Here is a 72,089-nt window from a genome sequence, read left to right on the forward strand (position 1 = left end):
ACGTGTAATTGTCCGGGATAATCAATGTCTTAATTTTATCGACTAATGAAAAACTATCTTTAACTCTCGAGATGGGAGGTTTAATATTAGCAGTGAGCCATGAATTGATAGTTTTGGCTAGGTTATATGTCGGGCTATTAACAAAAGAGACAATTAACCTTAAAGGGACATCCTCTTTATGGATTTTTGGAAGCCCATATGCCCGTGGAGGGACACTATTGTACATAGAGATGTTTCGATGTAGATTTTTTGTTATGAGTTTAGAGGTAAACCAATTAAAGCTGAGCTTATTCACCCTGTTTTGTAGGGAATTACACAAATCATATCTAGAAACTCTATACGTCGTGGTGTCAGAAAGCTGTTGTCTCATTTTTTCATTATACACGTCTTTGTACATAGCAACGGACGTATTACCTTTGTCAGCTTTTAAAAACATTATTTCCGGGTTATTTTTTTTAAAATTCATGGTCTCACGGATTTTTTGATCGGTGACATAATTATTTAAGTTGTTTTTGGGGTACTTAGGGAAACAAAGTACTCGGTTGGTAAAATCGGATCTGGCTTGATTTCTTGACTCATTTGGAAAACTCATAATTTTTTCTTCAAAATTAGAAATAAGGTTGAAGACAGGAAGATCACGTTTGTTATATGTGCGACCGAAATTTTGGCCTAATTGTACTATTTCCGTGACATTTTCTGGAATAGGGGTATCAGTTAGATTAATTAGCCAATTTTTTTTGGTAGTTTGTCCAAATGAATAAGATTTTTTTTGGTTGTTCAAAGATTTTTTTTGAGCTAGTAAGTTTGTGAATTTTTTGATATTCTTGTTCTTTATGGTAATAAATTTGTTGTTAAGCCTCCGATTTTGTGATTCAAAAAATTTGTTTCCCAAAGTGATGCCAAGTTTTAAATTAATTATTTCAGAGAGGTAAATCAAAGTTCTTTCGGTATTAATGATGTCTATGTGTAGATCATTGATTTCAAGTTTTAACAGAGAAAATTGGAACGCATTTGCGAGTTGTGTAGCTTTTGTTCTTGATTTCGGCAAATTGAAAAAAATGTTGTCTAAGGTATTATTCGAGAATTTTAGATGCTTGGGTGTTATTCTTTCATTCTTACATCTCAGTAGGAAGATACGATGGTTCTTCATCCTAATCAGTTTATCAGCTGTCCTGATCCAGCGCCGTAAGTGACCAGCTGTAGTTTTTCCGTGTATACGTTCGATGTTTAGAATAAAACCCATTTTTGTTCTCTGAAGTAATCCAATTTGTAGATATGATGAATAGGAATTCTCGACCTCGTATGTAATATATTAAATTATTGGTGATCGGTCAATTAAGAAAACGTAATTTTTGTTAACGTTTCGACCCGGATATGGGCCCTCCTCAGAACGATTTATTTAAAAACTGTCAAAAAAACAAACAAAAGGAAAATAGGACTTAAAAAATTAAAAAATTAACAATGGTACTAATAGTAATCGGACATAAATATTGCAGATGTAACGTTCTCAGAGACAATAAACATTGTTGATAGAAGGAACCTTATGAATAATTATGATAAGGATGTTTTTTGTTGTTATTTACCTTTTGAGTTAAGTAGGTGTAATAAGATGTAGTCGATTTCACAATAACAATTGGCGGAAACAGTGTTCTTTTTAGTGACGGTAGACAATGTCACTCTTCCAGTTGTTTTTTTTGTAGGAGTTAGAGGTTGGTAGTCATTTATTTAAAAGATTAAAGAACTATGTTTTTTCACAGTCAATATGTCATAGTGTTAAAAGGTTATTGAAAAAAGTCAATTAGCAATGAAATTAATTCACAGGTGTCAATTAGGTGGAGGTAAGCTCTTTATAATTAAATCCTACATGTCTGACGAAATATTGTTGGTTGAACCAATTGGGTCAACAGGTGAATAACGACTGATGGGGGAAAACACAATAATCCAGAGTGAAGGTGAACATGTTATAAACATTATACAGAAAAAACAAAAAATATTTGGTACGAAAGGTTATGTAGAAAGAAATGTAAATGGAGACTAAATAATAATTTTTTTTAAAAAAAATAAAAAAATTAGTTAAGGTTAAACAATATTTGTTGTGTGGGCAGAGATTAGAGGTTTGTAAATATTGCTTAAATGTTCAACGTCTTGTCTGAGATTTACCGTATTGGTATGACCTACAATGTTGCACATTTCTAAAAGCAATCTTCTGTAATAATTTTGTTCTTCACAAAGGATGTTTGTGTTGTCAAAATTGAAAGTATGTTGTTTATCAATCCTATGTTTCGTTAGAGCTGTGTGCCGTTCATCTGTCTCATGTATATTACGTTGGTGTTCCCTAATTCTGGTGTTGAGATGTCGACCAGTTTGACCTATGTAGACTTGATTACAGTCCTTACAAGGTATTTTATACACTACATTTGAACGTTTGCCTATGGGGATCTTATCCTTACCGGTATCAAAAACAAATTTTAGGTCTTTTGAATTTTTACCAACAAACTTCACATTATATTTATCGAATAAACGATTGAGTGACTCGAATAGGCCGGTTACATATGGAATGGGGATATATGTAGTAGCCGGTCTATTGTTATCTTCGACAGGAGCAGAGTCAATATTATGGTCAAGTATGTTGTTGATGTAGGAGCGTCTCTTATTGATTTGTTTTTGTAATAGTCCATGAGGGTAATCATTAGATCTTAGTACATTATATATGAGCACCAAGTTTTTTTCTTGGAACTCTGTACTAGCAAGTTTTATAGCTCTATCCACAAGGCTGATGATGGTGCCTATTTTGTAGGACAAAGGATGGTGAGAGTTGAAATTCAAGTATCGTTGTGACCAAGTTTTTTTGTGAAACCAATCTGTCTTTATATTATTATTGCTGTGAATCAACAAAACGTCTAAGAAACTGATGGTATTGTTCTCTTCTGTTTCGATAGTGAATTGTATTCTAGGATGATACCCATTAAAAATATTAAGAATGTGATGTATTTTTTCATTTGGAACGGCCGTAAGAATATCATCCACATATCGAAAGTAGAACGGCAAATTAAAACCTAGATCGTTTATGCAAGAGGTTTCAAGGTCTTCCATGACGAGGTCTGACAAGATTGGGGAAAGGGGAGATCCCATAGGCAAACCAAATTGTTGTGCATAGGTCTCGTTATTAAATTTAAAAATTGCGGAGTCAAAACATATTTTTAAGGCTTTTTCTAGTTCAATCCTAGGGATTGGGATTTTATTTTCTAGAGTAGCCCAACGATTGTTTATTGCACGTAGTGCGAGAACTGTAGGAACATTCGTAAACAAAGAAATTACATCTAAGGATATTAACGTGTAATTGTCCGGGATAATCAATGTCTTAATTTTATCGACTAATGAAAAACTATCTTTAACTCTCGAGATGGGAGGTTTAATATTAGCAGTGAGCCATGAATTGATAGTTTTGGCTAGGTTATATGTCGGGCTATTAACAAAAGAGACAATTAACCTTAAAGGGACATCCTCTTTATGGATTTTTGGAAGCCCATATGCCCGTGGAGGGACACTATTGTACATAGAGATGTTTCGATGTAGATTTTTTGTTATGAGTTTAGAGGTAAACCAATTAAAGCTGAGCTTATTCACCCTGTTTTGTAGGGAATTACACAAATCATATCTAGAAACTCTATACGTCGTGGTGTCAGAAAGCTGTTGTCTCATTTTTTCATTATACACGTCTTTGTACATAGCAACGGACGTATTACCTTTGTCAGCTTTTAAAAACATTATTTCCGGGTTATTTTTTTTAAAATTCATGGTCTCACGGATTTTTTGATCGGTGACATAATTATTTAAGTTGTTTTTGGGGTACTTAGGGAAACAAAGTACTCGGTTGGTAAAATCGGATCTGGCTTGATTTCTTGACTCATTTGGAAAACTCATAATTTTTTCTTCAAAATTAGAAATAAGGTTGAAGACAGGAAGATCACGTTTGTTATATGTGCGACCGAAATTTTGGCCTAATTGTACTATTTCCGTGACATTTTCTGGAATAGGGGTATCAGTTAGATTAATTAGCCAATTTTTTTTGGTAGTTTGTCCAAATGAATAAGATTTTTTTTGGTTGTTCAAAGATTTTTTTTGAGCTAGTAAGTTTGTGAATTTTTTGATATTCTTGTTCTTTATGGTAATAAATTTGTTGTTAAGCCTCCGATTTTGTGATTCAAAAAATTTGTTTCCCAAAGTGATGCCAAGTTTTAAATTAATTATTTCAGAGAGGTAAATCAAAGTTCTTTCGGTATTAATGATGTCTATGTGTAGATCATTGATTTCAAGTTTTAACAGAGAAAATTGGAACGCATTTGCGAGTTGTGTAGCTTTTGTTCTTGATTTCGGCAAATTGAAAAAAATGTTGTCTAAGGTATTATTCGAGAATTTTAGATGCTTGGGTGTTATTCTTTCATTCTTACATCTCAGTAGGAAGATACGATGGTTCTTCATCCTAATCAGTTTATCAGCTGTCCTGATCCAGCGCCGTAAGTGACCAGCTGTAGTTTTTCCGTGTATACGTTCGATGTTTAGAATAAAACCCATTTTTGTTCTCTGAAGTAATCCAATTTGTAGATATGATGAATAGGAATTCTCGACCTCGTATGTAATATATTAAATTATTGGTGATCGGTCAATTAAGAAAACGTAATTTTTGTTAACGTTTCGACCCGGATATGGGCCCTCCTCAGAACGATTTATTTAAAAACTGTCAAAAAAACAAACAAAAGGAAAATAGGACTTAAAAAATTAAAAAATTAACAATGGTACTAATAGTAATCGGACATAAATATTGCAGATGTAACGTTCTCAGAGACAATAAACATTGTTGATAGAAGGAACCTTATGAATAATTATGATAAGGATGTTTTTTGTTGTTATTTACCTTTTGAGTTAAGTAGGTGTAATAAGATGTAGTCGATTTCACAATAACAATTGGCGGAAACAGTGTTCTTTTTAGTGACGGTAGACAATGTCACTCTTCCAGTTGTTTTTTTTGTAGGAGTTAGAGGTTGGTAGTCATTTATTTAAAAGATTAAAGAACTATGTTTTTTCACAGTCAATATGTCATAGTGTTAAAAGGTTATTGAAAAAAGTCAATTAGCAATGAAATTAATTCACAGGTGTCAATTAGGTGGAGGTAAGCTCTTTATAATTAAATCCTACATGTCTGACGAAATATTGTTGGTTGAACCAATTGGGTCAACAGGTGAATAACGACTGATGGGGGAAAACACAATAATCCAGAGTGAAGGTGAACATGTTATAAACATTATACAGAAAAAACAAAAAATATTTGGTACGAAAGGTTATGTAGAAAGAAATGTAAATGGAGACTAAATAATAATTTTTTTTAAAAAAAATAAAAAAATTAGTTAAGGTTAAACAATATTTGTTGTGTGGGCAGAGATTAGAGGTTTGTAAATATTGCTTAAATGTTCAACGTCTTGTCTGAGATTTACCGTATTGGTATGACCTACAATGTTGCACATTTCTAAAAGCAATCTTCTGTAATAATTTTGTTCTTCACAAAGGATGTTTGTGTTGTCAAAATTGAAAGTATGTTGTTTATCAATCCTATGTTTCGTTAGAGCTGTGTGCCGTTCATCTGTCTCATGTATATTACGTTGGTGTTCCCTAATTCTGGTGTTGAGATGTCGACCAGTTTGACCTATGTAGACTTGATTACAGTCCTTACAAGGTATTTTATACACTACATTTGAACGTTTGCCTATGGGGATCTTATCCTTACCGGTATCAAAAACAAATTTTAGGTCTTTTGAATTTTTACCAACAAACTTCACATTATATTTATCGAATAAACGATTGAGTGACTCGAATAGGCCGGTTACATATGGAATGGGGATATATGTAGTAGCCGGTCTATTGTTATCTTCGACAGGAGCAGAGTCAATATTATGGTCAAGTATGTTGTTGATGTAGGAGCGTCTCTTATTGATTTGTTTTTGTAATAGTCCATGAGGGTAATCATTAGATCTTAGTACATTATATATGAGCACCAAGTTTTTTTCTTGGAACTCTGTACTAGCAAGTTTTATAGCTCTATCCACAAGGCTGATGATGGTGCCTATTTTGTAGGACAAAGGATGGTGAGAGTTGAAATTCAAGTATCGTTGTGACCAAGTTTTTTTGTGAAACCAATCTGTCTTTATATTATTATTGCTGTGAATCAACAAAACGTCTAAGAAACTGATGGTATTGTTCTCTTCTGTTTCGATAGTGAATTGTATTCTAGGATGATACCCATTAAAAATATTAAGAATGTGATGTATTTTTTCATTTGGAACGGCCGTAAGAATATCATCCACATATCGAAAGTAGAACGGCAAATTAAAACCTAGATCGTTTATGCAAGAGGTTTCAAGGTCTTCCATGACGAGGTCTGACAAGATTGGGGAAAGGGGAGATCCCATAGGCAAACCAAATTGTTGTGCATAGGTCTCGTTATTAAATTTAAAAATTGCGGAGTCAAAACATATTTTTAAGGCTTTTTCTAGTTCAATCCTAGGGATTGGGATTTTATTTTCTAGAGTAGCCCAACGATTGTTTATTGCACGTAGTGCGAGAACTGTAGGAACATTCGTAAACAAAGAAATTACATCTAAGGATATTAACGTGTAATTGTCCGGGATAATCAATGTCTTAATTTTATCGACTAATGAAAAACTATCTTTAACTCTCGAGATGGGAGGTTTAATATTAGCAGTGAGCCATGAATTGATAGTTTTGGCTAGGTTATATGTCGGGCTATTAACAAAAGAGACAATTAACCTTAAAGGGACATCCTCTTTATGGATTTTTGGAAGCCCATATGCCCGTGGAGGGACACTATTGTACATAGAGATGTTTCGATGTAGATTTTTTGTTATGAGTTTAGAGGTAAACCAATTAAAGCTGAGCTTATTCACCCTGTTTTGTAGGGAATTACACAAATCATATCTAGAAACTCTATACGTCGTGGTGTCAGAAAGCTGTTGTCTCATTTTTTCATTATACACGTCTTTGTACATAGCAACGGACGTATTACCTTTGTCAGCTTTTAAAAACATTATTTCCGGGTTATTTTTTTTAAAATTCATGGTCTCACGGATTTTTTGATCGGTGACATAATTATTTAAGTTGTTTTTGGGGTACTTAGGGAAACAAAGTACTCGGTTGGTAAAATCGGATCTGGCTTGATTTCTTGACTCATTTGGAAAACTCATAATTTTTTCTTCAAAATTAGAAATAAGGTTGAAGACAGGAAGATCACGTTTGTTATATGTGCGACCGAAATTTTGGCCTAATTGTACTATTTCCGTGACATTTTCTGGAATAGGGGTATCAGTTAGATTAATTAGCCAATTTTTTTTGGTAGTTTGTCCAAATGAATAAGATTTTTTTTGGTTGTTCAAAGATTTTTTTTGAGCTAGTAAGTTTGTGAATTTTTTGATATTCTTGTTCTTTATGGTAATAAATTTGTTGTTAAGCCTCCGATTTTGTGATTCAAAAAATTTGTTTCCCAAAGTGATGCCAAGTTTTAAATTAATTATTTCAGAGAGGTAAATCAAAGTTCTTTCGGTATTAATGATGTCTATGTGTAGATCATTGATTTCAAGTTTTAACAGAGAAAATTGGAACGCATTTGCGAGTTGTGTAGCTTTTGTTCTTGATTTCGGCAAATTGAAAAAAATGTTGTCTAAGGTATTATTCGAGAATTTTAGATGCTTGGGTGTTATTCTTTCATTCTTACATCTCAGTAGGAAGATACGATGGTTCTTCATCCTAATCAGTTTATCAGCTGTCCTGATCCAGCGCCGTAAGTGACCAGCTGTAGTTTTTCCGTGTATACGTTCGATGTTTAGAATAAAACCCATTTTTGTTCTCTGAAGTAATCCAATTTGTAGATATGATGAATAGGAATTCTCGACCTCGTATGTAATATATTAAATTATTGGTGATCGGTCAATTAAGAAAACGTAATTTTTGTTAACGTTTCGACCCGGATATGGGCCCTCCTCAGAACGATTTATTTAAAAACTGTCAAAAAAACAAACAAAAGGAAAATAGGACTTAAAAAATTAAAAAATTAACAATGGTACTAATAGTAATCGGACATAAATATTGCAGATGTAACGTTCTCAGAGACAATAAACATTGTTGATAGAAGGAACCTTATGAATAATTATGATAAGGATGTTTTTTGTTGTTATTTACCTTTTGAGTTAAGTAGGTGTAATAAGATGTAGTCGATTTCACAATAACAATTGGCGGAAACAGTGTTCTTTTTAGTGACGGTAGACAATGTCACTCTTCCAGTTGTTTTTTTTGTAGGAGTTAGAGGTTGGTAGTCATTTATTTAAAAGATTAAAGAACTATGTTTTTTCACAGTCAATATGTCATAGTGTTAAAAGGTTATTGAAAAAAGTCAATTAGCAATGAAATTAATTCACAGGTGTCAATTAGGTGGAGGTAAGCTCTTTATAATTAAATCCTACATGTCTGACGAAATATTGTTGGTTGAACCAATTGGGTCAACAGGTGAATAACGACTGATGGGGGAAAACACAATAATCCAGAGTGAAGGTGAACATGTTATAAACATTATACAGAAAAAACAAAAAATATTTGGTACGAAAGGTTATGTAGAAAGAAATGTAAATGGAGACTAAATAATAATTTTTTTTAAAAAAAATAAAAAAATTAGTTAAGGTTAAACAATATTTGTTGTGTGGGCAGAGATTAGAGGTTTGTAAATATTGCTTAAATGTTCAACGTCTTGTCTGAGATTTACCGTATTGGTATGACCTACAATGTTGCACATTTCTAAAAGCAATCTTCTGTAATAATTTTGTTCTTCACAAAGGATGTTTGTGTTGTCAAAATTGAAAGTATGTTGTTTATCAATCCTATGTTTCGTTAGAGCTGTGTGCCGTTCATCTGTCTCATGTATATTACGTTGGTGTTCCCTAATTCTGGTGTTGAGATGTCGACCAGTTTGACCTATGTAGACTTGATTACAGTCCTTACAAGGTATTTTATACACTACATTTGAACGTTTGCCTATGGGGATCTTATCCTTACCGGTATCAAAAACAAATTTTAGGTCTTTTGAATTTTTACCAACAAACTTCACATTATATTTATCGAATAAACGATTGAGTGACTCGAATAGGCCGGTTACATATGGAATGGGGATATATGTAGTAGCCGGTCTATTGTTATCTTCGACAGGAGCAGAGTCAATATTATGGTCAAGTATGTTGTTGATGTAGGAGCGTCTCTTATTGATTTGTTTTTGTAATAGTCCATGAGGGTAATCATTAGATCTTAGTACATTATATATGAGCACCAAGTTTTTTTCTTGGAACTCTGTACTAGCAAGTTTTATAGCTCTATCCACAAGGCTGATGATGGTGCCTATTTTGTAGGACAAAGGATGGTGAGAGTTGAAATTCAAGTATCGTTGTGACCAAGTTTTTTTGTGAAACCAATCTGTCTTTATATTATTATTGCTGTGAATCAACAAAACGTCTAAGAAACTGATGGTATTGTTCTCTTCTGTTTCGATAGTGAATTGTATTCTAGGATGATACCCATTAAAAATATTAAGAATGTGATGTATTTTTTCATTTGGAACGGCCGTAAGAATATCATCCACATATCGAAAGTAGAACGGCAAATTAAAACCTAGATCGTTTATGCAAGAGGTTTCAAGGTCTTCCATGACGAGGTCTGACAAGATTGGGGAAAGGGGAGATCCCATAGGCAAACCAAATTGTTGTGCATAGGTCTCGTTATTAAATTTAAAAATTGCGGAGTCAAAACATATTTTTAAGGCTTTTTCTAGTTCAATCCTAGGGATTGGGATTTTATTTTCTAGAGTAGCCCAACGATTGTTTATTGCACGTAGTGCGAGAACTGTAGGAACATTCGTAAACAAAGAAATTACATCTAAGGATATTAACGTGTAATTGTCCGGGATAATCAATGTCTTAATTTTATCGACTAATGAAAAACTATCTTTAACTCTCGAGATGGGAGGTTTAATATTAGCAGTGAGCCATGAATTGATAGTTTTGGCTAGGTTATATGTCGGGCTATTAACAAAAGAGACAATTAACCTTAAAGGGACATCCTCTTTATGGATTTTTGGAAGCCCATATGCCCGTGGAGGGACACTATTGTACATAGAGATGTTTCGATGTAGATTTTTTGTTATGAGTTTAGAGGTAAACCAATTAAAGCTGAGCTTATTCACCCTGTTTTGTAGGGAATTACACAAATCATATCTAGAAACTCTATACGTCGTGGTGTCAGAAAGCTGTTGTCTCATTTTTTCATTATACACGTCTTTGTACATAGCAACGGACGTATTACCTTTGTCAGCTTTTAAAAACATTATTTCCGGGTTATTTTTTTTAAAATTCATGGTCTCACGGATTTTTTGATCGGTGACATAATTATTTAAGTTGTTTTTGGGGTACTTAGGGAAACAAAGTACTCGGTTGGTAAAATCGGATCTGGCTTGATTTCTTGACTCATTTGGAAAACTCATAATTTTTTCTTCAAAATTAGAAATAAGGTTGAAGACAGGAAGATCACGTTTGTTATATGTGCGACCGAAATTTTGGCCTAATTGTACTATTTCCGTGACATTTTCTGGAATAGGGGTATCAGTTAGATTAATTAGCCAATTTTTTTTGGTAGTTTGTCCAAATGAATAAGATTTTTTTTGGTTGTTCAAAGATTTTTTTTGAGCTAGTAAGTTTGTGAATTTTTTGATATTCTTGTTCTTTATGGTAATAAATTTGTTGTTAAGCCTCCGATTTTGTGATTCAAAAAATTTGTTTCCCAAAGTGATGCCAAGTTTTAAATTAATTATTTCAGAGAGGTAAATCAAAGTTCTTTCGGTATTAATGATGTCTATGTGTAGATCATTGATTTCAAGTTTTAACAGAGAAAATTGGAACGCATTTGCGAGTTGTGTAGCTTTTGTTCTTGATTTCGGCAAATTGAAAAAAATGTTGTCTAAGGTATTATTCGAGAATTTTAGATGCTTGGGTGTTATTCTTTCATTCTTACATCTCAGTAGGAAGATACGATGGTTCTTCATCCTAATCAGTTTATCAGCTGTCCTGATCCAGCGCCGTAAGTGACCAGCTGTAGTTTTTCCGTGTATACGTTCGATGTTTAGAATAAAACCCATTTTTGTTCTCTGAAGTAATCCAATTTGTAGATATGATGAATAGGAATTCTCGACCTCGTATGTAATATATTAAATTATTGGTGATCGGTCAATTAAGAAAACGTAATTTTTGTTAACGTTTCGACCCGGATATGGGCCCTCCTCAGAACGATTTATTTAAAAACTGTCAAAAAAACAAACAAAAGGAAAATAGGACTTAAAAAATTAAAAAATTAACAATGGTACTAATAGTAATCGGACATAAATATTGCAGATGTAACGTTCTCAGAGACAATAAACATTGTTGATAGAAGGAACCTTATGAATAATTATGATAAGGATGTTTTTTGTTGTTATTTACCTTTTGAGTTAAGTAGGTGTAATAAGATGTAGTCGATTTCACAATAACAATTGGCGGAAACAGTGTTCTTTTTAGTGACGGTAGACAATGTCACTCTTCCAGTTGTTTTTTTTGTAGGAGTTAGAGGTTGGTAGTCATTTATTTAAAAGATTAAAGAACTATGTTTTTTCACAGTCAATATGTCATAGTGTTAAAAGGTTATTGAAAAAAGTCAATTAGCAATGAAATTAATTCACAGGTGTCAATTAGGTGGAGGTAAGCTCTTTATAATTAAATCCTACATGTCTGACGAAATATTGTTGGTTGAACCAATTGGGTCAACAGGTGAATAACGACTGATGGGGGAAAACACAATAATCCAGAGTGAAGGTGAACATGTTATAAACATTATACAGAAAAAACAAAAAATATTTGGTACGAAAGGTTATGTAGAAAGAAATGTAAATGGAGACTAAATAATAATTTTTTTTAAAAAAAATAAAAAAATTAGTTAAGGTTAAACAATATTTGTTGTGTGGGCAGAGATTAGAGGTTTGTAAATATTGCTTAAATGTTCAACGTCTTGTCTGAGATTTACCGTATTGGTATGACCTACAATGTTGCACATTTCTAAAAGCAATCTTCTGTAATAATTTTGTTCTTCACAAAGGATGTTTGTGTTGTCAAAATTGAAAGTATGTTGTTTATCAATCCTATGTTTCGTTAGAGCTGTGTGCCGTTCATCTGTCTCATGTATATTACGTTGGTGTTCCCTAATTCTGGTGTTGAGATGTCGACCAGTTTGACCTATGTAGACTTGATTACAGTCCTTACAAGGTATTTTATACACTACATTTGAACGTTTGCCTATGGGGATCTTATCCTTACCGGTATCAAAAACAAATTTTAGGTCTTTTGAATTTTTACCAACAAACTTCACATTATATTTATCGAATAAACGATTGAGTGACTCGAATAGGCCGGTTACATATGGAATGGGGATATATGTAGTAGCCGGTCTATTGTTATCTTCGACAGGAGCAGAGTCAATATTATGGTCAAGTATGTTGTTGATGTAGGAGCGTCTCTTATTGATTTGTTTTTGTAATAGTCCATGAGGGTAATCATTAGATCTTAGTACATTATATATGAGCACCAAGTTTTTTTCTTGGAACTCTGTACTAGCAAGTTTTATAGCTCTATCCACAAGGCTGATGATGGTGCCTATTTTGTAGGACAAAGGATGGTGAGAGTTGAAATTCAAGTATCGTTGTGACCAAGTTTTTTTGTGAAACCAATCTGTCTTTATATTATTATTGCTGTGAATCAACAAAACGTCTAAGAAACTGATGGTATTGTTCTCTTCTGTTTCGATAGTGAATTGTATTCTAGGATGATACCCATTAAAAATATTAAGAATGTGATGTATTTTTTCATTTGGAACGGCCGTAAGAATATCATCCACATATCGAAAGTAGAACGGCAAATTAAAACCTAGATCGTTTATGCAAGAGGTTTCAAGGTCTTCCATGACGAGGTCTGACAAGATTGGGGAAAGGGGAGATCCCATAGGCAAACCAAATTGTTGTGCATAGGTCTCGTTATTAAATTTAAAAATTGCGGAGTCAAAACATATTTTTAAGGCTTTTTCTAGTTCAATCCTAGGGATTGGGATTTTATTTTCTAGAGTAGCCCAACGATTGTTTATTGCACGTAGTGCGAGAACTGTAGGAACATTCGTAAACAAAGAAATTACATCTAAGGATATTAACGTGTAATTGTCCGGGATAATCAATGTCTTAATTTTATCGACTAATGAAAAACTATCTTTAACTCTCGAGATGGGAGGTTTAATATTAGCAGTGAGCCATGAATTGATAGTTTTGGCTAGGTTATATGTCGGGCTATTAACAAAAGAGACAATTAACCTTAAAGGGACATCCTCTTTATGGATTTTTGGAAGCCCATATGCCCGTGGAGGGACACTATTGTACATAGAGATGTTTCGATGTAGATTTTTTGTTATGAGTTTAGAGGTAAACCAATTAAAGCTGAGCTTATTCACCCTGTTTTGTAGGGAATTACACAAATCATATCTAGAAACTCTATACGTCGTGGTGTCAGAAAGCTGTTGTCTCATTTTTTCATTATACACGTCTTTGTACATAGCAACGGACGTATTACCTTTGTCAGCTTTTAAAAACATTATTTCCGGGTTATTTTTTTTAAAATTCATGGTCTCACGGATTTTTTGATCGGTGACATAATTATTTAAGTTGTTTTTGGGGTACTTAGGGAAACAAAGTACTCGGTTGGTAAAATCGGATCTGGCTTGATTTCTTGACTCATTTGGAAAACTCATAATTTTTTCTTCAAAATTAGAAATAAGGTTGAAGACAGGAAGATCACGTTTGTTATATGTGCGACCGAAATTTTGGCCTAATTGTACTATTTCCGTGACATTTTCTGGAATAGGGGTATCAGTTAGATTAATTAGCCAATTTTTTTTGGTAGTTTGTCCAAATGAATAAGATTTTTTTTGGTTGTTCAAAGATTTTTTTTGAGCTAGTAAGTTTGTGAATTTTTTGATATTCTTGTTCTTTATGGTAATAAATTTGTTGTTAAGCCTCCGATTTTGTGATTCAAAAAATTTGTTTCCCAAAGTGATGCCAAGTTTTAAATTAATTATTTCAGAGAGGTAAATCAAAGTTCTTTCGGTATTAATGATGTCTATGTGTAGATCATTGATTTCAAGTTTTAACAGAGAAAATTGGAACGCATTTGCGAGTTGTGTAGCTTTTGTTCTTGATTTCGGCAAATTGAAAAAAATGTTGTCTAAGGTATTATTCGAGAATTTTAGATGCTTGGGTGTTATTCTTTCATTCTTACATCTCAGTAGGAAGATACGATGGTTCTTCATCCTAATCAGTTTATCAGCTGTCCTGATCCAGCGCCGTAAGTGACCAGCTGTAGTTTTTCCGTGTATACGTTCGATGTTTAGAATAAAACCCATTTTTGTTCTCTGAAGTAATCCAATTTGTAGATATGATGAATAGGAATTCTCGACCTCGTATGTAATATATTAAATTATTGGTGATCGGTCAATTAAGAAAACGTAATTTTTGTTAACGTTTCGACCCGGATATGGGCCCTCCTCAGAACGATTTATTTAAAAACTGTCAAAAAAACAAACAAAAGGAAAATAGGACTTAAAAAATTAAAAAATTAACAATGGTACTAATAGTAATCGGACATAAATATTGCAGATGTAACGTTCTCAGAGACAATAAACATTGTTGATAGAAGGAACCTTATGAATAATTATGATAAGGATGTTTTTTGTTGTTATTTACCTTTTGAGTTAAGTAGGTGTAATAAGATGTAGTCGATTTCACAATAACAATTGGCGGAAACAGTGTTCTTTTTAGTGACGGTAGACAATGTCACTCTTCCAGTTGTTTTTTTTGTAGGAGTTAGAGGTTGGTAGTCATTTATTTAAAAGATTAAAGAACTATGTTTTTTCACAGTCAATATGTCATAGTGTTAAAAGGTTATTGAAAAAAGTCAATTAGCAATGAAATTAATTCACAGGTGTCAATTAGGTGGAGGTAAGCTCTTTATAATTAAATCCTACATGTCTGACGAAATATTGTTGGTTGAACCAATTGGGTCAACAGGTGAATAACGACTGATGGGGGAAAACACAATAATCCAGAGTGAAGGTGAACATGTTATAAACATTATACAGAAAAAACAAAAAATATTTGGTACGAAAGGTTATGTAGAAAGAAATGTAAATGGAGACTAAATAATAATTTTTTTTAAAAAAAATAAAAAAATTAGTTAAGGTTAAACAATATTTGTTGTGTGGGCAGAGATTAGAGGTTTGTAAATATTGCTTAAATGTTCAACGTCTTGTCTGAGATTTACCGTATTGGTATGACCTACAATGTTGCACATTTCTAAAAGCAATCTTCTGTAATAATTTTGTTCTTCACAAAGGATGTTTGTGTTGTCAAAATTGAAAGTATGTTGTTTATCAATCCTATGTTTCGTTAGAGCTGTGTGCCGTTCATCTGTCTCATGTATATTACGTTGGTGTTCCCTAATTCTGGTGTTGAGATGTCGACCAGTTTGACCTATGTAGACTTGATTACAGTCCTTACAAGGTATTTTATACACTACATTTGAACGTTTGCCTATGGGGATCTTATCCTTACCGGTATCAAAAACAAATTTTAGGTCTTTTGAATTTTTACCAACAAACTTCACATTATATTTATCGAATAAACGATTGAGTGACTCGAATAGGCCGGTTACATATGGAATGGGGATATATGTAGTAGCCGGTCTATTGTTATCTTCGACAGGAGCAGAGTCAATATTATGGTCAAGTATGTTGTTGATGTAGGAGCGTCTCTTATTGATTTGTTTTTGTAATAGTCCATGAGGGTAATCATTAGATCTTAGTACATTATATATGAGCACCAAGTTTTTTTCTTGGAACTCTGTACTAGCAAGTTTTATAGCTCTATCCACAAGGCTGATGATGGTGCCTATTTTGTAGGACAAAGGATGGTGAGAGTTGAAATTCAAGTATCGTTGTGACCAAGTTTTTTTGTGAAACCAATCTGTCTTTATATTATTATTGCTGTGAATCAACAAAACGTCTAAGAAACTGATGGTATTGTTCTCTTCTGTTTCGATAGTGAATTGTATTCTAGGATGATACCCATTAAAAATATTAAGAATGTGATGTATTTTTTCATTTGGAACGGCCGTAAGAATATCATCCACATATCGAAAGTAGAACGGCAAATTAAAACCTAGATCGTTTATGCAAGAGGTTTCAAGGTCTTCCATGACGAGGTCTGACAAGATTGGGGAAAGGGGAGATCCCATAGGCAAACCAAATTGTTGTGCATAGGTCTCGTTATTAAATTTAAAAATTGCGGAGTCAAAACATATTTTTAAGGCTTTTTCTAGTTCAATCCTAGGGATTGGGATTTTATTTTCTAGAGTAGCCCAACGATTGTTTATTGCACGTAGTGCGAGAACTGTAGGAACATTCGTAAACAAAGAAATTACATCTAAGGATATTAACGTGTAATTGTCCGGGATAATCAATGTCTTAATTTTATCGACTAATGAAAAACTATCTTTAACTCTCGAGATGGGAGGTTTAATATTAGCAGTGAGCCATGAATTGATAGTTTTGGCTAGGTTATATGTCGGGCTATTAACAAAAGAGACAATTAACCTTAAAGGGACATCCTCTTTATGGATTTTTGGAAGCCCATATGCCCGTGGAGGGACACTATTGTACATAGAGATGTTTCGATGTAGATTTTTTGTTATGAGTTTAGAGGTAAACCAATTAAAGCTGAGCTTATTCACCCTGTTTTGTAGGGAATTACACAAATCATATCTAGAAACTCTATACGTCGTGGTGTCAGAAAGCTGTTGTCTCATTTTTTCATTATACACGTCTTTGTACATAGCAACGGACGTATTACCTTTGTCAGCTTTTAAAAACATTATTTCCGGGTTATTTTTTTTAAAATTCATGGTCTCACGGATTTTTTGATCGGTGACATAATTATTTAAGTTGTTTTTGGGGTACTTAGGGAAACAAAGTACTCGGTTGGTAAAATCGGATCTGGCTTGATTTCTTGACTCATTTGGAAAACTCATAATTTTTTCTTCAAAATTAGAAATAAGGTTGAAGACAGGAAGATCACGTTTGTTATATGTGCGACCGAAATTTTGGCCTAATTGTACTATTTCCGTGACATTTTCTGGAATAGGGGTATCAGTTAGATTAATTAGCCAATTTTTTTTGGTAGTTTGTCCAAATGAATAAGATTTTTTTTGGTTGTTCAAAGATTTTTTTTGAGCTAGTAAGTTTGTGAATTTTTTGATATTCTTGTTCTTTATGGTAATAAATTTGTTGTTAAGCCTCCGATTTTGTGATTCAAAAAATTTGTTTCCCAAAGTGATGCCAAGTTTTAAATTAATTATTTCAGAGAGGTAAATCAAAGTTCTTTCGGTATTAATGATGTCTATGTGTAGATCATTGATTTCAAGTTTTAACAGAGAAAATTGGAACGCATTTGCGAGTTGTGTAGCTTTTGTTCTTGATTTCGGCAAATTGAAAAAAATGTTGTCTAAGGTATTATTCGAGAATTTTAGATGCTTGGGTGTTATTCTTTCATTCTTACATCTCAGTAGGAAGATACGATGGTTCTTCATCCTAATCAGTTTATCAGCTGTCCTGATCCAGCGCCGTAAGTGACCAGCTGTAGTTTTTCCGTGTATACGTTCGATGTTTAGAATAAAACCCATTTTTGTTCTCTGAAGTAATCCAATTTGTAGATATGATGAATAGGAATTCTCGACCTCGTATGTAATATATTAAATTATTGGTGATCGGTCAATTAAGAAAACGTAATTTTTGTTAACGTTTCGACCCGGATATGGGCCCTCCTCAGAACGATTTATTTAAAAACTGTCAAAAAAACAAACAAAAGGAAAATAGGACTTAAAAAATTAAAAAATTAACAATGGTACTAATAGTAATCGGACATAAATATTGCAGATGTAACGTTCTCAGAGACAATAAACATTGTTGATAGAAGGAACCTTATGAATAATTATGATAAGGATGTTTTTTGTTGTTATTTACCTTTTGAGTTAAGTAGGTGTAATAAGATGTAGTCGATTTCACAATAACAATTGGCGGAAACAGTGTTCTTTTTAGTGACGGTAGACAATGTCACTCTTCCAGTTGTTTTTTTTGTAGGAGTTAGAGGTTGGTAGTCATTTATTTAAAAGATTAAAGAACTATGTTTTTTCACAGTCAATATGTCATAGTGTTAAAAGGTTATTGAAAAAAGTCAATTAGCAATGAAATTAATTCACAGGTGTCAATTAGGTGGAGGTAAGCTCTTTATAATTAAATCCTACATGTCTGACGAAATATTGTTGGTTGAACCAATTGGGTCAACAGGTGAATAACGACTGATGGGGGAAAACACAATAATCCAGAGTGAAGGTGAACATGTTATAAACATTATACAGAAAAAACAAAAAATATTTGGTACGAAAGGTTATGTAGAAAGAAATGTAAATGGAGACTAAATAATAATTTTTTTTAAAAAAAATAAAAAAATTAGTTAAGGTTAAACAATATTTGTTGTGTGGGCAGAGATTAGAGGTTTGTAAATATTGCTTAAATGTTCAACGTCTTGTCTGAGATTTACCGTATTGGTATGACCTACAATGTTGCACATTTCTAAAAGCAATCTTCTGTAATAATTTTGTTCTTCACAAAGGATGTTTGTGTTGTCAAAATTGAAAGTATGTTGTTTATCAATCCTATGTTTCGTTAGAGCTGTGTGCCGTTCATCTGTCTCATGTATATTACGTTGGTGTTCCCTAATTCTGGTGTTGAGATGTCGACCAGTTTGACCTATGTAGACTTGATTACAGTCCTTACAAGGTATTTTATACACTACATTTGAACGTTTGCCTATGGGGATCTTATCCTTACCGGTATCAAAAACAAATTTTAGGTCTTTTGAATTTTTACCAACAAACTTCACATTATATTTATCGAATAAACGATTGAGTGACTCGAATAGGCCGGTTACATATGGAATGGGGATATATGTAGTAGCCGGTCTATTGTTATCTTCGACAGGAGCAGAGTCAATATTATGGTCAAGTATGTTGTTGATGTAGGAGCGTCTCTTATTGATTTGTTTTTGTAATAGTCCATGAGGGTAATCATTAGATCTTAGTACATTATATATGAGCACCAAGTTTTTTTCTTGGAACTCTGTACTAGCAAGTTTTATAGCTCTATCCACAAGGCTGATGATGGTGCCTATTTTGTAGGACAAAGGATGGTGAGAGTTGAAATTCAAGTATCGTTGTGACCAAGTTTTTTTGTGAAACCAATCTGTCTTTATATTATTATTGCTGTGAATCAACAAAACGTCTAAGAAACTGATGGTATTGTTCTCTTCTGTTTCGATAGTGAATTGTATTCTAGGATGATACCCATTAAAAATATTAAGAATGTGATGTATTTTTTCATTTGGAACGGCCGTAAGAAGGTAGAACGGCAAATTAAAACCTAGATCGTTTATGCAAGAGGTTTCAAGGTCTTCCATGACGAGGTCTGACAAGATTGGGGAAAGGGGAGATCCCATAGGCAAACCAAATTGTTGTGCATAGGTCTCGTTATTAAATTTAAAAATTGCGGAGTCAAAACATATTTTTAAGGCTTTTTCTAGTTCAATCCTAGGGATTGGGATTTTATTTTCTAGAGTAGCCCAACGATTGTTTATTGCACGTAGTGCGAGAACTGTAGGAACATTCGTAAACAAAGAAATTACATCTAAGGATATTAACGTGTAATTGTCCGGGATAATCAATGTCTTAATTTTATCGACTAATGAAAAACTATCTTTAACTCTCGAGATGGGAGGTTTAATATTAGCAGTGAGCCATGAATTGATAGTTTTGGCTAGGTTATATGTCGGGCTATTAACAAAAGAGACAATTAACCTTAAAGGGACATCCTCTTTATGGATTTTTGGAAGCCCATATGCCCGTGGAGGGACACTATTGTACATAGAGATGTTTCGATGTAGATTTTTTGTTATGAGTTTAGAGGTAAACCAATTAAAGCTGAGCTTATTCACCCTGTTTTGTAGGGAATTACACAAATCATATCTAGAAACTCTATACGTCGTGGTGTCAGAAAGCTGTTGTCTCATTTTTTCATTATACACGTCTTTGTACATAGCAACGGACGTATTACCTTTGTCAGCTTTTAAAAACATTATTTCCGGGTTATTTTTTTTAAAATTCATGGTCTCACGGATTTTTTGATCGGTGACATAATTATTTAAGTTGTTTTTGGGGTACTTAGGGAAACAAAGTACTCGGTTGGTAAAATCGGATCTGGCTTGATTTCTTGACTCATTTGGAAAACTCATAATTTTTTCTTCAAAATTAGAAATAAATAATAATAATAATTTTTTCTTCAAATGAAAAAATACATCACATTCTTAATATTTTTAATGGGTATCATCCTAGAATACAATTCACTATCGAAACAGAAGAGAACAATACCATCAGTTTCTTAGACGTTTTGTTGATTCACAGCAATAATAATATAAAGACAGATTGGTTTCACAAAAAAACTTGGTCACAACGATACTTGAATTTCAACTCTCACCATCCTTTGTCCTACAAAATAGGCACCATCATCAGCCTTGTGGATAGAGCTATAAAACTTGCTAGTACAGAGTTCCAAGAAAAAAACTTGGTGCTCATATATAATGTACTAAGATCTAATGATTACCCTCATGGACTATTACAAAAACAAATCAATAAGAGACGCTCCTACATCAACAACATACTTGACCATAATATTGACTCTGCTCCTGTCGAAGATAACAATAGACCGGCTACTACATATATCCCCATTCCATATGTAACCGGCCTATTCGAGTCACTCAATCGTTTATTCGATAAATATAATGTGAAGTTTGTTGGTAAAAATTCAAAAGACCTAAAATTTGTTTTTGATACCGGTAAGGATAAGATCCCCATAGGCAAACGTTCAAATGTAGTGTATAAAATACCTTGTAAGGACTGTAATCAAGTCTACATAGGTCAAACTGGTCGACATCTCAACACCAGAATTAGGGAACACCAACGTAATATACATGAGACAGATGAACGGCACACAGCTCTAACGAAACATAGGATTGATAAACAACATACTTTCAATTTTGACAACACAAACATCCTTTGTGAAGAACAAAATTATTACAGAAGATTGCTTTTAGAAATGTGCAACATTGTAGGTCATACCAATACGGTAAATCTCAGACAAGACGTTGAACATTTAAGCAATATTTACAAACCTCTAATCTCTGCCCACACAACAAATATTGTTTAACCTTAACTAATTTTTTTATTTTTTTTAAAAAAAATTATTATTTAGTCTCCATTTACATTTCTTTCTACATAACCTTTCGTACCAAATATTTTTTGTTTTTTCTGTATAATGTTTATAACATGTTCACCTTCACTCTGGATTATTGTGTTTTCCCCCATCAGTCGTTATTCACCTGTTGACCCAATTGGTTCAACCAACAATATTTCGTCAGACATGTAGGATTTAATTATAAAGAGCTTACCTCCACCTAATTGACACCTGTGAATTAATTTCATTGCTAATTGACTTTTTTCAATAACCTTTTAACACTATGACATATTGACTGTGAAAAAACATAGTTCTTTAATCTTTTAAATAAATGACTACCAACCTCTAACTCCTACAAAAAAAACAACTGGAAGAGTGACATTGTCTACCGTCACTAAAAAGAACACTGTTTCCGCCAATTGTTATTGTGAAATCGACTACATCTTATTACACCTACTTAACTCAAAAGGTAAATAACAACAAAAAACATCCTTATCATAATTATTCATAAGGTTCCTTCTATCAACAATGTTTATTGTCTCTGAGAACGTTACATCTGCAATATTTATGTCCGATTACTATTAGTACCATTGTTAATTTTTTAATTTTTTAAGTCCTATTTTCCTTTTGTTTGTTTTTTTGACAGTTTTTAAATAAATCGTTCTGAGGAGGGCCCATATCCGGGTCGAAACGTTAACAAAAATTACGTTTTCTTAATTGACCGATCACCAATAATTTAATATATTACATACGAGGTCGAGAATTCCTATTCATCATATCTACAAATTGGATTACTTCAGAGAACAAAAATGGGTTTTATTCTAAACATCGAACGTATACACGGAAAAACTACAGCTGGTCACTTACGGCGCTGGATCAGGACAGCTGATAAACTGATTAGGATGAAGAACCATCGTATCTTCCTACTGAGATGTAAGAATGAAAGAATAACACCCAAGCATCTAAAATTCTCGAATAATACCTTAGACAACATTTTTTTCAATTTGCCGAAATCAAGAACAAAAGCTACACAACTCGCAAATGCGTTCCAATTTTCTCTGTTAAAACTTGAAATCAATGATCTACACATAGACATCATTAATACCGAAAGAACTTTGATTTACCTCTCTGAAATAATTAATTTAAAACTTGGCATCACTTTGGGAAACAAATTTTTTGAATCACAAAATCGGAGGCTTAACAACAAATTTATTACCATAAAGAACAAGAATATCAAAAAATTCACAAACTTACTAGCTCAAAAAAAATCTTTGAACAACCAAAAAAAATCTTATTCATTTGGACAAACTACCAAAAAAAATTGGCTAATTAATCTAACTGATACCCCTATTCCAGAAAATGTCACGGAAATAGTACAATTAGGCCAAAATTTCGGTCGCACATATAACAAACGTGATCTTCCTGTCTTCAACCTTATTTCTAATTTTGAAGAAAAAATTATGAGTTTTCCAAATGAGTCAAGAAATCAAGCCAGATCCGATTTTACCAACCGAGTACTTTGTTTCCCTAAGTACCCCAAAAACAACTTAAATAATTATGTCACCGATCAAAAAATCCGTGAGACCATGAATTTTAAAAAAAATAACCCGGAAATAATGTTTTTAAAAGCTGACAAAGGTAATACGTCCGTTGCTATGTACAAAGACGTGTATAATGAAAAAATGAGACAACAGCTTTCTGACACCACGACGTATAGAGTTTCTAGATATGATTTGTGTAATTCCCTACAAAACAGGGTGAATAAGCTCAGCTTTAATTGGTTTACCTCTAAACTCATAACAAAAAATCTACATCGAAACATCTCTATGTACAATAGTGTCCCTCCACGGGCATATGGGCTTCCAAAAATCCATAAAGAGGATGTCCCTTTAAGGTTAATTGTCTCTTTTGTTAATAGCCCGACATATAACCTAGCCAAAACTATCAATTCATGGCTCACTGCTAATATTAAACCTCCCATCTCGAGAGTTAAAGATAGTTTTTCATTAGTCGATAAAATTAAGACATTGATTATCCCGGACAATTACACGTTAATATCCTTAGATGTAATTTCTTTGTTTACGAATGTTCCTACAGTTCTCGCACTACGTGCAATAAACAATCGTTGGGCTACTCTAGAAAATAAAATCCCAATCCCTAGGATTGAACTAGAAAAAGCCTTAAAAATATGTTTTGACTCCGCAATTTTTAAATTTAATAACGAGACCTATGCACAACAATTTGGTTTGCCTATGGGATCTCCCCTTTCCCCAATCTTGTCAGACCTCGTCATGGAAGACCTTGAAACCTCTTGCATAAACGATCTAGGTTTTAATTTGCCGTTCTACCTTCTTACGGCCGTTCCAAATGAAAAAATACATCACATTCTTAATATTTTTAATGGGTATCATCCTAGAATACAATTCACTATCGAAACAGAAGAGAACAATACCATCAGTTTCTTAGACGTTTTGTTGATTCACAGCAATAATAATATAAAGACAGATTGGTTTCACAAAAAAACTTGGTCACAACGATACTTGAATTTCAACTCTCACCATCCTTTGTCCTACAAAATAGGCACCATCATCAGCCTTGTGGATAGAGCTATAAAACTTGCTAGTACAGAGTTCCAAGAAAAAAACTTGGTGCTCATATATAATGTACTAAGATCTAATGATTACCCTCATGGACTATTACAAAAACAAATCAATAAGAGACGCTCCTACATCAACAACATACTTGACCATAATATTGACTCTGCTCCTGTCGAAGATAACAATAGACCGGCTACTACATATATCCCCATTCCATATGTAACCGGCCTATTCGAGTCACTCAATCGTTTATTCGATAAATATAATGTGAAGTTTGTTGGTAAAAATTCAAAAGACCTAAAATTTGTTTTTGATACCGGTAAGGATAAGATCCCCATAGGCAAACGTTCAAATGTAGTGTATAAAATACCTTGTAAGGACTGTAATCAAGTCTACATAGGTCAAACTGGTCGACATCTCAACACCAGAATTAGGGAACACCAACGTAATATACATGAGACAGATGAACGGCACACAGCTCTAACGAAACATAGGATTGATAAACAACATACTTTCAATTTTGACAACACAAACATCCTTTGTGAAGAACAAAATTATTACAGAAGATTGCTTTTAGAAATGTGCAACATTGTAGGTCATACCAATACGGTAAATCTCAGACAAGACGTTGAACATTTAAGCAATATTTACAAACCTCTAATCTCTGCCCACACAACAAATATTGTTTAACCTTAACTAATTTTTTTATTTTTTTTAAAAAAAATTATTATTTAGTCTCCATTTACATTTCTTTCTACATAACCTTTCGTACCAAATATTTTTTGTTTTTTCTGTATAATGTTTATAACATGTTCACCTTCACTCTGGATTATTGTGTTTTCCCCCATCAGTCGTTATTCACCTGTTGACCCAATTGGTTCAACCAACAATATTTCGTCAGACATGTAGGATTTAATTATAAAGAGCTTACCTCCACCTAATTGACACCTGTGAATTAATTTCATTGCTAATTGACTTTTTTCAATAACCTTTTAACACTATGACATATTGACTGTGAAAAAACATAGTTCTTTAATCTTTTAAATAAATGACTACCAACCTCTAACTCCTACAAAAAAAACAACTGGAAGAGTGACATTGTCTACCGTCACTAAAAAGAACACTGTTTCCGCCAATTGTTATTGTGAAATCGACTACATCTTATTACACCTACTTAACTCAAAAGGTAAATAACAACAAAAAACATCCTTATCATAATTATTCATAAGGTTCCTTCTATCAACAATGTTTATTGTCTCTGAGAACGTTACATCTGCAATATTTATGTCCGATTACTATTAGTACCATTGTTAATTTTTTAATTTTTTAAGTCCTATTTTCCTTTTGTTTGTTTTTTTGACAGTTTTTAAATAAATCGTTCTGAGGAGGGCCCATATCCGGGTCGAAACGTTAACAAAAATTACGTTTTCTTAATTGACCGATCACCAATAATTTAATATATGTTATCTTAAATGATCTCTTTCGTAATAATAACAGATATTGTAGTTTTCTGAGGAGTAACCCCTCAAGTCCGAAACATCAATTCTTGACTTTCTTTCATTACGACCTCGGCACCGAGAACTCTACACATAGTACCAAGATAAGGTCGATAAAGCATTCAACAACCATAATTTGTTCTAAAAAAATTCTCTGCATGTCAAAGTTATCAATGTACGATTCAAAAAGTAGTGAAATCCCCCCAAAGCACCACCGGTGCAAAAACCTTGCGCCAAGTACATTAAAGTGGAAACTACCAACAAAAATTCAATTTGCTACTTAGAAACCAGCAAATAACAATATACATCCGAACAGTACCAGCACCACTACTCTTCCCTACAAAAAATATGAAAATCTACATTTTTACTGTCCAAGTATCGTAACTTCTTTGTAATATCCAATACGAAATGAAGGCGACAAATAAAGAATTAGGGACGAAAAGAAAAATTCGAAGTTGGCTGTACTTGGCGGGCCCTTTTAGAAAAATATCTTAAGGAATAAATCAAATTTTATGATTATTGCCTCATGCATACATCATACCTTGACCAGCACTACCTATAGATCGTCCTTGTACAACTATACGTAGACTACCTCTATAACAGAGCTATTAATTTACTGCCTATTACTTCAACCGGTGTATGCAAGCATACGCATGTATCTACGAAAGACCTAGGCAAATGTAGGGGTGAATGTTTTTTGATTTTAGAAAATAAAATGGTATTCTTCGAATCTGTGATACAGGAAGGATTCACTTGGATCGACTATGCTACACAAAAGAGCATATCGAGTACCACAGTAACTACGACATATCGAACAAAGCGTTGACATTCGAGCGCGAATTTCACATTTTGTACGTATGTATTAGGGGTGTGCAAAAGTTCTCGGCGTTGCACGTATGTGACGATACGTAACGTTGGTTCTGTTCAAGACTGCTTTTCCATCTCAAGCTTTTCTGTATAGTACGTGCTACAAAACTGACCGTAACTTATAGAGAAAATAGCTCGTTCTTACCGTGAAAATTTGTGCAAAAAATGGAAATCGATAAAGTGCACATTCGCCATTGCACGCTGTTGCAATTTAATCTCGGTAAAACAGCCGCGGAAACAAAAAGACTAATTTGTTCTGGTTGTGGAGAATCTGCCGTGAGTGAAACTACGTGTCGAGAGTGGTTCTCAAAATTTCCAATCGGTAATTTCGATTTTTCTAATGAACCACGTTCTGGAAGATCCTAGGAGATGAAATCCGGTGTTTAGTAAGCACTGCTGGATCAAGATAACTCCCAATCGAGTGTACAATACAGAAATGTTTGAGATAGAAAAGCATAGTCTTGAACAGAACCAACGTTAGGTATCGTCACCTGTGTGCAACGCCGAGAATTTTTCCTCACCCCCAATAGTTATATCCAATCATTTCCAGTAAGCACTCTTTCGAAATAAAGAAAAACAAACCTGAATAATAAAGCGTTTGATGGAGAAAATTATTCACCGGCCAACAGAATGAGAAACTTGCCGAATGGCAAGATGTAATTCCCTCAATCAAATAGACTTTCTCAGATGTCCGATGCGACGGCAGAAAACTTATATTTGTCGCCGGCGTGTCTGTTTATCTTACGCATAATGATCGACGTGCACTGTGGTTTATTATTAATTTTCTAAAAGTCAAATACAACTAACTTCTAATTTTTCACTTCGTTCCTAATTCAATTTTTTTTGTGTTGATTTTTTAGTCTTGCGTTTAATACTTCATTTTTTACTCAACAGACGGACTATAATCGGCATTTGGAAGAGATGACAGACCAAGTTCAAATGCTATTACTAAGTAGTCTGCGAAATACGATCAGTGAAGAGAATGTCGACCTCGTAGCAAGGCACCATGGCTTACTCGAAGACGTACGAAATCTGCAAAATGGTTTGTAGCTTCTTTTCAACTGTACCGTAACTTTTTGTTTGCTATTGTCGTTTTACTTATTCGCTGTTATATAAATCGCAGACTATAATTATTACTATCTGATTCACCGATATTCAATCGGAAGAGAGATGCGGTCAATTTAATGGTGTTTTATTAATTTCCTTCAAGTGACTACACGTGACTTCGAGTTATTTCACGTAACGTCAACTGAATGTACAGCCTCTTTTTATAGTACTTACCTATTTCTGGAGCGGTTATCTCCTCATCTCAAAATTCCGAAATTCTAAAAGTACGAAACCAGCGGTATACACTATTCTTAGGGTGACGGCGGAAAGTAATTACTCGTAAAAGGATGTAAAGTCCTGTACATTATACTCACTTTTGTGCATTCAACCGAACTCGGAATCTCCTATTATGCATATTTAATTGTAATTCTTACCTTTCAATGAATATCAGTTGACGAAAACGGGAATAATGTTCATTAACTGGGAATAATTATAATTTATGCTCTTTGACTGCATTGAAGTGAAGAACCTCCGTATTTAAAATTTTTGATATCGCACTAATATTGATAACTTTATCATGGTCGAAGCTGCCGAATCTCAATTATGTAGGTATTGGATTTAGACAATCTAACATGTTCATCATAGTATCTCAAAGAAACCGTCCTGCAAATCTGAAAAGTTTTACTTTACCGATGTAACGAATATGTTAAACCTTATTCTTGTATCCTACAGTTTCATTGATTGTAATTGAGAATGTCTTCCAAAGGGTCATCCGCTCGAGTAATCATGGTGTCAATATCATTCGAAATGATTTTATGATCTCCGAAATCACACTGAATTCAGTATTATTAAAGTGAAATTTTTTCAATAATAATCATTGAATTTGAATAATTTAATTAATTGTATATTGTAAAATCTTTTAATAGACTCATATTACTCTAAATGATTTAATCAATAGGTAAAATGTATTATTGTATCACATCTTTAAAAAATAAGAAATTATTAATAATTTTATCCTGCAGTGATAAAAATTTCGAACAAAATTTATAATTTACTTTCATGATGCAACTTTCAACGCCAAATAGACTTGGTATTTTGTTTCGTTTTTTTTTTTTGTCGACACCTGGCTCGCTCAAACGTTTATGCATAAGTGGATTAATTCGTTTCAAAATTTTCCTTTTGCTGGAATCTGAGTATGGTGAACAAAATATTAAGATTACTTGTGATTACTTTCATAAATAGTAGTCTTCAGAAATCATATGATATCTTAAAAATCATGAGAAATTGCTTAATCCAAGTAAAATTTATTTTTTAAGTGATCTTTCGTAATCATTCTAAACTTGTAAAAATCCGTAGATATTTTAATCATGGTATCACTTTTTTCTGAGCGGATAACCCCTCGATGTCTTCAATGTAACCATTTCATGAAAATGGTGCACGTGCTAGTAAGTAGGCACGTGCCAGTAGTTGTACAGTATTAGTAATAAGTTGATGTTCTGTTATTAACACTTCTACACTACATATTTGATAACTTTTTTACTCACATCTCCAAATTATAGATCAGAATGAAGATTTAACAATGGCTACGGAGACTGCATTTTTTTTGAAAAAGGTGCTCAAGCTGTCGGACTTGATAGTTGCTATGAAGGCATTCAACCACAGCTATGCATCGCAACTTGAAGTAATTGAAACAAAGCTGCAACGTCTATCGACCCTCGTGGAGCAGGATAAGTGTCTGAACGCTGGTGGTAAATTTGAATGGGTGGATAGTATGTTGGTGAAAGTGAGTTTATTTCCAGTTTGATAGTATGAATATAAAGGCTTATCCAAGTTTTCAAATCTTGACATGTTCAATCTTCAGTCTTTACAAGAAGGATCTTGGCTGCTGATTGATCAGATCAACTTATGCAGTCCTGCAGTATTGGACAGGCTTAATGGACTCCTGGAACCTAATGGAGTACTGACCATAGGAGAGCGAGGTGTGGATGAAGAAGGCAATGTCATCGTCGTCAAGCCACACAATAATTTCAGGCTATTTTTGGCAATGGATCCACGCTATGGTGAAATATCAAGGTGAATTTTTCGACACTTACAAGGGAAAAAAAAAAATAAAAATTGTTAAAAAATAGCAACGAGTGTTGTTGCTAATTCTATGTGTCGATCAAGTTATTGAGGGACATTAATTTGATTCATTATCTTACTGGATTACTCATCTGATTTAAACAATATTCCAGAGCTATGCGTAACCGGGGAGTCGAAATTTATATCCTTGGAGAACAAGAAGGCCTGGAGACTGATGTTATTGATCTTAGATCATTGCTACATAATTCCAAGCTTACCAGGAGCAGCCAACAAATGGCGCTACTCAGAATTCATGACGAGGTCTTACAGAATGCTCAGTCTGGTCAAAAGCCAAGTGTTGCTCACTTGTTGCATGCAGCATTTCTGATACATCAACAAATATCTAGGGGATCTTCAATCCCACAAGCTGTCGAGTCTGCCTGTATTGATGTTTATCTCAGGTCAAGGTTTGTAAATCACCTACCAACAAGAGATCGTTTGATTTCAATCATTAAAGAAAATACGAGCCAACTACTTTGCACGAATGATGACCAAGAATTCATCGATTGGAGCTCTGTTACCTGGAAGACAAATGAATTACAAAAAAACTGCCAACTAGCCCTTATCAGACAGCAGGGAGCGATACTGTCAGCTATTATCAAGAAACATCAGTCATTTACACCATCTGCTCAAAGTAATGGTCATCCTAAATTAACGACCAGTTTTTTGAATGATATTCTCGAAATAACAAGCCGAGAATTTACTTTGGACATTGATATAAATGAAATTATGCCGTATCTATTGTTACACTTCTACCAAATGTCTTCGCTAGAGGATTGGAGACTGAGATATTTATGGCTTTCAAAAATACTGTCACCTGATAACGATTTGCTAGACTTGAGTCGCAAAAACTCTGAACTAGCCAACGAGATTTCAAAATTCGAATTCAGTTACACAACTACTAACTTACCTTGGCATCCAGAATACTCACCAGGAATCGTGGGGAATGAATTACGTCAGAAAAACCTAAATGACAGTAACAGGTTGATGATAATATTATACATGTGCGCCCTAAGTTTGATGGAGGCTAATTTGTTGAAAGAGCAAACGCTGTCGAAAGATCAAACATTGATTTCAATTCAGCAATATTCTAACTACGTATATCATGGTGAGAAACTATTCAGCACATTAGCCTAGCTCCAATTATATTTATAATCTATAATCTAAAACCAATTGAGGGGCAGTCATTTCTATGGGAATACAATCTATTGCCACTCACAAAGTTTTCTTAAAAATTAACATTTGGATAATTGTACTTAATTTTTACATTGTTATTGTAATAATCTATTTCAGAACCACTCAATGATTTTTTAATTTTATTTTTTTTTTTCGTTTCAGGAAAATTGACAGCAAGCTTTACCAAACATCCACTGGTATTGAATTTCGTTACATTTCTTACTCAATTGGATAAATGTATCAATCTTGCACTCCGAGATGATTCAGTGATTGTGGACACTGTCAATTGTATCTATATAAAGAAGAACCTGAAGTGGCGAACGCGATTCTACAATTTGGGGAATCTCACATTGATAAACAAACTGCAAAACTCTAAGCACAATAATAACCAGCTAGAAGAAGTATCACTGCTACTGCGAGTTCACTATAAATGGTTGATCAAATTTTTTGTCAAGCTTTTTAAAACCTGCAATGAATTTGCACTAGATCAAGAATGCCGAATTGCCATCAAAGTACTCTTTGCTATGATTGACGACATGAATAAATCATTATCAACAGCGAACGATCCCTTAAGAGTAATATCAAAACAAGTACAGAAATTCTTGAGTCTTCCGACACCATATGCGTCGCAGATAGTAGTTAATATGTATCCAAGATTAAGGCAAGTGTCTGATGTTCACTGTGTTACAAAAGACAAAGGCGCACCTAGATTAAAGCAAGATTTGCAATTAACCATACTACAAAACTCTGAATTTTTGGAAACAAGATTCAAATTGGTTAGTTGGTGGCAGGAGATATATTGTACATCAGATTTAAACGAAAAAATTCCATCGAGTCTCACAGAGATAGAAAGATCTTACGAAGATGAACACATTGCTTTAAGAACGCCTACTGAAACCGCAGATGTGCTAAGTAAAGTGCGAACAATCTGTGATAAAGAGATGATACTTAGATCAGCAGAAGTACAGCTGTGGCCCATCTATGAATATATATTTTCAATAATTGCACACAATGTTCAAAGAAGAGTTTGCTGCAAATTGTCGAATGATTCTATTGACACAATGATCTCGATAAATCTCTTAACCATGTTTGTAAAAATTCCTACCATTCCAGTAAACGTACTCGCTATTTTAAACGCTGTGATATCAAAACTTGACCATCCCTCAGAAGCATCAAAATTATTACCAGAAGTATTTCTTCGACTTTCCAAACACACTGAAAATTCTTGCGCAGTCAAAAATCCTGGAAAAATGTTACACTGGCAGAGGATTAAAGATGAAGATGTTGAACACAGGAATTTGGATGAAGAAATTGAGGTATTGATCATGAAATTTTCGCTATCGACCAGCCTACTGTTTTACCTAATAGTCATAGTTTGTTTTAATAACTATATAACTTGCACAGTCTCTTAATCAGGTTGAATCACCTCACACGTTTACAAATTAAGCAAAATCACGCTTTTAGAAAACAGACTGACTACCAGGAAGTCTTGTTTACCGGTTTAATGTTTGTTGTCATGACTCATCGCTATTTAGATTACAATAACCAATGAAAAATCGCCAGACCAATCAACCTAAAACAATAAACATCAAAACACAAAAACTTCAATAGAAGTTCGATCATGATTCCACATTAGGATGCCTCATAAAAAAATTTTTTTTTATTTCCAACAACTTCATTAAATGATAGTTGATTACATAGCATTGAATTTCCTGAAAAGAAAACGCTGTGTGACTTCTTTTAGAGGCATGCATCAGCATTTTGTATTCGTCATTCGATTAACATGTAAGAAATCCAGTTCTGACGGGTGGATCGAAATTATCATTTCTCTATACAATCAACGGAACTTTATTTGGTAGTGTTGACAACTCATTTGGTTTCCTACAAATCGAGGTTTCGTAGAACATCGAAGTCCCACGTTCTTCGAGATATTTAATATTATATAAAACGTAGTTTTTTACTTTTTGAAAAATCGGTACCTGGGATATCTCGAAGATTGTATGACTTCAAATGTTCTACGACACATCAATTTGAAGAAGACCGAATGAGTTGTCAACCGCTACCATTTAAAATTCTGTCGATTGTATAGAGGAATGATAATCTCCATCCAACCGTCAGAAATGGATTTCTTATGTGTTATTCAAATGGGAAATACAAAATGTCAATGCAGAACCTTTAAAAAAATAGCACAGCGTTTTCCTTTCAGGAGATTCAATATTACGTTCTTAACTGTGGTTTCATGAAGTGGCTGATAAAAAGAATAAATAAAGTTTTTTTGAGGTACCCTACTCCACACCCATACCTACTCATGATTTACAAAATTTGCAGTGATAGTGATCAGTTCATAGTGGCACCCAAATTGATAAGATTAAAGCATTGCAGGCACATACGAGTGTCACAAAGTTAAATAACTTTTTTTTCCGTTTCTTCTTCTAAATGTACCTTTTTGCGAATGTCAAGTGGACGGGAAATAGTTGTTTCATACATACTTTGCGAATGGCCGACATGTAACTTTCACTCAGTAAGGCGCCACATTTTTTCATACGTCATTTCTTGCGCTGACTTCATATACGCAAAAGGAGGATGTTCAAAAGGACTAGGACAAAAAAAAATCGCGTGCATTATGAGCAAGAAGCAATTTCACTCGTATGATCGTAGCCCTTACTCCACTCAGCGAAAACGTTATACTCGACATCGCCTTCTTTCTACCCTTCATACACAATGCACTGACCTGATCAAAGATGATTAGCGCAAAAGAAACGAATTTTTCCTTGAGAAGTTGATCCAATATGATAAATTCTGCTAATTCATTTTTCGTTTCTACTTTGTTCCTACAGGTGGAGTATCCAATGTACGGGGCATCATTAGTTAGCTTGGTATCAGAGTTAATATTGGAGAAGTCGGAGAACAGCAAAAACGAATCTATTCTTTCAATAGCAATGCTTGGATCATATAGAGCAAGAAATAACCAATTAAAAATAGTAAATGAAATCTTATGGAAGAATGCGGTAACATTTAATGCGATAGAATATCAGTACAAATGGAACGATTTTGGCACACTAGAGTCATATTTAGATACGTACTTGACAGCTGTAGCAAAAGCAGAAGCTGAACTTGGCGTACCCTGTGTTGATATGCGAAATGTGAATTTTGAATCGATGCGTGATCCAGTATACGAATATCACCATTCACTAGATGATTTACGTCGTTTCGCAATGAGGTTGAAGACCAAGGAAATATCAGAAAATGATATTGAAGAAGTAGGAGTTATGTGGGCATTGTTAGGGTATGTTCAAGTTTGTGTATTCAGCAACTTGGGTTACATTGATCCAGTACACAAAGTTGGACTTAAACTTAAATACATTAAAGAAGACATAATTGACTGTCAGAAGACACTGTATATCGCTGAGTTGCAGGCGAGACTCATAGGAGATTGCGTAGGAAGTCAAAATATGCACCCCGACATCCGAGAAATAGCAAGTTATATGAGAAACCTGTTGATTGAAGAAGCCAATCTAAAAACCTACAACGCGATTAGACCACCGTCATCCGAATTTGTTAATTTAACGAGAGAAATCGCTGACTTTAGAAACAGTCTGGGTTCTTACACCATACTTCAAAAGCACTTGAACAAATTAACTAGTCTCGTAGAACAATTTCATGAAAATCGAACTACGATTAACGTGAAGCTTGTTCAAAATGTCATAAGAGAAGTAGAAATGTGGCAGGATTCTGTCAACAGATTTTCCGATGATATGGAGCATAGATTTCTGCCTGGATATCCTGACCTAGTGCTACCTCTACTTTCTGCAGTGGCTCAGATGAAGCATGGAATAAATATTTTGGTTGAAAATATTAAGAAAATTAGTAGCATCTTTAAGGTTAGTTGTAAGGAATATAAAATAGAGTCGTTTATGAGTAATTTGGTACAATTTCCAACTATTGGTAATGATCAAGAGGATCTTCTTGTCTTGGTAGATTTATTACCAAGTGAAATAACGAAAGAAATTATCTGCAAAAATATCCGTACCGAGAACAAACTTTCCTGTAAACGAGAAATCTTTAGGATGATTAAATGTAGCTTGTGTGAGTTGCGTAATTATATCGTGTTGAATGGAAATTTATCAAATTCCTTGTGGTCGAGGTTCAACTCCTTGCTTCAACAAGTTGTACTTACCTGGCAGCAGCAGGAAAAGGAAAAAGAGGAAAAACAAATACGAGAAGATGGCTTGTTCAAAAATAAATGCCTCACAAAGGGCGAATCCTTGACTGAAGATGAAGAGATTACGATAGAGTTGCACAAGTTATTCCCTAGATACCATGAAGTAGATTTTGGAAACATTGAAACTGATGAAAATCCATCATTGGAGAAAAATTTCTGCCAAACAGAACGAGAAGAAGATGAAACTTATAATGGGCTCATTACGCAAGAAGATATTCAACATATTAATGAATTACATGCTACTGTGGTTCAGTCATTTACCTCTTGTTATTGGCTAGAAAATAATTCAAATTCGTACCGAGTTGAGTACATTGGTCCCCTTATGCAGAGGTACAAAACATTTGGTTTGTTACTAGACAACACCCGATCTGGCTTAACGAATGCTTTGACTACAAAGTTATATACTAGCTTGAATTTTCTTGTTACGGCAACAGCAGCTATCAGTCAAGGGGACGATAGCGATTTGTTTGGCAATACTCATGGCGGGACTAAAAACTCTAAATCCTATGATTTTTATAAAGATAGTAACGTGAAGGAAGCTAAAGAATGCTTACCTATTCTGGAACATATCGTAGATCGAGTTAGAAGTTTATTAATCGAGTGGCCAGAACATCCGTCGCTAAAAGCAATCGACACTATTATACAACGGATATACAGTTTTCCTATAACATCTTCGCTGTCTAGATTTTTGACAGGACTGGAGCTTTTGCTGGTGAAAATGCAAGAATGGGAACAAAATGCTCACAGTGCAGTTAGCCTGACTGAGTACTCGATGGTACTAACACAGCAGATTATTTCTTGGAGACGATTAGAGTTATCTTGCTGGATGGACTGCCTGAACGTCACATTCGAAAGATCCAAAATGCAGGCATCTAAATGGTGGTTCTTTATCTACGCTTTAATTGAAGGATACTTGACTGAAACCCAGGATGCAACCGGGGATCCAGAACAGGTTACCAAAGGGAAATTGATAGAATCGTTGCACTTATTTATGAACACATCTACCTTAGGCGAATATTCATCTCGTCTCAACTTACTTTTCACGTTTCATTGTCACATATGTCATATGGCATCAAACGAGAGAAGGGATAAACTTCTCTCAATTTTCTGGAATTTTTATAAATATTACGAACAGTTCACGGAGACTGTTAACAACAGAATTGTTAGCCTGAAAGCTCCTATAGAAGAAAAATTGAAAGATTTTGTTAAAATTGCTAGATGGAATGACATCAGTTACTGGGCAGTAAAAGAAACTATCGAGAAAACCCACAGAACGTTGCACAAATTTATTCGGGAATACGAATCCAAATTAAAACAGAATGTATCACTGTGCTTAGTGGCAATGCCAGTAGACTGCAAGGCAGGAAATAGATCAGAGATGTGGGAGAAGCCTGTGAATATCGAATATTTTATTAATCAACAAGACAAATCTGTTACAAGTACAATGGCTTTTGAGGAGGATGACAAACTACTTTTGCAAGGCACACTACTTTCCAAAACAGAGACTCTTTTGAGCAGAGCAAAGAAACTTTGCCGTGAAACTATTCTAATGACTTCATACCCAGCATTGCGTACAGGCATTGAACAATTCATACAAGAGGTCATGGACCACAGTTTGCATTTGAAAAATATGGATATCGACCGAACGCAACCCAAGCCAAAACAGAAATCTCAAGCTAAGAGTATACTTCAGCAGAAGAGAATGGCCTTGGCTACATATTTCAAAGCCCTAACTCTTGTAGGAGTATCCTATCGGATCGGCACTTTAACATGGAATAACAATTTAGACAAAGTCATGGACCTATCGGTTCCGCCATTGAATATACGGGCAGCATTTTTATCGTTACGTAAAACAAAGGCGGACACAGAGATGCTTCAATTGTGGGAATGCTGTGATAAGTACTATTATAAATCCTTTGTAATGATAGACGCCGTTGATAGAGCATTGACAACTAATAAAATAGATCTAGGCCCGCAGAATGTAGAACGATGCAGAGGATTCTCTACTCATATCATGCTGTTAGCCCACGAGCAAAAGCGGAAGTTCACCGAGTCATTTAATTACTTTCTCTCACTCAGATTGCAGCTTGAAAACTTGTCAAATATTCAAAAGAATGATTTGGATATTCCTGAGCAGTGTGAACTTGTTAAAGCTGCGGACAGTCTCAAACAACTGTTAATATCAATGATGACTTGCTTAGAACAGATTAAATTATACTTGAAAACTTGCCCAAGTGAACCAGAGTTTGGCTCGGAACCAGTAAAACAAGTCATCACGATAGATTCAATCAATGTTCCAATGATCAATGCTAAGAAAGGAGACATTATCTGGGAAGATGCAAATTCCATAATAGAAAAATGTTCCCAGAGAGCGACTGATATAAAAAATAAATTTGATTTTGTTTTTCCGTGTGCGAAAGTTCAATACAAGTTAGATAAAGACCAATGTAAACTAACTTACATTGCAACATCAGCACAGTTTTCATTTTTGAATGAAAGTTGCGAAACTATTGAGGAAATTGGAATTGCCATCAAAAATTTAAAGCAGCTCTTTTCCGTAGAACACAAAAAAGATTGCCATCCAATATTGGAAAATATTTCATGGTTGGAACAGAAAATGATAAATAACATCAATCAGTTAAAAGAGTTAAAGAAAGTAACTAAATTCAAACTGGAATGTCATGATGTCGAGGATCATATCACTGTCAAGAAATGTCAACAAGATTTAGATCTTTTAATAAACATTGTTTTAATTGCGATACAAAAACTATATAAAAAGAATTTGGCGTTCAACAAAGAATTCCCAATGGCAAAAGGCACATGCACCAAAGACGAATACCAAGAAAGTAACTTGGAAGAGAAGCAATTAACTAACAAATTAATAGGATCTTTAAACACTGACATCCATGAGCTATCTCTAGAGACTGTTTTTCGGAGCATGAACCAACTCTTAACATTGATATCCGGAAGTACTGTGCACACAGCTATAACTTGTAACAGGTAATACATTATTATCATTTTACCAATTCTCATCAGTTGAACTAATTGTAAGAAATATAGAATACATACTATTGAGGAAAAAAATAAGGAAAGCTGTAAGTGCCACTTTTTGGAGGGAAAAAAATTTCTGCAGAAAACATCAACCTTGGTACATGCATAGTTTCTAAAAGAAAATTTTTTTAAATGGCACTTTCAACCTTTTTTAACTTCGCTTTTTAATTTTCTTATCAAGAAAAATTGTGCTCACTAAATTTATTTCATTTTTAGACTACTGCTGAGATGGCGGCCGTTGTTGGAACAATATCTTTTGTTTGTGGAATTTTACCTGAATGAGCAGCTCGCTGCTTTCAGAACAATTTGCAAGATGTCGTATTTGCAGCTTAACGTATTTCTGGATTTAGCAACGAATGGATTTTGTGTACCAAAGGATCTTGATATGGATGAAGGAATGACGGATGAATCCCAAGAGAGTGTGGAGAAGGGGGGAATGGGCCTGGGCGATGGGGAGGGTGATAAAGATGTGTCTGACAGAATTGAGACGGAAGACCAGCTAGATGATGCAAGGCCAGAAAATGAAGAGAGAGAAGAAAAGGAAGACAAAGATTGCAAGGAAGAAGATGCTGGAATCGATATGTCTGAAGACTTTGACAGTAAGCTACAAGATTTTGAAAAAAAAGACAGTGACGAGATCGAAGATAATGAAAAAGATGACAAAGATCTAGATAAACAGATGGGCGAGACGGAAAAAGATGCTGATTGTCTTGATGAGAAAATATGGGGAGATGATGAGAATGAACAAGATGGAGAAAATAAAGATGACAAGGATGAAAATAAAGATCAAGGCGGTGGAGAGGAAAGCAGTGAGAAGGAAATTGGCGCTAAGGAAGATCAAGCCGAAAATGACCAGGATACAGACAATCAGGAGCCGCAAAAAGAAACAAGTGAAGAAGAAAAGAATGAAATCAACGAAATCAATGACCTAAATGAAAATGATGACCAGATCAATCCTTACCATGGTAAGCACCAGCCAGATCCTGAACCAGAACCTTTCGATCTACCAGAGGATATGAATCTAGATGATGAAGATGTTAAAGAGGATAAACAAGATATGGAAGAAAACCCTTTTGATATAGATGCAATGAAGGATGTTATGCCACCACCAGAAACAACAGAGGCAGAATTGAATGAAAATCCTGAAACGGATAATAAAAGTGAAGATCACGACTCCAGCGACGAGGAGGGAGATAATCCTGAGGAGAGCGATCTGGCACTGGATGCTCAAGAGCCAGATGAAAATGAAAAAACAGAAACTGACTTACCAGATAGTGATCAACAAGCTGGAAGACCACTGGTGGATGAAGAGGAAGAAACAGATGAAAAGAAAAACGAAGATAAAGAAAATGATGAAGATACAAAGGAAGATAATATAGCAGAGCCAAGCATGGATGCAGGAAGCAAGGAAACTGATGCGGCAGAACAGGTCGATGCACATAAAGGAGGATCGCGAGACAAAGTTGCAGATACGTGTGAAGTGGAGGAAAATGCAAATCCTATGGAAGAGAATAGTCAAATGGAGAATAATGACAAAGGCATTGGCCAAGCTCATTCCAAAGAACAAGAGCAGGGGCAATCGGGCTCTTCTATGCAACATAGCACACCTGTCGCTGACAAGAATTTGGAAAATATCAAGGCAGAAAAACGAAAGAATCCCGGAACGAGTGATGAAAATCGTAGTTTAGTTGATAAAATGGAATCAGAGTGTAAGAAGTTGAAAACTATACACAAAAAAGAAGAACATGTTCCTGACAATATGACACAAAATCCTCCAATTGAAGAAAGTGATGAGGCTGAAATGTATCAACATATTAAGAGTGCAGATAAATATGACAAACACACTCTAGATGCGGCAACTGAAGAACAGGTAAGAGAACAAGCTTCAAATATAGAAAACCAAGAGATTCCCGATGAGAAGAATGATACAATGGACGTAGAGATGCATGCAGATGAAGAGCACGAACATCACAATGAAAACGATGTACAAAATCCAGAAAAGCTTTCCGATGCAAATAAAGATAAAGAAATAGTCTCAAGAGCTAAAGAAAAAAAACGTGCTGAAGATGGCCAAAGAGATATGAATATTGAAGTAGATGGTGAGACAGCAGAAACAGCAAGGGTTGGTAGAGGCTATGAAACAATGTTCCATACTAACATCAGAGACTCTGAAGATAGTATTCTTCCATCTAAAGTACTTGAGCAGAAACGGCTCGAAGTTGAAGCGATGCTAGGTCAATGGTCCCAAATGCCACCAACGGAAGAAGCGACAGCTGCGTGGAATTGTCTTAGCACTTTGACAGACGGACCCGCGAGAGATTTGAGTGAGAAATTACGATTGGTTTTAGAGCCTACTCAGGCATCGCGATTAAAAGGAGACTATAGAACAGGGCGGAGAATAAACATGAGAAAAGTCATTCCGTACATTGCTAGTCAGTTCAGGAAGGACAAAATTTGGATGAGACGTACTAAACTATCAAAACGTGACTATCAAATAGTTTTAGCCGTAGATGATTCGAGCAGTATGGCTGATAACCACTCAAAGGAGTTAGCGTTTGAGTCTCTTGCGCTGATTAGCAAAGCTATGACATATTTGGAAGTTGGACAACTATGCGTCATGAATTTTGGCGAAACTACACACGTTCTTCACCCACTAGGAGAAGCCTTCAATGAACACACTGGCTCTAAGTAAGTGAGATAAGTGGAAACACTATAAGCTCTCGTAAATGGTTTTTCTAAAAAAATCGCATGACTTTTTTTTTCAAATTTTACAATTATTTAACATCAAAATAAAGCAATGAAGACACTTTTTATGGTATGATTGAAATATTTCGTAATTTTTATACCAATGTTTAGACAGATCCGACGATAATATATTATTTTTTTCATATACAAATAGATTAATACAGCAAATGAGATTTGAGCAAAAGAAGACAATGGTAGGACAATTGGTGGATTTCACTGTGGATATGTTCTCAAGTCAAGCTAGTTCAACGGACAACGCCAAATTGTTAGTTGTGCTGTCTGATGGGCGGGGTATCTTTTCCGAGGGTGTAGACAAAGTGAACTTTGCTGTTAGAAGAGCAAGGATGGCCGATATATTTTTGGTTTTTATTATCGTTGATAATCCCATAAACAAAGTAAGTTGGAAAAAAACTTAATTAAATTGTCTCACGAAACTAAAATTACCCAGTGCTTTTGACTTCTCTACATTTATATTTTGATTTTAACAACTGTATTGTTTTTTTTTTGTTCCAGGATTCAATTCTGGATATTCGAATGCCTGTTTTCCAAGGTGGCAAGTTAGTTAGTATTCGTTCATACATGGACAATTTTCCATTCCCATTCTACATGATACTGCGTGACATAAATGCATTGCCAGCTGTCCTCAGCGATGCCCTTCGACAGTGGTTTGAACTAGTTGGTAAAATTGATACGTAGACTGCACAATTATGTAGTTGCAACTATTATTTAATTTGTTGTAAATCTCATATTTTTACCACAAATGAAAGAAGTTGTCAAGCTTCAATCTCAGTACATTATCTACCTATACATACGAGGAAAGAAAAAATAGCGCTATTATGTGCTTCCGAAAGAAGGAAATAAAGAGTCATTAGTTTTACAGGAAAGATTGTATAAATTCTTCATTTCTGAAATACCAATAATGAGTACGTTTCCATCAGACGTGGAAGACATTAGGAAATGCAGGAAGTAAAATTAGGGAAGATATCAAACTCTTATTCCCAGCTTCATAAAAAATTGGAACTTTAGGGGTTAATCATTCTTGAAATTTGGTGTAATCAGATTAAAAGATTTTCGGGATTTCATAAGATTTACGGAGGTTATACACCAGATTTCAAAAGAGATTTAGGTAGGCTTCTCATGGTCCGGAATTCGATCCGAATTTACGGATCTGGAATTTGTGTATACACTTTGTCACAGAAACCTGTCATCAGTGCCTATCGTTCTACTATTCTGTAGTTCGAAATTCACGTCAACGAAATTATCACTTGTTAATCTGGTTATAATCAGAGTGTCTCTATGAGAAAATTTGAGAAGAACTATTCTGATTGGCTACGCTCGTTTCGCTCTTGACAGTTCCGGCTCATGGGACTCGGTATGTCCGTAGCACGAGAATACGTTCACCGACACAACCATAGACTTACGAAATCCGTACAAGCAAATGTTTTTCATTAATTGCGCCGATTATATTTTTGGAAATATTTTATTGGAATTAACGGAGTACTGGTCGGTTTTGATATTCACGTGTATATCGCGAAATATCGAAGTTTACATATCTTAAACGCGAAAATGGGCTAAACAGCCCCAATCTCTACGCAATTTTGCACAAAAATACTCCAACACATAGTCATTTGACGCAGAAATAATAGAATGGCACGGTTTCTACGAAATCGCAGTAGAAAATTGGAAAAATTCATGCAATTTTTCCTTTTTTTCACATTTAAGATAGGTGGACTTCGAATTTGTATCCCGTTTTTACGGGGATCGGTATCTGCGCAAAATGATCCCCCTCTTTAATATTCTGTCAAACCATGGGGCAATTTTCCCCATATTTTAAGAATTGAAACCAGAGTACGATACCGTCGTCACATGTTCGCCCATGATCTGTGTTCTTAGCTATTACTACATTGTGAGCTTTTTATAGATATTTGGTATAACACCATATTGGTGTGGTAATGTAAGCGTCCGAGCTGTGCGCATAGCTTCCTATCCGTGTAATTAATTCCTATTTTCATATACCTATAAGATCGGTTTGACAAGTATCTATATGAGCGTTGCTCTTATACTTTTCGGTTGCCTGTTACTGGGCGTTGCAACTTGCACGGTTTTGAGTCTATTCCTTGGTATCGTGCAATACTCATAAAGAGCTAGGGATATGTTCTTTTACGTTTCACCTCAAAACTGGTATAAACTTTATTCACCTTAAAGGGTTAATTGTTATTGTATTCATACATTAATTGTAATATTGATTGCGTCAATGTGTGTACATTTGTGGACAATGAATCTGAGAGAGCTAATTTTTTACACTAGACAGTTATGTTGGCATCATATAGAAACCTACAGCGCCATAGTCGGCCGAGCGCGAGACAAACTCAATCTCATAAACCCCATGACTATGGAGACTAGAGTACAGGAGTCCAATCTCTAAGGCGGAGAGGCAGAAAAGGCGTCCGCGAAACTCCGAGATGTAATAGTGCACGGTTTAATCACCAGCGTCGCTCCGGACGTTCTGATCCTATAAATATAGTAATACAGTGATATAATGATCAAAATTATAATAATTATAATAAACGTAAATATGTGCGGCATCATGGAGACTATTATATTTAATGTACATATAGCTATCGGTCCAGAGTGACGACAGCGCCGCTGTAGCGGAACCCTTATTTCTCATAATTTCGCGGACACATCTTCAATACAGAGATTGGACTCCTGTACTCTAGTCTCCATGCCCATGACCGTCGAATCTAACCTTGAAATACTGCGGGGATGATGGCTTGTTAGATTGACACCCATGGAAACTATAGGTAAGGAGGCCGAACGCAATTCTGGCAAAATGGACTGTGAAAGTGATGATCCGCGGGGTGTACCCGCTTTTCAGCGCTACTACTGCGGGCTCCGTCAGCGCGGTGGTTTTGAATCATCGATCCTCACGTATGTATCCTATCAGTGATCCTATTCCATTGACTGAAGACTCCTATTCGTAACCAGGCGCTGGTATCGCTTGTGGATACATCTCGAACTACAAGATCTTTTATCACTTTCACGATCCACTTTTCGACGATTCCGCCAGATGCGTTCGGCCTCCTTACCTCTAGTCTCCATGTTGAGACCACTGAACTTTAAGTTCAGTGCACGGAGTAGTAGGAAGGAGACAACACTCAAGCAACACTTGGCTCAAAAGCTGGCCCAGTTTTTGGGGCAACGTAAGAAGAATTGTCAAGGTGCGATTTAAGCGTCTCTTGCGGTGTAAGCCCGTATAGCGCTCTCACCCCCTTCCCCATATGATCTTACGATTCACCGTTTGCAAATCTTTTCCTCGGATTTAATGTCGGTTGAGATTAGAAAAGCAATCACTCGGTTTTTAATATTTTTTAGTCACTTCAAATGCGTATTTTACGAATTTACGGAGCATGTTTATAAAACGTAGCTTATAGGTTACGATTGTCGCCCTTTTTTTTACATTTTATAGCGAAAATTTCACTTTTTTCCATTAGAGGTGCTCAAATCGCATTTAGACAATTCCTCTTACGTTACCTCAAAACTGGGGACAAGTTTTATCGCAGAGTGTTGTCTCCTTCCTACTACTCCGTGGTTCAGTGCAAGAAGGCTAGAGAACAGGACACCGAACTCGTATAGTAATGCGAGTTTGAGGTGGGCTCATATATGACCGCCGCCTGGCGTCGCTGCTAACCGTAGGGTACATGCGAAATCCGATACTGCGCATTTTTACATTAATTCTGTTTCTAGCCCGCGTCGCTCGCGTCACGCGCATCGTGCATACACATAACCTTAAACCGTACGAGCAAGCAAGAACGAAGCGAAGGGGGTGACGAGTGACCACGGGGGGACTCGAATTACTTGACTGCGCAGTGCACTACGGTTAGCAGCGACGCCAGGCGGCGGTCGTATATGGGACTACCCCACCACCCTAGTTCGTTCTCCTGTCTAGCCTTCTTAGTTCAGTGATTGACACGTATCCTAAGGTTAGATTCGACGGCCATGAGTTATATTATGTTTATTGAAATTGAGTTTGTTTCGCTCTCGGCGCACTATGGCGCTGTAGGTTTCTCTGTGATGGCAACATAACTGTCTAGTGTAAAAAATTAGCCGTCTCAGATTCATTGTCTCCATGTGTACGTATGCATGTATGTATCTATGTGATCAATTTTTTTGTCCGACAGTTGGTTTAGAACGAGGTACCGGATTGCAATGATTCTGATCTCAATGGACGCTGCTTTTCCAAACTAAGAAATGATTATATTGTGGTGTCGATTGGTTTAGTACTTTTTAATTTATGTAAATAACAAATTTCCATAAGATAAAATAAAAATACTATCTTGTGAATGGCCAAACGGATTCCATTGAAAATTGGTACCGTAGTGTTTTTGAGGTCGCTGATCCCGAATCTAAGGTCAAAGTTGCATAATATAAAATGGTGAATCCAATATTGTAGAAAAAAATCTAAAAATATTCGTATTTTGGAAGATATTAGTAGCAGAGACTTTTTGGGTCACCGATAACGAGAAAACTCTACACATTAATGTATTGTAACGGATTGCAATTGTTTTACTGTTAAAATGGGGCAATCTAGGAATTGCCGCTAAAGAGGAAAATGGGTCTTTTGAACTTTTGAATAATTCTAATATCAATACGAGATACAAAAAATTAATTACGGAAATTAGGTGTTGCGCAATGTGCACGATGACATTACTGTTATTTATTAATAAATGAATAATACTCGATTGTCGCAAGGCTAATCCGAGTCTAAGCTCAGTTCAGTCTATTTCCAAAGTATATAAAAAAAACTGAACCCCATTTAAGAATGTATAGGAAGTACAATCATATTTAAAACTCCATAGTAATGAGATTTATGTATTATTGCCGGATAAAAATCTGAAAAAAGCTCTTTTACCTTATTGACAATTGGAAGAACAATAAGTTTTAACAATAATAATGTCAAAAAGTTATTACAAAAAACAATGATAAAATTGGTCATTACCAAATATTTTGATAGATGTATTTTTTTGTTGTATCTATATTTGTAATCGCTGATCTGAGTAGATACATATTATTGTACAATTTTTTACCCTTTTGTTGTATATTGAATTTTGGAATATTAACAGTTTTGCTTAAGAATTTCTGAAAATTTGTATTTATGTACCTATTTAGAGTTATTTAATATCAAAGATTTTTTTAACAACTTTTACATTCTTTGTTAAATCTGTGGTATAAGTAGAAGCCGTATGGAAAGAACTCTTCAAAGAGAGTCTGTGGAAGGATATATTTATGAAACTGGTAAGTAAATTACATGGTCATGAAATTACCTGGACGTTTTTGACGTGTCATGTGCAACTCCTGCACTCAAACACGTCGAAAATTGATTGGTGTGGCTATTTATGGATATAGGTGAATAATGTACAACCCAGTTGAAGCGTAGTGATAATAATGTACTCATGCTGTCGTAAGCCAATTCTGATTCATGTACAATTTAGAGCTTACAATAAAAAAAAAAAAAATCGGCCTAATATACGTTCAATTTGAACTTATGCAATACTTAAGTAATCATTATTAAGAATAAAGTTATCGATTACATATTAATAAATGCATGAGTTCATAATATACCTAAGTCCATTAATATACTTATTCTGTTATAATAACATCAAAGAGCACACCGTAGTCAAAATCTGTCTTCAAAAAAAATTTCTATTAAAGTCTGTCTCTAATCGTGATTTTAGCAGGGTAGCGTTCGTAAGAAAAATAATTCCCTAACAATATAGGAATTTCTTTGAATAGTTGCTACAAAATTACTTAAAGGCTTTGATCTCGATGAAAGGAGTGGAGTCTTATGCCGTAGGAGTTCTGGGGAGTATTACATATATGGGCACACCATGGGAGCTTTCCAGCAACGACACAGAGCGACACAGAGCGACACTGTGTCGAACATGGTGCTTTCCAACAACGATACAGAACGACACAGTCGGACACAGCTGCGGAGCATGGTTGGACACTGTGTCGGATTCATTGCTGCCAATTTTTTAGTTAAAGATTTTATTTTCGGCGCATGGTATTGTTTATATTTATTTATTAAATGCAATGATAATCTACACGCGTTTCACAAATGTTTTTTTTTTCCTGGAGCGCTCAATGTTCCTAGATTTTTCGTATAATGCATGAGCGGACTCTTGTGAATGAATTAAGAACCTCAAAGCGTTCCAACAAGCACCAAGGCACAGTGTTCGACCGTGTAACACAGTGTCACACTGTGTCTCCTTGCTGGAAAGCTTCCCATGTATACTCACACTACGCTCTCGAGAGTAGTTCTTGTATATATTTTTGCATGCAACACGGCGTTATGAAACGACTACTTTGACGTATATTCAATAGCTACTTCTTGAGGGTCGTAAGTACTCCAGATACTGAAATGTGATTATATTTGGTTTTATGTGAATATAAATCTTACTTGGGCTAAATAATACGCTTGATTATACCTATATATCTAAGTATGTGCGATTGTCTTACCATTACGGCTATTTCGTGTGGGCGAAATTGTCTATAATACGGAAGTGTATTTTACCTTCGGAAAAGAGCTCTCTGGGAGGCATCCAGGTTATATATAGTGATATTTTAATTTTGTAAAAGAATTTCGCAACCTTTACGCAAATTGGTTTTCAATTAATAATGTATAGTTAGATATCAATAGTTAGATATAATCTAGTAACTTTTGGTTTCATTACAAGATTCTCATACCAAAGTTAGGTATGGTTATTAACAACTATATACAGTAATAATAAATGGGAAACATTGGTAGCGAGTTAGTCGGATGTTACAGCTTCGTGGCTTAACCTTAATTTGCCGCCGTGCTTGACAGCAGTCAAACGGTGATGAAGCTGGTGCAGGAAAGGAAATTGGCTTTTATTTGTTCACCTTTTCATCATACAGTTCATGTAAAATAGAATTATTTACCTGTTGAAAACTAAGAAAACGTAGCGAGAGAAATATATTAAACATCAATAGTATGTATTTTGAAAACATATTTCAATGCAAGAAATTTGGGAGAAATATAGAAGCGAGCTCGTCTGCGGCGTCGAGCGGGAAAGGAGCTTTTTTGATGTGAAAGGAAACGTCGGAAGTCCGTGTTTCAATGTTAGTGGACCCCGATTTCGATCACCGCACGGCGCATGCGCGACATGATCTTCTGGTTAAAGTATCCATTTTGGTCACATGTGAGTATTTCGAGCTGCTCTCGGTTTTTGTGGTAACTAATGGTGCTAATTCCTAAATAACGCAAGGAGAGGTTCGAATTTGATACGTGAATTTTTGCCCGGTTTGTATGCACGTGAAAGTGTTCGTACATTTTGAGATAAAAACGAATGAATATCGTAGTGACCTGCCGATGACAACGGGCCGCTGGCAATGTGGCTCTTCAGGCTTCTCACTTTCTTTCCCGCCATGTTAATAGTTATTCGCATCAAATACGTCAAGGAAAAGGCTACTCTTACATCCCGAAATCCAATTGCCAGGCCCTGCCAGTCCCAGTATTTTTTATCCTCGACTCCCTCTACGACGAGTATAACCCGGGCGTGCTGATGTATTCTTTGGTTAAGCCGTCGTATCGCCCCGTATCGCGGAATTCCAACCGATTATCACTAAATCATACCTAATATCTTGCTTCTGACCACTCTGATATCCTTCGAACGAAAAGTAAATATTGTATTAATTTGCGCCCTAACATCATCGAGATTTCCTCCCCATTATAATATTCTAATTCCCAGAATAATTTCGTCAATATGCCACATGGCCACTGCATAGCTGTACCTGGATATCTTGCTAGTCACTCTATAACTCATTACTGGAGGTCAAGTAATACCTGTACTCTGACCATACTTTCGTATTATCACCGGTAACGGTTTTTTCATTGTCGTCAAAAACGAACATTCTGAACATGTCATTCTGAAATTTTTACTCTTCTTTTTTTAATTTCCGACAGGCGGGTTTATAGCCGGCCATATGGTCCTAATCTTTTCCAACCGTTATCTTAGCCCAATTTCTACGAACTTGAAGCCTGCAGCCAGAGATGATATCTAACCTGCTTGGGTTGATATTAATAAAGTACTGCAGCCTGACATTCGAAATATTGTCAAATACGTTGAATCTCATCTACTTTTGTAGAAGTGTGGGTGCAAAATTAAACAGCATTAACCTATTTCAAAGAAGTTTTATGCATTTGGTTGCTGTTTCTGGCTGCTACCTTCAACTTCATCCAATTTCTTGCTAATAGGGTCTCTCTTTCTTTTAGTAACATTTTGACCGTCATAATTGGTTTTTGTTTAAATCGTGCAATAAAATATCAATCTACCAGTGACTGCAGATGCAGTGAATTTTGCAATTGATACATGTATTATTTCTGTGATTCGTGATTGTCTCGTTTCTTGATCTCAGAAATGTTGAAGCTTTTGTGCATCTCAGTCTTTCACATATTTACTGACAAAATTTTCAATAGTACTTTCCTACAGTTGTTTCGTTTTCTCTTGTGTCTGCAGCTACAATATTTACTTCAAATCAATGATTGTTCAAAAATTGTTTCGCTCTAAATTCCAGAAAATCCTTAATGCCTCTGTCGGTTAGGTATTTATTTGTTCCTTTTTAAAATTTGAAAACAAGCTGTAAATGTGAAAGAACTTTTTGCCATTCACTATATTGTACTTCTTACTATTTGCAACTAGCTTTGAATGCTGATGTGAAACTAAAGTTCTTAACCCAGTCGAGTCCCGTGTATGTTTTAAAGAAAACAATTTTTTTTTATTGACATATCTTTTTATTCAGACCCATTGCTAGACTAGCTACGAAAGTCTGTCCAACCAGAAATCAATAAAAGTTTATTTGTAGACAAAAATCAATTAAAAACGTGGTTTTGCTGAAATTAAATTTGAGAAATGCAGTCCAAAAGTAGTTAATTCCAAACCCAGTTATTAAAAATATTTCTTTGCATTTACTTGCAGTGTTAAACAATATGAGTATAGAAGGAACGCCTTGAGAACAAATTGGCATTTAGCGAGTTTTGGAATTGCCAATTTTTACTCTTCTACCTCAAGTTTTATGTGGATTGTATTACTTACCTCCAAAGAACAACACTAAAAATTGAATTTTTGCTCTTGAGTAACGATCATGTTTCATTTCCATTTTGGTTGTTCTTTAATGATTATTTGATATTATTCTCTATATTCAGCATAAGGCTCGTTTCAGAAGTAGGTGGTGGAATTATTACCTTTGTACCTCAAAATTTGCATACTTTAAGTCCCTTAGATTTTGAACTCTTATAGAAGAGTTGAAAAATTATTCTACCTTTTTTCTTTTATAACATATTTTTGGTGAGAAAAAAAGTTTTCAGTAATGGCTATTTATGTTTGTTCCGATTATTCAATGAACTCTACACTGCCTTCATCTGTGCAGCCTTATTTTTAAGAATTTCTCGTTTCCTCGCTGTAATTTGGTATGACTCTATATTTGCAAAATACTTCTTCATGGGTCAATAAGTGACATTATAACCCTTCAAGTAAACATTGGTATATAACCACCCACAGCTCAAATTCAATGCTCTATATGTTTTTTAACTGAAAAAAATGATTCATCAATTTTTCTGTGTATCAGCAACATTATATATTTGCTCAAAGACAATGTAAATTTATTTTTGAGACATTCCAATATATCCATGAATTTTTTGGATACCATGTAATTGATCATTTCAAAAATACAGCTGTTCAAAACTGAACATGGGTGGTAACCATCCAGTCTGTGCTTGACGATTGAAAATATAAGTGTATTCTCAAAGAGCTTAAAAGCGTTTTGCTGATATGCCATTTTTGGCTGAATAAGATTACTAGTATTACGAAATTAAGTCATGAAAATATGAAAATTGTTTGCAAACCTTCTAATTTTTCGTATGAAGAAGCTGATTACCTCCTTCACTAAATACCTTAAACTGCCATTTTAGGATTAATAATTTTTTCCCACCAAATTGTATATTTCATTAGAAGGCAAAATCGAATCATGATATTGAAACTAACCGGCAATATGCAGCCTATGTTACAGTAGAACCTTGTTTATCCGGCCTTTGATTTACTGAGATTCCACATTATCAAAGACATCCGACTGATCGAAGCACTCTGCATGGTCTGATATACATAGTCGCATAATTAGAAAAAAAAATTTTCTTTCCTGACTATTGATCCGATAATGCATGCTAGCACTAATAATTAATATGTGTATTTTCATACAGCATTATGGCATCAGATGTAAAAATACAGAATTTTAATTAATATGTTATAAATAATGGATGCTAGTGCATGTTTTCCATGTTATCCGAGACTTGACTTCTCCGAAGTTCCTTCTCCTCCTACATTAAAACAGACAGATGAGGTTCTACCGTATTGATATACATTGAAAATAAATCATCAGGCAATGCAATGCTCAGGAAAAAAGTACCGAACAGTCCAATAATTAATATCTGGTTAATCTCGGGCCATTATAACACATTCAAACATATATATGAAGTTTCGAGGATATCTAGAACTTTGATACGTATTACCTGCTGCCTGTTGTTTCTTAGAGCCAGCATAATGCAGGAATCAAGATGAAAATATAGTTATAAAAAAGTTAATATTCTATTAGTTTTTCAATGAGACACTCCAAGCTTAGAGGGTGGAAGAAACGTCTTTAATTTTTCGTAATGGGCAAAAATAAGTCTCATTGGGCACCCTAAATGTGAGGTTGTTCAAAATATTTTTCTGGTTGTGTATAAAAATATTCAGATCACACAATTAATGTACCACGATTGTAGAAGGGTTTTTAAAAATTGTTCATTGAAGATTTTTCTTGTGATTTTATTTTTTTCACAAGTCGAATAGATGCCCCCCCGCCTGCAATGTAATTGGATTCATTCAAAGATTAAATGTTTATACATCTAGTTTGCAATATATTTATTTATTTATTGTTATACTGTTTAAGCTTGTTGGGAGTTTTCTCAGCAACTTGGAGAAATTTAAAGACATTCTGATTTCTAAGATTATTATTTTTATGGAATTTACTTCATTGTTCTCAGCAGAATTACACAAAGTAGAAAGTGTGTGATTCCTTATGTATCTCAAGCTTTGATTGATTAAACTTGATCAAAAAACAAGTTGTCACTACTTCTGACAAAAACATGGACATACCTGTTCAAATCCAAAGGTTTATCGATCGAAAGTTTCTTGATACCAGATGTGGTACTCAAGTTTAATGAATAGCTAATAATCTAGAGGCAAAGAAGTACAAACCATTCGAAAGGCATTTTTAACAATGTTTTGATTCTATTCTGCAAGATTTTTATAAAGCAGGAAATTTCGTTTCTAGTTTGCAGGAAATGTAAAGACTTAAGACTTGCAAAAAATTATTCATTCCACAAAATATAATAATTCCAAAACAGAAGCTGATAATATAGGTATACTGTGCCTTTTCAGTGAATGCTACTTCATTACTTCTGAGTGACTGATAACCAACTTGGTGGACGTCATCTTGAATCAAGGGATTTTCGGATCAGGTATCTTTAGGTGTCCCATGTCTGTGAATATGTTCAACTCCTTATAAATTAAAAAAAAAAAGGAAAGAACAAAGCACACGTTAAAGCAATATTCAACTGTGAGTTAAGGGGGTGCCCTGATCAATTTCGGCGTTGACGTATATACCTCCAAATATCGAAGTCCACGTATCTAAAACACAAAAAGGATTTAATACCTCATTGTACACCTAATTCTGAACAAAAACATTCCAATACATTTTCATTTGATATAGAAATAAAGAAATAGCATTAATTCTATGAATTTACTTTTGCAATTGATTTGCAATTGCAAAAAAAGATAAATCCATCAAAGAGATCAATCTCAAATTTTAGATTTGTCTCACTTGGAGTTATTTTGCAGTTGTCTGCAAAACATACAATTTTGAAAAATAGAGAACTTTGGCAATAATGGTGAAATAAAGCTGACGTTAGCCACCAAGTGCAGCAGAGTGCTTTTGAACAGGTTGATGCAGTACAGTTTTGGACATATAATTTTATAAAAGTATTAATACCTTGTGATATTTGTGGAAATTTTTACTTCCGAACTGCACTGCCTTCTTTCGATCGACGTTAATTCGTTCAGTTGCAAACTTTGGATGCTGGCTTCGTCTTGATAATCATGAACATGTTTTAAAGTTCTCTTAGAGTACTATAAGTTATGATATTGTTTCAAGAGAATTTAAGACCCCACACTAAGTGATTGTCATGTTTCTGGTTAAACAAAATATTATCCTGTCCATAGAGACAACCCTAATTCGACATGGCAGACATTGAGGATACTCATTTTGAGACCGGTGACTCTGGGGCATCTGTGACGTATCCGCAACAATGTTCGGCACTTCGCAAGAACGGGTTTGTCATGCTGAAATCTCGTCCATGCAAGATTGTTGAAATGTCGACATCGAAGACTGGCAAGCATGGCCACGCCAAGGTTCATCTAGTCGGTATCGACATATTCACGTCGAAAAAGTACGAAGATATTTGTCCGTCCACGCACAACATGGATGTTCCATTCGTCAAACGAGAGGACTACCAGGCAAGGATTCAATTTTTACTATAACAAAACGGAAAAAAGATATAGGGATGGAGTTATTTTGACGAATCCATGAAGTTTTTGATTTTGGTAGAAACTATTGTCGACAAATGATAAATTCTAAACTGCAAATAAAAAAAGGTTCAGTTACAAAGCATTATATGAGAGCTTTTGCAGTGGGTAAAAACCATTTGAGTTTTTATGAACAATTTTCCATTCGTATTAGTTATTGTCAAAAAATTCGTCTTTAACGAAAAAGAAATATGAGGGTTTCCAAAAATCTATATCAATTTACTAAAAACAAGCACCATACACGTTAATGTAACGTATTTGTCATTAAAATCTTCTGTACATTTCTCTTCTGATTTAGTTGACAGACATATCTGATGACAATTATCTGAGTTTAATGGCTGACAATGGAGATATCCGCGAGGATCTAAAGATTCCAGATGGGGAACTGGGTATTCAATTACGTGCCGATTTTGACGCCGGCAAAGAACTGCTGGTAAGTATTTTTGTTATTTATTCTTATTTGTGTCGATATTATCCATTGACATAGCAAATATACATATATAATATATAATAATAGGAAATGAATATTCAATATTTTATGCAACACTAGTATGGTTTACACATCTTTCTTTTCCTGCGTTCCTTATGTAAAGGAATTATTCCTGCGACAGTACAAAAAAAAGCCATAGAGTACATAAAAGTGCACTCTTACATCCTAGTGCTTAAAAGTGCTCTTTTTTGTATTCCGTTGTAATAAAAAAAACTTGTAAACCATACTTTTTTAACGTAAAGTATTATGTACACCATGGAGACAAAGTCTTTCTCCTTGTGTATTTGTAATGTTTGTCTTCGTCTCACTTACGCAATTGCCTACAACTCATACTGCAAACTTATGCTTGTCATAAAAAGACCTACATTACCTTCTTGGTGCACAATCTACTATTAGACAGGACTTACATAAATTGAAACTAAATAGTACTGTAAGCAGTGAATCATTATTCGAACCAAAAACAGTTTAGAGGCACACCCTATACAATATTTTTCCTAGCAAAGCATGAAAAGTCAGTTCGACGCCAGTTTTGACTCGCATCTTTGATTGCGCAACTGAAGTTACAAAATCTTAATATGGCAGTTCTGATGTTAGTGGTATAAAGTGCCACTTTATGGTTCAAAAACAGGCATCAAAAAGTGGCTTTTTCATGTCTGTAAAAAAAAATTAAATTCTCCAGTCACTTGTCAGATTATGTTTGCTATTTTACTGTCCGAACACTTGTAACCTGTGAGAATAGATGACGATCAAAATCTAACAGAACTGATGAATGTTGAGATGTTTCGTCATGTTATTTCCAACAAACGTAAAAACTTATGTTCCTTTACCTCCTTTCTTCTTCCGATTAGAAATCACAGATTGCTGTTAATATGTAGACAGTGATCTACATTTCAAACTATTCACCAGTACTCACAATACTTTTATGGAAGAAAATTATGATCATTGAACAGAATACAAACTTGAGAAATGTTCGGAAAATTTGTATTTCTGGGTTAGAATATCTTGAAAAATTTCAGAATTGAAGGTTCGAAAATGTAATGAGTATGAAATTAGTAACGTTACTGTAACAATGCATGTTTAGGAAAAATCGTTATTTCGCACCTTTAGGATCGTCTGAAATTTTATTAACCATGATAAACAAAACGTATTCATATTTTTAAGAGCAAAGTCCTTGAAATGCATTCAGATATCGCACAGTCATGATTTTTACCTTGATGTTTTGTTATGTTAACGTAACAAACTTCAGCTTCGTAAGATGAATGCCAACTCTGGTATGATGATGCCTTGTCTGTTTGGAAAAAGAATGTTGATGTGTTAAAGAGTTCAACGTGATTTTTTAAAACTAAAGTCGACTGTCCTTTTTTTGAACTGTACAAGCATACTGTTACATTGTTACCTTTCAAATATAATATTTCGTACTCACGAAATGTGTACGTCATGTTGTGATTCATAAAAAACTAGGTCAAGGAGTTTTGAGCATGAGGTCTGTTTTACTGATCATCCAATATTTCTTGACTCACAATCAATGATAAACCATATTATTTATTAAATATTAGTACAAAGATCGCGTCTCTATGAAATCACATATTATTTTAGTTGTCTATGTTAAATAATACTCCTATTATTCTCAACAGCACTCTGTTATGAAAAAAATTATAGCGTGTCTTCTACTTTTTATTATTCTATTCTTTTTGGTTATATCCCTGTCGGGTGCCTTTATAGTTAACAACAAGATAAATGACCCCAGTTACTGATATTTTAAGACCAGTGTCTCACTTTGCACATGGGAATTGATAAGAATAACTGATGACTAGTGTTGTAATTTCTCATCAGAGCCCGCCATTGGCTGTTTATCAAGTGGTGAAGGAAAGAACCATTGTATTGTATGGTGAAAGGGGAGTGATCAGGAAGTGAGACAGGGTCAGAAACTGGGGTTATTACCTTAGATTCACTGCATCTATTCTCGGAATTTAATTGATATTAGGAAGATGCTCTAATATTGGCAGAAAACTAGCATTGTGAGTTTTTACCTACATTTTTAATTCGACTGCAAATTCAACTACATGTAACTTTTGTAATCTGTAATATCAGAAATCAATTACCAATGACATTGTAATTGTTCATTCGCTCAAAATCAATGGGTAATTACTGTTTTGATTCACACCAATAAGTAGGTATTTATATGAAAATCATTTAATTAAACGCTAGTTATGTTGTTTTAATAAATAAATATTACAAAAATAGAACGCGAAATGAATTTTGTTCGCGTGTGCATAAATTTGAATTACAATGATAATGTGTCAATTTTTCTCATGACCCATTTCATAAGTAATTTGTAATCAATTTTCTTTCAATTACCCTTTGCAAAAGTTATTTGTGTATGGGGCATTCCAAAAAGTATCGATTAAGAACGGAAATTGGTATTTCCGATTTACTTCAAACTTTTTTCTGTGAAAGTACTGGTCGAAAAACTAAGCCCTGATTTTTTTCAAAGTTTTTCAATCCTGCCTATGTAAGATATTACCATCTCAAAGGCGGCCATTTTCTAAAATTGGAAAAAATTCAGAAAATTCTAGAAAATATTTCAAAATTTTCTAACCCTATTCAAAGATGGAGATTTCATCACAGCAAAAGTTGGATTTCGAATATTTATTTATTTATTTATAACTATCAACGGAAATAACTTAATATTCTTAAAATACATAACATTAATATAGAATATATATATATATATATATAGAAAAAACAATATATTGTATAAAAATTTAACAAAGTATAAAACTAGAGTGTTTTCAACTAAGATTTAGATAACTAGAGTGCCTCTCCGGCTAACGCTTTGAAGTGACTGATCGGTTGGTTAAAGACATCCATCCAACCACTGTTACTATTCGCTAACATACTCAGTTGCATAATGATGGATTTGTGGGTGTAACTGGCTAGATATTGGTTCGGTATTGCAAATGTGTGTACATTGTGTCTCGATCTTCTGTTTGGCACTCTTAAGATAAACATTTTCAAAATTGAAGGGCAGTCTATTAAATTGTTGAACATTTTGAATAGACACATTGCATCTGTGAATTTACGTGTTTTTTCGAGAGACTTGAATCCTAATTGCTGGCTAATTCTTTCATAATTGTGATTAAGAAATGACATGGGTGAGTCTGTTTTGTAGGATGCAAATCTTAGAAAAAGGTGTTGTACGTATTCTAATTTTCTGCTACTAACGTCCGTTTTGGGGGACCAAATAATGGACGCGTAGTTCAATATTGGTCTAGCAAAAGTGTCATAGAGTGTGATCATTGATCGAACATCAGATAAAGGTTTCGATTTTCTCAGTATGTAAAACAACATCCTCATTGAGTTTGCTTTGACGTGGTCTATGTGGAGATTGAACGTCAGATGACAGTCGAAAATAACTCCAAGATCGCTGGCTACGGTTTTTCTTTCTAAGATTTGGTTTTCTAGCATGTATTCCACATTTGCGTATCTAGAATCGGTATTATTTCTAAAGAAAAACATCGAGTAGCATTTTTTTTGTATTAAGCACAAGTCCATTCTCTTTGCACCATTGGCAGACGCTATTAAGGCCGTCCTCTAGTTTCTCGGCTGTTTTTTTATGGCTTTTTCAATAATTTTTTTACGGGCAAAGCATCGAAATAATCAATCTCATTATTTTTGCATAATCTTTATTAACATTTAAATAAGCTTTACAAATTTTTTGAAGTCAAAATATGTAATAGAATAGCAGTTATAGTGGCCGACAGGAAGACATCAAGTAAAAGAGGTGCTTGACGGTGACCAAGATTGCGGCTGTTCTGCTTATCTGAAATCAAAAAACCAAACGGCATTTTAATCTTCATATTCAAGACTAGCGATTGAACTAGAGTGAATTCTAAATTACAAAAATTGACTTTTTTATACACTTTTGAAAATTACATTCTATTTTTTACTCATTTTTTTTAAGTTTTTCGCTCGTACGAAAAAAACTATCGAAGCAATCATGATAATCCTACTTCAATCGCTGGCTTATAACATATTAAAGATGCTGTATAAATTTGAACAAGATCGGTGCAATAGTTTCTGAAATATCGTGGTTACCGTTTCGAAAAATGGTGTTTCGAGAAAAACGCGTTTGAAAGTTCGCGCATGTGATTTATACTAAAAATTCCATCTCACCGTCAATCTGCTATGCCTGGACCATACAATAGGCCTTCCTCTTCTTCTTGGAAGTCACGCAGAGCTGCTCTGTCTTCTCTTTTCGCGATTCGGGCCTGTTTTACAACATCGCTCGTGCGCCTTTCTGAACGGTCGATCCGAGAGCTATCACGCTGTTGAACATATCCTTTAGCTTGTGGGCCGATTTTCACTCCCATGGTTTCCAAGGTCTTCAGAATAGCTTCGAATCCTTCGTTGAAGATTATGACAGCGAGAAACGTGGCGATTTCAACCACTTTTGGCCCAGAATGGAGGTGCTTCGGAGCAAAAGTCCAGATTTTTGGGCATGAATCTATTTCTTTTTCTTTCTCACACTTGCACGCCATAGAAATTTTAAAGCCCAATCCTCGTATATCACGTTGATGGAAAGTCACCGTACTTTTGCACTCTTTACAAATAACAGCCGAAGAAATGGTTGAAAATACACTCACAAAATTCAAAATACAATACAAAACAGTCTGTTCAACGTTCACTTCAAAATTTTTATTTTGACGAAGTTTCGTCGCTGACGCCGATGTAAACGACTTGTCTTGTTCAAAAGTGTGTCGGTTGCCTGCGAATTTTCGCTTTTTAGGTCGATCGTAACGAGCCGGGGCGTCTCTACTTCCTTTCTTGAACATTTTGAAAATTATTTTCAAAAAATCAGCTACGTGCGACTCGCAAGAGAAAATATAGTACGCTTCGCAACTGCCACAGCAAAACTGAACTAAAACTTCACGGCGTCTTAGTCAATATTCGAAAGCGTCTGTCAACGGTCTCGGCTCCCCTTTACTCGGGCCTAATTCACAAAAGGTTCAGGTAGCAGTTAGATTTAGGGATATCAATACAATGGTCAGCGCCGCTCGGCTTTCGGAGCAGCCCGGCGCGCGCTCCTGCTCCGTTCCAGGGCCGTAACTTGTGAACCACTTCAAATATCGAAAAATCCTTTGGCACACATTTTCTACACATTAGATTTATGAAAAAAAAAAAAAATCGATTTTTTCGACCCGAGAAACTAGAGGACGGCCTTAAGGTCGTATTGAAGTAGGAATAAGTCTGAAGGACTCTTGATTTCGCAGTAGATTTTCAGGTCATCTGCAAATAGTAGAAACTTGGTGAATTTGATGCAGTTTTCATTATTGTTGATAAAAATCAAGAATAAGAGTGGTCCCAGGTGTGAGCCCTGAGGGACTCCAGAGTCCGCAATGATAGGTTTTGATTGATAGTTGTTGATTTTGACCGTTTGTTTCCGGTTTCTCAGGTACAATTCGAACCGTTGTAAGAAATTTCCTCCTATTCCATGAAACTTTAGTTTTTCTGTGAGAAGCTTGTGATTCACCGAGTCAAATGCCTTAGCTAAGTCCATATAAACAGCATGAGTTTTATTTCGGTTAGTAAAGGAGGTAATTATTTCCTCAAGCATCACTGCCAGGTTGCTGACAGTGGATCGTTTTTCTCTAAATCCATGTTGCTCATCGAGAAGGTTTGCTGACAAATGGAATTTTATTTTGTTGAAGACTATGGAATCAAATACTTTGGCAAAGACGTTAATAATGCTAATTGGTCTGTAGTTTTTTATGTTGGACTTGACGCCATTCTTGAATATTGGTATTATGTGACTTTCTCTCCATGGGCTAGGGAAAGTACCTTGATTCATAGAGCACTTGAATAATGAAAGCAAAGGTTTTGCTAAGTTTTCCTTGCATGACAAGATGAAGTACGGGTGTAGTCCATCAGGGCCACCCGAGGCATCTACGTTTAGCCCACTCAAGGCTTTCAGGATTTCTTGTTCAGTAGTTTGAATCGTATGCATGTTTTTTGGCGAAATAATCGGCAATTTACAGCCAGCAAGAGAGTCTTTTCTATAGACATTGCCGAAAAAATCTAAAAAAAAGGTTTGCAATTTTCTCACTCTGGTCAGATGTAGCATCGTTTAGATGAATGGTTGCGGGATAACCAAATTTTTCTGATTCGTTGACATATTTGAAGAAATTCTTCGGGTCCCTTTTTATGTTTTTTTCTAAGTTTGACAGGAATTGTGCATTATCGCGTTTGAATTGCAGTTTCACTTGTGCTCTGAGGTGCTTGAATTCTAACCAGTCACATTAAAAGTTATGTTGCCTAAATCTGCGATGTGAGGTTTTCTTTTGAATGATTAGACTTACCAGCTTTTTGCTATACCAATTAGGAAACCTGTTATCATGTTTTTCTCTTGTGGCATATGTTTAATAGCTAATTCTTGCAGTTTTTGGTTGAGAATATTGCACATATCATCTATAGGGCGGTTCTCGAAAAGAGATTCCCAGTTAATTTCACTAAGACCTTTATTGATGTTATCGTAGTTACCTTTTCTGAAGTTCATTCATCAATGGTACAAACATTGGACCATGTAGTAATATGTCAAAAGCTTCGTGTAGTTTGTCGATTTTACTCAGCGGATCGATGCTAGTAGAAATTGTGGGCTTTGAAAACGAGGTAAAAATTAGATCAAGTGTATTTCCTGACGAATTTGCAAAATCATTGAGTTGTCTCAAATTTAGGCAGTCAAATGCATTGCATACAATATTACAGGAGTTTCTATAAGAGACACTAGGATGGTTACGTTCGTGTGAGAGATGGTCATTTGTATGACTCCACTTGCAATTAGGTAGGTAGGAATATAATGCAAACAGAAATTATTTTAGTAGTGCGTTTTTCATATGAAAATGATAAAAAATGATCCCTATAACATGGGTCGAAAAAATATATTCACAGATTTCAACTTGAAAAATAGTAACTACCTACGTCTTTGCTAGGTAGCGCACTGAACGTCAGTATAAAATCTCGAAAATCGCAACGGCAGCACCGCTAGGTGCAAACGTTCATGTATTCAGGCAAGAGTTCGTATTACTCGTCTCTAGTGCACCGTCAACGAAGGTACCACGAGCAAAAAATCTCATAACCTACAATACAACGATACATCTTTTACTTTCTGGTATATGCAATCGTTGATCAGCAACAATGCAATCTACTTCAAGATTTTATGATCGGTGCTGTAATCCATACAACTTGAAAGGACATAGAAAACACCAAAGTAGAGAATTACATATTGTAATATTACAATTACTCCTCCCATCTTTGATACGATATAGTATTTTTCTATAGAACACAAGACGACTATGAAAATACAGTCAAGTTCCTAACATCAAGGTATAATAACACGCATAGAATTCTACACATGCAACAAATGCATTGCGTCATTCCAGCACTAGCCAAAACTGAAATTATTGCTCATCGCTATTTTGCGTCAAAGATTTATCTTTCTCATAAGATAATCAAATAACTATCATATATGTATAAAACATTGTAATATGTATGTTTTAATATAAATGTTTCATTCCGTAACTCTGTAAAAATATTTTTTTCGACCCACGTTATAGGGAACTTTTTTTGTTCATTTTCATATGAAAAACGCATTACAAAAATAATTTTCAAAATTTTTCCTGAATTTTTTCAGATTTCAGAAAATGCTCGCTTTTGAGATGGTAATATCTCAGATACGCATGACTGAAAAAAATTTTAGAAAATCCAGGGCTTCGTTTTTCTACCAGTACTTTAACAGAAAAAAATTTGAAGTAAATCACAAATACCAATTTTCTTTCTTGATCGATACTTCGTGCAATGCCCCATATGAATTTTTTTTTTTAATTAGTAATAACAAAAGTAATCGTTAATAATCAGAATATTTTTTTAAAACAATTTTCATAATAGTGTATAGGTGATACGTATTATTTGAAAATTATTTTAAAAGTGGAACGCATCTGGGAAATCTCCCCCACCCTTCCCTCCTACCAAACCTTACATAATTGATGGACGAGCTCTCTATGGATTTTCTGTTATTTTGTTTGAATTGTAAAAATTTTGATTATAATTCTAGCTGTAACTAAAGCATTTTAAAAAACAACTGAATCTTTTACTAATGCGATCATTTTCTTCAATTTTTTTTTTGAATATTTTTTATGGTTGTGTCGTGAGGAGTGCTCTAACATTTTTACGAGTTTGGATGGTACATTCAAAACTCTTGACCGTAAATGTTACTACGTTCGAAAGGCAGAAATGTTTTACAAGGAAAAAAACGATCAGAATACTTTTTACTTCGAGTGTGTCCTTTTTCATAGCATATAATGTTTAACTTATATACATCATTTTTCTATTTTCAGTGCACTGTTCTTAAAGCCTGTGGCGAAGAAGTGGTAATTGCCATAAAAACCAACACTGCCCTGGATAAATAATTGTGTTTATTCAACTGCAACTATCATCATAAGCCGCTAACCCGATTGACATCTCGTCAATGGTATTGGAACAAGCTTGGTATCGTCAATAAATATAACAGCTCAACAGCGGTGATGAGTAACTTTTTATCAAAGTAACATCTCCTTACTTACCAAATTTCTAAACAACCATCTGCTAAAATTTTTTAAAAGTGATGTAAGTAAAAGAAAACTAGTGAGCAGTTTGCGTTCTAGTTTCAAACATGAAAACACACACATACATAAACACATACGTTGTTTGTTATACACGAGGTACGACGAATACAACTACTTTTCATCAAAGGGTTGATTGATTGAAAAGAGTCAAAAAAAAAACAATAAAATTTACATGTAAAAGCCTTTGAACATCTTTTGATTTTCTTGAAATTTTATTTTCAGACATTTTTTAGATCTTTTTTTTTTTTTATCATTAATCAAAATTCATCTATTATCAAACAGCTAAACAACTTATATTAATAATATTAATAATAATGATTACGATTACGATAATGATAGTAATAATAATAATAAAACTTGATATGCACGACAAGATAAATATAATACTGCAGTTACTGGTATGTTATTATTTTAAACGAAGATTAGTAGGTGGAACTGAAATTTCGCGTGACATTTTAATCTTTATTTATTTGTTTTTCACATTCAAATTAAACCAGATTACATTTATTGTTATCATATACATATATGTATATAAAAAATTGCCTTGGATAAATCTATGACTACACAATAATTTTCAAATGCTTAATATTTTAAGTAGCAATAAATGTCACATTTTGAAAATAGTCTCGCAGAATGAGGCCAAAACTTGAAAGGTATCATCTCTCGTGATATTCACGGTAAACTTTACTTCAGGAAATGTACAATAACAAGGAATTTGAGTATTCCTACCCCATATATAATTTTCAGGACTAACACGATACTGACAAAGAATCGAAATCAAGGAAATGTGCGTACAATTGGTATTTGCGTCACGTTATTTACGGTAGGAAGTATAAAAATGAAATGTTCTCCTAGAATAGAAGCTTGTAAAAACCTAAACTTATCTGAATAGATCTTAAGTGCAATAAACAAAAGCATCTTAATGTTTTATGTATTTTAAAAACCTGGGAAAAGCTAAGAAAAACACTTATGCTCTTACATGCCATCATATTTTTTCAACCAAACAGAGAAGGCTCAAATTTTTCTCTTAATTTCTTTTTCTTATCTATTCTTACTTTGTCTTGAGTTGAACAAAAAGAAAAATTGTAAAAATCAAAGGTGATAGTAATCGTAGAGAAAAAAAATTCTGAATTGATGACATGGTAAAATCATGTACCAAGTGCTTATGGCTACCATTTTCTAATTTTTATACATTTAACATATTTATTTCGATGGGATGTTAGAGAGAAATTGTTTGCGTGATACAATTATGAAACATTAAGTATAAAATGTACGGTGAAAACCAAACGTAGAGTTAATGGATGGAAAGAAAGAGAAAAGTGACACGGCCGAGACTAAAGCCTACTAATACAAACGGACCCCAAAATTGTGTGCTAAAGTAGATCACTTGTGACATGGGTCGACTGCTTAGTAAGTAGGATATGACTCTTGGAATGGAGGTGAGTTCCTAAGTCGGGTCATATATGCAGATATTGTACTACCTATGCTAAGAGTCGTGGCTGACTGCCACTGAATATTTTGTAGCCCTTATGATGAAAATGATTCAGTTGGGTTTCCACTAAGCATTCATAAATTTGTTTGTTGCCTGGGACAATTGCTTTGATTTGGTAAGGTATAATCAGTTTGTTGAAAGAACATGAAAATTAGTTCTGTCATCCTATTGTGGATTCTGTGTGATTCTTTGTTAAATTTTGATTTTAATTATTTCGAATTGGTTTCTGTTTTTAGTGATTCAACAAAGTTCGTGGGAATGGGTACTTTAATCTTCTCAGTCACTTGAATGTGGAAAGATTCAAATAAGCAATTATAGCTTGGTAACGCATGGCTTCCACTTTTTGTTCTGACCTAGATAAGAGGAGAGGCAAGCAAGCCAGAATATTCTCAAACTTACTTTTCATAATTTATGGCGGGTAAAATACTCTCATTATTTGTTTTTTATTGAAGTGATTTACACTGAAGCTTGCAGATCAATTGAAAATAATTTTAGGATATCGGTATGCCTTGTGCAAAATGTTTCTTGTACAACGTGGCTTATGGAGCTAGTTATAAGTTTTACCTACTATACAATGAAAAACGGAATAAACTGAAAAAAAAAGAAGAGAACGGAGTAGCAAGACTACGAATTGAGTCAACCGTATGTCTATATTACTACACGTGTGCTATATCAAACCAGGCTCATATGCTTTGAATTAAATGATTTTCGTAATTACCTATTAATTATTATTAAACACACACCAACGAATAATAAAACGGTATATTTAAGTTATGGATAACTAAAACGAAAAAAACAAACTTTCATATAATACTGCATATGAGTCATTTGAAATGTTGACATGCAATTGAGCTTCATGGTTGACGATTGATTTGCAACTTCAGAGATAGGTAATACATGATGGCAGTATAATCTGGTATTTGTTTTTATCTTCAAATCTACCCATTTTCCTCTAATAGTGACGTCATTTTTTGCAAATTGCGAATCGTATTTTTGATCAGTTTCTTTGAACCCATTCCAGTCATCAAGAGATTTTGTCTATGCATTTTTTTACTAAACAGGTCTTAGCTTTTAAAAATAAATTTCGCCAAATACATACCGATCCAAATGGTGTCGAATATAATAATTGATGCAGGCTGCTTTATTAATTTATATTCATTATCTTTACGTGCACCGAGTTATGTGTTATGAGCTAGTGATAGTCTGTAACGCTCGAGCATGTAAATGTAGTAATTGTATCAAATTTGTTACATTTGTTAACCTCAACTATTTCATTTTTAGTTTAATAACGTAAGGATTTGACTGAAATATGAAATATTCATAATGGTTCCATAATTCATCATTTCAAATATTTACCATCAAAAATATCTATGCTCTGAAAATTTTACTTTTTTTGGACGAATTGATCATAAGTATCCTTTTGCCTTTGCATATACTAATGTGTTCGCAATAATTCCTCTGAAAAACACATTAGACTATACAAAGGACAATGAAATCGAATGGCATGTTGACATTCCAAATTTTGACTCATATGAAAAAAGTCTTCAAATCTAAGTAAACTTTATATTGAAATTTCGATTTCCTGTTCTGCTCTTAAGGATGAGTCGGTCCCCATAGTCTGAATCAAAAGAAAAGAAAAAACTATTAAAAAAATCTCCATCACTGTTACTTACGCCAATGATGATGAACACCACAAAACAACATGCATACTATGTAACAAAAATAAAAATAATAGTCATTACAATCAATCCTACCACCATACCCTTACAGGTATGTTTCCATAAACGATTAGTTTGTGCAGAGAGAAAGAGGGATGGGTATAAGCGTTTGCAGTCCACTTTGCACAGGTTGCATGAAAACTGCAGAAAACTGCCCAGATGTCATTTGACTGACAAAGAGAGTATCAGACTTCCGGATCAGACTCTACTTAAACTTCCAACGGCGATATATTGCCCTAAAATATTGAGCTTCTGATGTGTAATTTCCATCTATTGGGCCGTTATTCAATCCGGTTCAAATTGTTTATATTAGCAGTTTAGTGAGTGGAACGCCCTAATAACCAAACGCTGATGCATATTTTGCCTGAAATATTAATTTTCATTGTCCTCTCTAGATGTTTTTGTGACAGGGTCTCGCAGATTTAAATGTGAACAGTTATGTTATTTTTCCAGAGCCATAGTAAAGTATAAACTATGTATTTTCGACAACTTGGTATATTGTAAACCTAGCAAAGGGAAGCCAAATGAACGAAACTACAGATCAGGAGCGTCATATTTTAGGCCAAAGAAACCCCCTTGGGAGTTTCAGCAAAATTTGTGATCTGTAGGTTTGATACTCTCCTGATGAGATGCAATTCCAGCTTGTTGATTCGGTGTCTGAACGATGTGACCAGCCATGCAATTTTTTCAGGCTACTGGTTGGGTTGTTCTCAACTCGCTAGGCATTTGAATTTTGGCAACAACTCCTTTCGGTCGGATAGTAAAACAAGTAGATCTCAAGAAATTCAAGGGATACAATAATATCAACAAAAATTGACAAAATATTTATAGTTAGAACATTCAAAATGAATAAATTGTGATAATTGCAATCCGATTCTAATAGTATTGGGCTCATTTTTTACGCTGACCAGATTTTCACAAGTTATGTGAAGAACATTAAAGGAGTATAACATTGCAGTATAGTTCTAGCACCTAAATTTAATTATTGACGAATATTTATTGCATTATAATTACACCAACCTATTTTTAATCAATCAGGACATGACTATTTGCAAAATTTTCGGACCATTCATGTTGATCTCTAGCGAACAAAATAGAATCAAATAAAAAACATCAGGGTATAATTACTTTGAACATTATAATTATAAAACCTTTTCTTCAACTCAGTGATATTCAATATTAACTGGTATTCTACAAATTTACTTGGGGTCCTGTAACATAGTGAGAGTGGCTCGTTCATTTGAGAATGTTGTTTCTTGTATTTCTTATATTATATAGTTTCCTTCAGTTTTTTAATCGTTTAGTAATTGTTTTCAATATCGTTTTTATAATACTATATTAATGTTTTCTTACGACTGAACGATGATAAACAATAGAAATAAAATCAAGTGTTGCTCATATATACGAGTAATATTGTAAAGGGTGTTAGTAAATGGCATTGGCTGGCATACGTTTAAATTGGCTGTTTAACACTTGTTCCGGTACATAAATCTTGGACAAAATACATGGAGTACTTTTGGATAGTATTTCAAAGCCAACCATATCCGCTTCTTTGCGCTTCTAGTTTATCCGACCTTTGATTGACCGTGGCTCCGCGTTATCCAAAGCATCGAACTCATTCGAGCACTCCCCATTAACACTTGGATAAGCGCAAGCTTGCACTAAAGATTATTGTGTCGTGTTTTGACATTCATACCGGGATCTTAGAGCCCTTAGAGCATCATGCTCTAAGCCGGGACAATCTCTTGAAACTTGAAAATCAACTGCGCATGCGCCAAATAATTCAATCTCATTTGTCGGCGAAATCTTCCCGCAGCAATATTTTTGGCTACGATGCAGAAGGCCAACGTACACAAAATGTGTATATACGTTTGAATTTTCAAAGAGCATAAGCATTGAATTCCGACCGTTCTTTGAAGAATTAACTTTCCGACCCAATAACAAATACTTCCAAAACCTTTCCGAGTCACTACCTCAATTATTTAAGATTCTAACCTAAAAAATTCGTAACAGCTACATCGCCGCCAGAATCAGTTTGACATAAGTCCGTGGTTTGACAGCTAAAACTCGGGATGGCCAGCCTACACGACCGCCGATACAACTCACGCATGCGCAGTTAATCTTCGAGTTTCAAGGTATGTATTTTAATCATAGACATAGGTATAAGAATAGACCGCGGGAGCGTTGGCTGAGGATATATACCACGGCCCCCGTCGTGCTGTTTATCCGTTTGTAATATCCGACCGGAACGTCCGTATGTTTTATCGATTATCATTATTGTGTGTCACTTTTATCAACCAAACAAACTAGAAGTACGAGAAACTTGTAACCATAAGGTATTAAAACAACTGTCTATTTGGAATATCCCTAGATGGAAATAACTATGAAATTTACTAACCAAAGCCTAAAAACTATGTTACGAGATCTTCGCACTACAAAGAGCTATAATGTTATTATACATTATTATATATCATTATCATATTAACACCATAATTAACTAACACCATTATATCCAATTATTATATAACACTCAACAATACCATTTGCGCATTCGGAGCTGAGAGCTACACTATAAGCAACTTACGCCATACATAGCCTGGAGAAGAGAAGACTTTAAACCATAGATACATGTATAACCGATATAATGTAAAGATAGATGCACTGCTGCAATAATCCATAAAACCAGAGACTGCAAAACCTTCAAAACCGCGAATACCAATTATCCAGCATGAATTATACTTTCCTCCGTAACGCCGTATTGTAGGCAACGCATGCAGCGTTTTGAAGGTAATGCAGATCTCCAATGTGGAGCTATACAGAGCCCCGTCTCGAGAACACGTTGGGAAACTTGACGACGAAACGGTTGAAGGTAAATCAACTCACGGAATGATTCTGTAAGGCGCAACAACCAAACAGAATTACAATAAATGTATCAATACACTAACAATCAACCGTTTTAAGTGAACAAAGCTTGTACCAATTTTGAGGTAAAACGTAAGAAAACATATCCCTAGTGTTATAAACTATGATTTCATGAAGCTGGAGATCGAAAAAAAAAATATTTTTTCTTGAGGCAGTCTAATATTATACTATACATATATATACTATGTATATCAGTATATATACTATAATATATACTATATATACACTATGTATATATACTATATATACTATACATATACTATGTATATCCGTGACATATATAATATGCGTGCATATTATATAGAATGTAACTCGTTCGACTTTTAGAATCGTGATATCTCAGAAATGATAATTCTTAGGAAAAAAAGTAAGATAATTTTATGTTTTACAATTTTGGTCTGAGCTATTTTTTTGATAAAATCAACCGTTAATGAGAAAAATCGAAAAAACCGAAAATTTTGACCTTTGACCTTGAATAACTTTTTTAGCACACATGGTACTGACGGGGACTTTTTTGTTTTTCTTTATAATGGTAAACCCAAGGTCTCTACCAAAATTCAGCTCTGTCGGAATTATTGTGTTTCGATCACTATTTTCATGTCTAAATTGACCGGTCTATTTCGGCATACATAATATTTATTGTACGGAAATTTCTCAACTCTTCAGTTTCACGATGACAACGATATGTTACCAACGTTTTGCACGCGATAGGTGTCGGTTATGAAGAATTTCTCTTACCGACGTGTCAGGTGTTTGCTTGATAATACGTCAAACTGCTAATAACTGCCAAACCCGGCAAACTGTTACGAAAAATAATACAGGGTCATAAGTCTTTATACAGGGTGTCCCTAAATTGCCTCCCACGGACTAGCCAGCATAATACCTCGTTAAAATCCAACCGAGAATTTCTTTTCCGGAAGATCGTCCGACGCATAGTTTTTGAATTATAAGCGATAGCGCTAGGCCAATCAGAGTGCAACATTTCATCTAGATTTGCCGCCACGGAAATTGCTGTTTTGTTCGTCTGGGTGAATTATTATTATTTGTTTACGAATTAAATATCGGCACTTCCCCTCTTTCGCTGCTGTACCCCTTATGCTTGAGGATGCGCTTCTGTTTACACACACAAGTGTGCGCCCATGGGTGTGCGGCCGGCAGCGTGTGCCGCGGCAACAATACCGAGGTCAGCGCTCGAGAAGGGGTACAAGAGGGAGAGAGGGGAGGTGCCGATATTTAATTCGTAAACGAATAATAATAATTCATCCAGACGAACAAAACAGCAATATCCGTGGCGGTAAATCTAGATGAAATGGTGCACTCTGATTGGCCTAGCGCCATCGCTTATAATTCAAAAACTATGCGTCGGACGAGCTTCCGGAAAAGAAATTCTCGGTTGGATTTTAACGAGCTATCATGCTGGCTAGTCCGTGGGAGGCAATTTAGGGACACCCTGTATATTCTCAGTCAACGGTATATAGTCTTCAAAATTTAGGGCCGTATTCACAGTCGAGTCTTGAGAAAGATCTTAAGCTTGACTTGGATAAGACTTGCTTATTCATATAAGCTGATTTGAAGACTGCATGAATTCACAGTCAGAGAATTTAAATGGTATTAGTCAAATGAACTAGGTTGCTGCGTCTGGCTGCTCAACCCGTATTATTGGATACACACAGTCCTCTTTCAGACTTAAACCAAAACACGTATTAAGAATATATTACATTTTTCTTTGCCGTTATATTTTGCTGTCTGGTCACTTTATTTCGTTCAGGAACTCATTTTAGTTGCGTTGCAACCTTAGGTTTGCAACAATATGTATGAAATGGACAGTAGCAATTTACGGAAGTAGAGTTATTCAGAGTAAGATGGACATAGGTAAGAGGGGGCCCACAGTATAGTTTCTTGTGTACTTTATTGTTTTGGATTATATTGTAGGCCATCTCACCCGGAATTATCATAATTGACTGAGAAAAGTGTTTAGTTCATAGGAAAACTTCGGCCAATGAAATTTTAGAACTTTGATAGCATCTCGAATAGTGTTTTGTTATTTTAAAAACTCCAAAGTACATACTTTTATATCATCGTCAAGATAGATCAGTTGCTAAATTAAATGCTCTAATAAAGTATCCATTGAGCAAAATCCATAGCTCAAACTGTTCGAAAGTTGTGAACCTCGGTTCGATAGTCAATTTTATATACAAACATTTAGTGGCTAAACTATAATTTTACACCAAAAACTATATATTTTCGGAGAGAATTCAGTTCTCTCAAAATGTCATTTATTCCAATTTGCTTCGTACTAACGTCCAAGATATTAATTATATATTCGTATCAAAACAAATGGTTTTTTTTTATATTACAATTCATTACCCAATGGTACAATGAAGTTACTAAAATATTACATCTGCTACTGAGGAGTATCTCTACTACTATGATAATTCGTTATACAGTAAAACCAAGATTATCCGAAATTATCGGGATTGAGTTTAATTTGGATTAGCAAATGTTCGGATAAAAGCACAGTAATGTTAGACAGGATGATAAAAAATTGTGAATGGACTTCGTCTGATATTTTTTTCATAATAGCGGATTTATGTAATCTCAAATTTTGGGCCTTTGTCCAGTTAATGTAAACGCGGTTTGCAATCTACCTGAGTAAATCCAGCATCCGGACTGAAGTATGGATTTCATACATAACTTGTGCCCTTATCTACGACATTCAATGTGAAATTTTGGTCGATGGTGAATTTAAGAGTGGGAGAGGGGGAGGTGTATAACAAAATGGCTCAACGTAATATCTGAAGGACCCCAGTCTATGCGTACTAAGCGCCTAAAATCAATCACAATATATACATATATATGCTCCGAATATTTACTTATGCTTAAGTGAGGTTCTTATAACTAATTTATACTGATTTTTTTACTACACCTGTCGATTATGGTTTTCCCGATTGAAAATTGTTCACTGGGATATGGAAAAAGGGTTGACGATAATAAATATCGTGTTAAAGCTAATATTCACATCGTGGATGAACCAATTATTTTTTAAATTCGATGGCAGTAATAGATGAAGTTGTAAATGACAAGTAACGTAATGTATGTAGGATCAAAATATAAAAAGATAAATATGAATGCTAGTAATCTTGGTGATATTTGTGCACGTAATATACGCTTAGATTAGAATTTTGGCCCTAAAAGTTCCACATATACGGTTCGTAGTTTAATG

General features: G+C 34.6%; 3 protein-coding genes across 6 annotated transcripts in view; 2 read left to right on the plus strand and 1 right to left on the minus strand.

The window, feature by feature from the left end:
* Positions 1–26,394: 26,394 nt before the first annotated feature.
* On the plus strand, positions 26,395–41,803 carry LOC124300689 (midasin-like). The gene is made up of 10 exons (XM_046755016.1): positions 26,395–26,508; positions 27,419–27,566; positions 29,131–29,354; positions 29,433–29,644; positions 29,806–30,800; positions 31,031–32,184; positions 33,706–38,090; positions 38,358–40,829; positions 41,041–41,281; positions 41,400–41,803. Exons 2-10 carry the CDS (start codon positions 27,446–27,448, stop codon positions 41,580–41,582), a joined length of 9,987 nt encoding a protein of 3,328 aa, XP_046610972.1. The 5' UTR covers positions 26,395–26,508; positions 27,419–27,445; the 3' UTR covers positions 41,583–41,803.
* Positions 41,804–47,964: 6,161 nt separating this feature from the next.
* Positions 47,965–63,657, plus strand: LOC124300749 (eukaryotic translation initiation factor 5A). Of its 4 annotated transcripts, none has more exons than XM_046755114.1 (4): positions 47,965–48,109; positions 53,222–53,515; positions 53,883–54,017; positions 62,468–63,657. In XM_046755114.1, the coding sequence occupies exons 2-4, from the start codon at positions 53,240–53,242 to the stop codon at positions 62,537–62,539; spliced, it is 483 nt and encodes a 160-aa protein (XP_046611070.1). In that variant the 5' UTR covers positions 47,965–48,109; positions 53,222–53,239; the 3' UTR covers positions 62,540–63,657. The 4 variants fall into 4 exon arrangements, with proteins under 4 accessions (XP_046611070.1, XP_046611064.1, XP_046611078.1 ...); XM_046755108.1 differs by having other exon boundaries at positions 48,073–48,210; XM_046755122.1 differs by lacking the exon at positions 47,965–48,109 and adding an exon at positions 52,376–52,461.
* Positions 63,658–71,105: 7,448 nt separating this feature from the next.
* Positions 71,106–72,089, minus strand: part of LOC124300699 (transcription factor SPT20 homolog) — an 8,131-nt gene continuing 7,147 nt past the window's right edge. The window contains exon 7 of the mRNA XM_046755025.1: positions 71,106–72,089. This exon is cut by the window's right edge and continues 285 nt beyond it. Within this exon, the coding sequence (XP_046610981.1) occupies positions 72,055–72,089 (35 nt within the window). The 3' untranslated portion in view covers positions 71,106–72,054.

The sequence above is a fragment of the Neodiprion virginianus genome, chromosome 1 (assembly GCF_021901495.1).
Source record: "Neodiprion virginianus isolate iyNeoVirg1 chromosome 1, iyNeoVirg1.1, whole genome shotgun sequence".
Taxonomy (NCBI): domain Eukaryota; kingdom Metazoa; phylum Arthropoda; class Insecta; order Hymenoptera; family Diprionidae; genus Neodiprion; species Neodiprion virginianus.

Coding starts and splice junctions, on each gene's coding strand:
- LOC124300689 (XM_046755016.1), top strand. CDS start 27,446: ATGACAGACCAAGTTCAAATGCTATTACTAAGTAGTCTGCGAAATACG. Junction 32,185..33,705: donor ATTTGGATGAAGAAATTGAG/GTATTGATCATG, acceptor TTGTTCCTACAG/GTGGAGTATCCAATGTACGG. Junction 41,282..41,399: donor TTGATAATCCCATAAACAAA/GTAAGTTGGAAA, acceptor TTTTTGTTCCAG/GATTCAATTCTGGATATTCG.
- LOC124300749 (XM_046755114.1), top strand. CDS start 53,240: ATGGCAGACATTGAGGATACTCATTTTGAGACCGGTGACTCTGGGGCA. Junction 53,516..53,882: donor TCAAACGAGAGGACTACCAG/GCAAGGATTCAA, acceptor CTTCTGATTTAG/TTGACAGACATATCTGATGA. Junction 54,018..62,467: donor ACGCCGGCAAAGAACTGCTG/GTAAGTATTTTT, acceptor TTCTATTTTCAG/TGCACTGTTCTTAAAGCCTG.